General features: G+C 42.7%; 1 protein-coding gene across 1 annotated transcript; it reads right to left on the bottom strand.

Moving 5' to 3' along the window:
• Window positions 1-15207: 15207 nt before the first annotated feature.
• Window positions 15208-53355, bottom strand: sri (sorcin). Its single transcript, XM_033012674.1, has 8 exons — window positions 53232-53355; window positions 32459-32620; window positions 30903-30972; window positions 28007-28050; window positions 25665-25812; window positions 24824-24937; window positions 23379-23437; window positions 15208-15577 (listed from the first exon to the last, which is right to left on the bottom strand). The coding sequence occupies exons 1-8, from the start codon at window positions 53253-53255 to the stop codon at window positions 15551-15553; spliced, it is 648 nt and encodes a 215-aa protein (XP_032868565.1). The 5' UTR covers window positions 53256-53355; the 3' UTR covers window positions 15208-15550.
• Window positions 53356-72089: the final 18734 nt, after the last annotated feature.

A 72089-nucleotide genomic window follows, 5' to 3' on the forward strand; every position in this document is an offset into this window, starting at 1 on the left:
GCTTGCAAAAAGTGTCTCTATTGGTTCTAAAGCTTGCAAAAAAATGTCTATTGGTTCCAAAGCTTGCAAAAAAAATGTCTATTGGTTCTCAAGCTTGCAAAAAAAATGTCTAATGGTTCTCAAGCTTGCAAAAAATGTCTATTGGTTCTAAAGCTTGCAAAAAAATTCTCTATTGGTTCTAAAGCTTGCAAAAAAAATGCCCTCCCCCCCCCCCCTCCCCTGGTTGGCTTGGCTTGGGTGTGTCTTGAAATTAAAAGGCACTAGTTACTGCAAATGGTGGCTTGGGAGCTTTGGCTTGAAGTTGAAAGGCACTATTACTGCAAATGGTGGCTTGGTTGCTTTGGTTTGAAGTTGAAAGGCACTACTTACTGCAAATGGTGGCTTGGGTGTGGCTTGAAGTTGAAAGACACCACTTACTGCAAATGGTGGCGTGAAGTTGAAAGGCACTACTTACTGCAAATGGTGGATTGGTTGCTTTGGCTTGAAGTTGAAAGGCACTACTTACTGCAAATGGTGGCTTGGGAGCTTTGGCTTGAAGTTGAAAGGCACTATTACTGCAAATGGTGGCTTGGGAGCTTTGGCTTGAAGTTGAAAGGCACTATTACTGCAAATTGTGGCTTGGTTGCTTTGGCTTGAAGTTGAAAGGCACTGATTACTGCAAATGGTGGCTTGGTTGCTTTGGCTTGGTTGAAAGGCACTACTTACTGCAAATGGTGGCTTGGGTGTGGCTTAAAGTTGAAAGACACCACTTACTGCAAATGGCTTGGGTGTGGCTTGAAGTTGAAAGACACCACTTACTGCAAATGGTGGCGTGAGGTTGAAAGGCACTACTTACTGCAAATGGTGGCTTGGGAGCTTTGGCTTGAAGTTGAAAGGCACTACTTACTGCAAATGGTGGCTTGGTTGCTTGGGCTTGAAGTTGAAAGGCACTACTTACTGCAAATGATGGCTTGGGTGTGGCTTGAAGTTGAAAGACACCACTTACTGCAAATGGTAGCATGAAGTTGAAAGGCACTACTTACTGCAAATGGTGGATTGGTTGCTTTGGCTTGAAGTTGAAAGGCACTATTACTGCAAATGGTGGCTTGGGAGCTTTGACTTGAAGTTGAAAGGCACTACTTCCTGCAAATGATGGCTTGGGTGTGGCTTGAAGTTGAAAGGCACTACTTACTGCAAATGGTGTCATGAAGTTGAAAGGCACTACTTACTGCAGATGGTGGCTTGGGTGCAATGGCTTGAAGTTAAAATGCATTACTTACTGCAAATTGTGGCTTTAAGTTGAAAGGCACTACTTACTGCAAATTGTAGCTTGGGTGCTTTGGCATTAAGTTGAAAGGCACCACTTACTGCAAGTGGTGGCTTGGGAGCTTTGGTTTGAAGTTGAAAGGCACTACTTACTGCAAATGGTGGCTTGGTTGCTTTGGCTTGAAGTTGAAAGGCACAACTTACTGCAAATGGAGGCTTGGTTGCTTTGGTTTGAAGTTGAAAGGCACTACTTACTGCAAATGGTGGCTTGGGAGCATTGGCTTGAAGTTGAAAGGCACTACTTACTGCAAATGGTGGCTTGGTTGCTTTGGCTTGAAGTTGAAAGGCACTACTTACTGCAAATGGTGGCTTGGGTGCATTGGCTTGAAGTTGAAAGGCACTACATACTGCAAATGGTGGCTTGGGTGCATTGGCTTGAAGTTGAAAGGCACTATTTACTGCTAATGGTAGCATGGTTGAAAGGCACTACTTACTGCAAATGGTGGCTTGGTTGCTTTGACTTGAAGTTGAAAGGCACCTCTTACTGCTAATGGTGGCTTGGGTGTGGTTTGAAGTTGAAAGCCACTACTTACTGCAAATGGTGGCGTGGGTGCATTGGCTTGAAGTTGAAAGGCACCACTTACTGCAAATGGTGGCTTGGGTCCTTTGGCTTGAAGTTAAAAGGCACTACTGTAAATGCACTTACTTCCTGTTTGCACTGTATATTGATTTTAGATAAAACGCTACCACTTACAGCTGTGATTTTTGGCCATCTTACTCAGTCCCCCTCCGCTGAGCAGATGCAGAGAATTCTTCCCATCAATGAAAAATAAAAGTGTTATTAGTTTTTTTTTAAATGTTGAGAATCTCTCTCCTGTCAATCACTCCATGAAAACCACACCTTTTCCGGTGGGGGGGGGGGGGTTATAAAACCGGGAAATGTGGGTGTGGCTCAGTCTCTGCAAGATGGAGGAGGGAGAGGTCACGACTTGCTGTATTTAGTGGCTTTGCACCCTACTTCAAATGGTATGAAACTGCACTTGAATTTGGTGGCCTTGCACCCTGCTAGAAGTGGTAAGAAACTGCACTTGAATTTGGTGGCCTTATACCCTGCTTGAAATAGAATTTCAAGGATTAGCCGTGAGTCAACTACCAGCCCACCAGCCGCGAGTGAGTGAGTTGCCAGCACAACAGGCTTGATTGACTGAGACGCCAGCCCAAGAATCCATTTGGCGCACAATTTGCATACTAGCCCTCTGGAAACCAGTCCCTTCAGCCCACAACCCCCATACTAGCGCTCCAGAAACCCCCCCCCCCCCCCCCCAACTGGCCACCAATATTAGAATTGGTGGAGAGGTGGAATATTGCGTTGGATGACCAGCCCTCCTGTGGGATGTTGGGACCCAACTGGTCCCACTTAGTCTAGTCTTTCCTATAATTTGCCTACCAAAATTATACACCATACTCCACAATTGACCTCACCAATACCTTGTACAATTTTAACATTACAACCCAACTTCTATACACAATGCTCTGATTTATGAAGGCCAACACACCAAAATCTTTCTTTACCACCCTATCTACATGAGATTCCACCTTCAGGGAACTATGCACAGTTATTCCTAGATCCCTCTGTTCAACTTCATTCCTCAATTCACAACCATTTACCATGTACGTCCAATTTTGATTTGTCCTTCCAAGATGTATCACCTCACACTTATCAACATTAAACCCATCTGTCATGTTTCAGCTCACTCTTCCAAATGACCTAAATCTCTCTGTAGTCTTTTAAAATCTACTTCATTATTCACAACACCACCTATCTTAGTATCATCTGCATACTTATTAATCCATTTTACCATACCAACATCCAGATTATTGATTCACATGACAAACAACAATGGACCCAACACACATCCCTGAGGTACCCCTCTAATCACTGACCTCCAACCTGACAAACAGCCATCCACCATTACTCTCTGGCATCTCCCATACAGCCACTTTTTAATCCATCTTGCTACTCCTTACTAAACCTTCTTAACCAACCTTACTTCCTTATTGAACCTTGTCAAAGGCCTTACTGAAGTTCATCTAGACAACATCCACCACTCATCAATTTCCCTAATAACTTCAAAAAATTCAAGATGAGTCAAACATGACCTTCCAGTCACAAATCCATGCTAATTCTTCCTAATCCTACCCTATTTATCCAAATTCTTATATATATTATCTTTAAGTATCCTTTCCATTATTTTGACCACCACTGATGTCAAACAACGTTCTTGTTAAAACTCTACTCTTTTCTCACTTCTTTGTCCTCCTGTTCACTTACCTCAGGGCTATTATCTATTCGTACGTGCGGGACAGCCCTCATGTAATGGTTGAAATGGTACCAGGTATATCAACCTTCTACCTGAACATCGGTCGGTGGTTTGGAAAACTCATACATACACCTTGTCTTCAGGTTTAAAGGGTCCTTCCTCCTGGTCCACCTCCAACAGCTTTTACTTTACCTGTTCATAAATAGACTTGTATATCATAATTAACTGTTGCATATACTTCTTAAATTCTATCTCTAATTGTTCCAAACTCGGTCCCTTGTAAGGACCTCTCCATTGTGCCACCTACATAGGTCGGCCAATAAACATCTCATGTGGTGTTATGTGGGTTATTCGGTTAGTTTGCATGCAACATCTCTTCAGTGCCAATGGCAGGGCATCGATCCAATTCAACTTTGTAATTACACAAATCTTATTTATATTAACCTTCAATATTCCATTTATTCTTTCCACCATGCCTGTGACTGCAGGTGTTACACACCCAAATCTGTGTTTTACTCTAAGGGCCTGTATCACCAACTTGACTACTCCCTAAATGAAAAAAATCCGTTGTCAAAGCTGATTTCTGTAGGTCTACCAAACCTCTTAATTACCTTATTCATCATAAACGACACTACAGTGCTCATACCTAAATCTATTCAAACTTACCCTAGATGTAACAACAGCTTATCATCCTCCAGATGCTGTTCTGGCTGCTTCGTCTACACTTTAATTTACCTTCTTATGTGCTTGACATTTAATGACAGCTAGTACCCCTGACTTCAATATTGCTCTTATCAGGTCTAACTTTACTGCTAACTTTTGGTCTCCGTTGCTTTTCTCAAAGCCTTTCTATTTCCCTACTGCTCTAAACATATGACAAACTCCATAATCATATGGTTAGTCGGTATAAACTTCATCTTTCTCACTTTCCCTCATGTCACATGCTTCTCTTAAAGCCTTAATTTCTGCCAACTGAGCTAAGCAAGGTTACAGGCTTCTAATTTAATTACCTTAAAGTCTAATTCATCCTTATACACCATTTCAAACCCTACATACTTGCTATTATGATCCCTTTTAACAATAAACATTCACAAACAAAACCTTTTTGTCTCCATCATTCAAAGTTCTAACTGTAAAACATTCTTTAGGCTTGTTTGTCCTTCTTCCTTCATTATCTTTTTTAATGACGTCACAATTTCAACATATTTTCCAATCTAGTCTGAACTATATCCTGCCTTTCCCAAGGTCATCATCCTCTGTCCTACATTCTCAAATTTTTTAGACTTAAAATCTCTCTCTCTCTTAAATTGCTTCTCACATGTGGAACAAACCAACAAATCATCCACATCATCAAATACTTTCTAAGGGTACACCTACCAACTTTGCCTTTATCATCTGATTAGAACATGGGGCTAGTATTCAAAACCCTACCTCATCCTAACCTTTCTTGCCATCCTCCTTTAAATCCCTCCCTCCCTTGGGGACCCCAGTCCTGTTAGGGCATATCCAGATTAATTTCACTCCTGATAGGACATTTTGAGGAAAGACATTTATTATTGGCATGTAATTCTCTGGCCCTACTTGGGTTTGTCATAGGACTCACTTGTGTCAGTTCATCACTTATTTCAGTTTTTTCAACCAGGTCCGTTGTTATTGACAACATTGTCTTTCTTTTTTCACGCTCTCTTTTTAAGCTCTTCCTGCTGGTTTGCAAGTCTTTTTCCTATCTTTGCGATATTTCTCGACCGCAGAGACCAACTGATCGCTGAATCGGGGGTGGGAAATAAATGACAATCCCACCACCTCCTCCAATCTACTTGACTTTAAGAGGAATGACAACACCACTGGGACCGTCAAACGGGCCCATCAGCGACTGCACTTCCTGAGGAAACTAAAACAGGCCTCATTCCCCACCAACATCCTCAGGACTTTCTACAGGGGTACGGTGGAGTCTGTACTCACGTACTGCATAAATACGTGGTACTCCACCTGCAACTGCTCGGACAGGAAGGCTCTGCAGAGGGTAGTGAGGGGAGCAGAGAGGATCATTGGCGTCTCCCTACTCTCGGTACAAGAACTGTTCCAGAGCTGCTGTCTGAAAAAAGCTCAGAGAATTGCTAAGGACAAACTGCACCCCCTCCACATACACTTGGATCTCCTGCCATCAGGCAAGAGATATCGAAGCATCAAAGCCCGGACTACAAGACTGCTAAACAGCTTCCTACCACAGGCTGTGAGGCTGCTAAACAGTCACTCTGTACTCAGTCACTTGATTCTGCGGCTGGCACGGACACTTTAATAACTGGCACTGGCCACTCAAATCAGCTGCCCCGGACATTTTATGATTGGTTTATTGTATTTTAACGTTGTGTTTTACCTGCTTTTAACTATTTATACTGTTCCATCAGGGACTGGATTGTTTTTAGTATTATGTGTGAAATGTTTTAAATTTCATGTGCGATGCTCCGCTATTCCCTGGGAAACGTCTTTTCATTTTGCACTGTACAACTGTTGCTTGCAAGATGACAATAAAGGTTGATTGATTGATTGACATCCACCACAGTAGTTCATAATATAATGTTCATTAACTGGTTGCCTTCTATTTCTTGTTCATTTTCAACTCTCCACCTTTTCAGCTGGTTTTCCAGATGGGCTGCAGGATTATTTGCCTCTCCTAGTGTATCTCCCCTTTATTTCTTGGGGTTCACCTTAAGTGGGTAACATTGTCTGAGGGCCTGCCATACCCTCTGCCTGACTGTGTCAAACAGCATGCCATTGCTTATTACATTGTTCGCATAATTTTATACCATCCATCTTCAGTAGTTCTGTCAGTTTAGTGGTTCCTATCACTTTCACCAACAGTGCCTTCAAATCTCCCATAGCCAATAATCGTCCCACGTTCTCCTCCTCCAAAGCCCTAATCCATTTCCTCCATCAGGAATATAGGGTGAGGTATTTTTTAGCCCTCTCAGTTTATGGGTGCCCCAAGGGATAATCTGTGTCTGTCTTCTTTTCTTTTTAAAGCAGTCTCATCAATTTATCCCTATGCTTCCCACTTTAATCCTTTCTGGTATGCCTTCTTTCTTATTCTAAACTAAATTTCTTGCTTCTCAAATATTCTAGCCTCCTTGCAAATTCATTCACCTTTCTTTTTACATCTTCCACTGACTCCTCCTGCTTTATTACTTTCATACCTGTCGTTTCCCACTTCTGTTATCTCCTAACTGCCTCTCCTTTCTTTCTAAACTGTCTAAGTGTATCTAATTCCTTTCCTTTCCGCTTTTCCCACTTATCTGTGGCCATATAATTCATAATTAACACTTTCATCTTGTCACACATTTACCTTAAAAGTTCCTTCCTTACGCCACTTCCTCAAATCTCAGCAAATTCTTAAAATCTCACCAAACAATCATTACCCTTCTCCAACCAGAATGTTTACCATAAAACAACAAACCATAAAAGCTGGTCATGTTTCATCAATTAACTTATTTCCATCCATTCTCACCACTATTTTAAATGTCCAATTCCTAGCACTAGTAACAATTTTCCAAAATAACTTTACTGAAAAGAAATCTAAAAGAAACATCAGAAAAAAACAAACAACCTACATTTTCCAACTTCCCCTTTTAGGTTACGAGGATACAAAGAGTTAATCGTTATCTTACAGCTGTTCGTAACCTTCCCCCATTGCTTCCAATTTATTTAAAGGAACATACACCTACCCACAGTGGAAATTTTTGATTCTGCTGTGGGGGGACGTTTGTGTTCAACTCTATAATTTGTTGTGTTCTATTTTCTTTTATTTATTTATTTATTAACCTTTTTCTCTGGTTGTTATGGAAACTTATCTATTTTATGTAAAACAATTTGGTGTCAATGTGAGTTGACTCAAAACGTGCTATATAAATAAAACTTACTTACAATGTGGTCTACAAATACAATAAACAAAATAATTATCACATATATAAACTTCCTCATTCATTCAAAACTGGTTTTTACACACAAATCACATTCGTTCCATTCTTAATTCAAAGAAATTATTCAATTTTCTACACGTATTAAAATTTCAAAATTAACATTTATATAATTCTTATCTCCCTCCCAAGCCAAAGTAGGATGATCCAATCCTCCATCAGTCAGGTTCCCAAACGCTGTGATTGGACATTGATTCAGATCGTGACTAGTCAGACTCACCGTCACTCAAATTCTAACCACACCCCATTAAATCACAACCAATCAAAATCCTAGTCACTCAACATCTGACCACACACCACTCCCATTAATTTCCAGACAAAGGAAACACATTTATTTTCTGATCTCTCAGCTTAAAGAATGCTGAAAGCTTATCTCCACAAACAGTTAAGACATTCAGTCCTTAAACCATAAACTATTATTATTGCCATTCTACATTATTCTATCACTGTGTACACCTTCTGCCACGCACCTACCCCAAATTCATATTTTGCCCGGGTGACCCCTGGTCACCCAAGGCGTTGTCCACACAATATCTGCCTCGACCGTGCAAACCCCTGATTTCTCAGGGTGGTAACCACGAGGTCTTAATACCTGCCTCGCCCGTACAAACCCCTGATTTCTCAGGGTGGTAACCACGAGGTCTTAGTAAACTCTTAATACTATCACATTACTTTTTTATCACAACTATTATTACTCACCACACACAGCGCGGCCTTCTTGGACAATCCTCCCGGTCCTCCTTTTTAGAACACTTTAGTGCCAGATTCTTGGGTCGGAGAGACCTTCTAACTACCTAGGCACTTCTGTGTCCCCAATGGCTTATCATGAACAACAGGTTATTAGTCCAAATGAAGCGGAAAACCGCATAGTTTTTAGGTGGCTACCTTTGTCCTGTTGTCCTTAAGAGCCACATTAGGGGCTGGGAAGGCCCTGGGCTACTTGTCTTTTAATTAATGGTCTCTTACCGACCCTGCTCGCAGCGCCAATTTGTTGTTGTTTACCAGACTCAAATTAAAGATAAGTTGACACAGACACGGAGAATTCTTCAAGAAGACGAGAAGCCTTTAATTTGCACAAATCTGGGCCTGGAACATTCAGAGATAGTACAGCTCGGCCACTCTCCAAATGTTCTCTGATCCATAATTTCAAGCAGCATTTTATTATAATTTCAGTTCTTATCTTTGGCTGCTTAGCATGCATGTTTTTACTAACTTTAACCTCTCACTGTCCTTGCCCTTTATCTCCAATCTCTGAGTTACCATAATGTTCTAAACTGAAGCAAAAATAAACTAAGCAATAACATGTTTTTGGGCCTTGACTTCTGATCACATAAAAATAGCTGACATCTGCGAGCTTTACTAACATCTGCGAGCTTTACTATGTTTTAAACATATTGGTAAAAATGTTGAAGTAACGTGTTTCTTCTATATACATTCTATATAACTTCTATAGAAGTGAGTGGGTAAGATCATCTCTGACCCCTCTCACCCTGGCCACAAATTCTTTGAATCACTTCCCTTTGGAAGGCGACTCCGGATTGTCAAAGATGCCACAGCCAGACATAAAAACAGCTTTTTTTCCACGAGTGGTAGCTCTACTCAATATCCAAAAAATCTGTAACCTCCTTTTGCTCTGGTATTTTATTTAATTCACATGTTTAATCAATAATGTTTTATTATTAATGTTTAATGTTGCATGGATCATTCTTAACTGTCACTGTGTGTCATGTTGTCACTTGTGGGCGGAGCACCAAGGCAAATTCCTTGTATGTGAATACTTGGCCAATAAACTTATTCATTCATTCATTCATCTCACTGTAACCCTGGTCCCCATGTTTCAGATATTTCCTCTCCCAGGTCTTTTCAACTCAAAATATATTTTCCTCTTTGGTTAGATGATAGATCTTTGACCTGAAATGTTAATTCTGTTTATCCTTCCACAGATGCTGTTGAATGTTTCCAACACTATATTTCTGTTTGTTTTATTAATTAGTGCTCAATGTTCAGGTGGAGGTAGGTTAGACTGGGTATGTGGAGTGGGAAAAAAAATCAAAATGTTCAACAGATACAAAATGTATAATTGGATTTTGGTTCTGATGAAAGGTGGTCGACATCAAATATTAACCCTTTTACTTCTTTCACAAATGCTGCCAAGCTCCTTGGTGCCATCAGAATTTTTATTGTATTGCAGCTTTTATGGTAGTATTACTTTTCAAAGCATTTTGTATTTACCAGCGTTCAATTGTCCAAACAAGTTTAAAAAGCAAAATTATTTAATTTCTGAAGAGCACAAGTTGAAATCGACAGGCTAATTATGAGCCAACTGGGATATAAAGAAGGAAGTCAGGCGGAATGGATGTATCACAAACAGAGACGTTCAGGGAGGACAGCTGAGAGTTGGCTCAGGGCTGTTCAGATGTACACGGGAAAAGTGCAATAATTCCTCCAACTTGCTCCTCATCTAGGTTCACGTTTGCTGAGAAATTGTTGGATGATCTTGGAGTCAATGAAACAAATTGGGATCCTCTTTGGTAGTCAAACTCCCAAAAATGCAGATCACATTTTATTTTAGAATTAGCTCAAACATAATTTACTGAAGTCACAGTAATATGTGGCAACATTACATAGAACGGATTTATCTACACAGGCCAGAGAAATATGCTGATGATTGAGGGAATATATGGAAGTTTGGACAAAGGTCTTGATCTTCAAATATCAGCACATACATTTTTATTTACTTTCAATACTCAAAAATGAATATTACTGCATTCATTTAACAGTATAAAATATACATCTGAAGGTTATATATTATACAATAGTTGAAATGGAACAGGTAGTTAAGTGGAACTGCTAGAGGATGTGATTGAGAAAATAAGTAACAAGAAGCAAGGAAATGGCAATAAATTAAATAGATATTTTGCATCAGTCTTCATAGTAGAGAACCGTATAAATTTCCAAGGGTGTCAGTCAGATGGACTAGTTTGAAATAGCTTAGAAGAATGTATTGCTATTCCCATCATAAGAGCAGGTTAATAAAACTAAGGCCATATAATCTCCAGTACCCCATGGTCAGCTTCCAACCAGTTTAGAGAAAGTGGCTGCAGAGATAATGGAGTTAATGGCACAGATATTGTTAATAAGCAGCTTTCATTGATTCTTGCCATAACATACTGTTAGGGCAACAGCTTTCTCACACCATCCTCAGAAGCTGGTTGAGGAGGACCAGTGTTGACTGTCATTTTGTTTTGTCATGTGGTTAATAGCACAAAAAGAGAGGTGTCATTTGAAACCATATTTAAATGTTTTTATTTACTATTCACATGGCGCCAACAATGGTTGATTCGCCAACAGGCGTCTGTCCCTTCCTTCTTTGTTTGTTTGATTTTTATTAGAAGCAGTGTACAAAAGTATAAACCGCAGCATATGACATAATACATTTATTGTACAGCTTCCATTTTAATTTTAGCAAAGATGAAATAGAAAAAGAGAAAGAGCGAGAAAGAAAGTGAAAGAGAATGTAAGAATAGAACCCCTAAACTACCAAATGAGTGTAGTCAAACAGTAAGTAAAAACTTTAAAAAATAAAAAGACAAAAACAAGAAAAAAACCCAAAAAGTGTTGATATACCTGCTTCATTTCTCACCTCACCCATCACCCAGTCCGTAAATCGGTTTAATTCCGAAGTTGTGTTGCACCATACTATCCTTGTAATGAATCAATGAAAGGATTCCATATCTTTGAAAATTGCTCTGATTTTCCTGCTAAGACAAGTCTCATATCTTCAAGATGTAGCGTCAAGACATGTTTGTAATCCACATTTTAAGAGTTGGGGGGGATGTATTTTTCTAAAATTTAAGTATACGTTTTTTCGCCATTATCAGGCCATAATTAAGGAAACGTCTTTGAAATATTGATATCTCAGCAGGCTTCTGCTGTTCCAGTTCTGTATGGGCGTCCAGTTTTGTTTTTAATGATTTTGAGAATATTTCAAAGATTCCTTTCCAAAAGTTATGTAGTTTTATGCAAGTGGCAAAGGAGTGTGTTATAGTTGCTTCTTGAAGGAGACATTTGTCACAAATAGGAGATACATTTGAAAAATTCTTATTCAGTTTAGTCTTTGAGTAGTAGAGTCTGTGCAGTATTTTGAATTGGATTAAAATCTATCTAACATTAATCGAACAGTTATGTATATACAGTATAAGATATTTTTCCCATCTGTCTTTAGACATTTTTAGGCCTAATTCCTCTTCCCATTCTCTTCTAATTGCATCTGACGATGGAATTTCTATATTTAGAAGAATATTATACAAGTATGATGTTAGATTGTTTGACTTTGAGTTTCTATTCATACCTTCGTCTAATATATCTGGCAGCAGAATTTGATAATCGTGGGTATATGTTTTCAAATAATCTCGAATTTGAAGATATCTAACATATTGATTACCTTTCAGACTGTATTTCGACTGTAATTTCTGAAATGACAGGAGATTTTAATAGATGGCTTAAATGACGGGTTATTAGCTATTGGTGAAAGAAGAGATAAATTTCTTCGTTTAAAAACTGATTTTACTTGTTTCCAGATTCGTAAAGTGCTGTGAATAATCGGATTTTTCTCATATATTGTGTTCTTCAACTTTATTGGGGAGAGAAGAATCGCGCCTATATTAAAAGGCGAGCAATCCTCTCTCTCCATTACTAACCAGTCTACCTGTTGACATGCGTTATCCAGCCAGTAAATTGCATTTTTAATCTTCGTTGCCCAATAGTAGTATAAGAAATTGGGGAGCGCCAATCCCTTTGGGTTTACATAGATGTCGTTTATGAATTCTATGTGATTTGTAATCCCAGATAAAGTTTGTAATCCGGGAATCAAGATTTAAAAAAAAAAAATGTTTAAAAATCATTTTTATGGCATATATTCTGCCTATTAGAGACATCGGAAGTGTTTTACAGAATTGAATAAGAGCGTTTAATTTAGTAACTAAAGGCGGGAAGTTTGCATTGAATAAATAATTATATTTTCTGGTTACTTGGACACCCAGATATTTAAATTTTTCTGTAGCAATTCTGAAAAAGAATTTTAAAAGGTGTGTCGCTCTTAAGGTTTTATTGCCATAATTTCACTTTTGTTCCAGTTTATTCTATATCCTGAGAAGGAAGCAAATTCCTCTATAAGATTTAATATATTTGGAATACTAACTTGAGAATTGATGATATATAATAATACATCATCTGCATACAATGATATTTTGTTATTGGAATGTTTAGTATTATAGCCGTGAATGTTCAGATGCACTCTTATACTTTCCGCTAAGGGTTCAATCGCAAGGGCAAAACAGGGGTGATATTGCACAACCCTGTCTATTGCCCCTGGATAGTTGAAATTTCGGAGAAAGTATGCGGTTAGTCAGTATTCTGGCAATCGACCTATCATATAGTAATATTATCCATGAAATAAAATTCTCTATCATCTGAAATTTTTGCAGTACTGTGAAAAGGTATTTCCATTCTACTTGGTCAAATGCTTTTTCTGCATCCAATGAAATAATTGATGTCTTTAATTCTGTGTGAATACAAAAGGCGTCTAAAATTATTAAATGAATGTCTCTTGGGTATGAACCCCGTTTGATCCGAATGTATTAATTTATTAACGTATTTACTTAATCTTCTTGCCAAAGTTTTCGCTAATATTTTCTGATCTGTATTTAGCAGGGCAATTGCTCTGTATGAACTGGAACTTCTAGATCTTTATCTTTTTTGGGTACAAGTGTGATAGTTGATTCAGCTAGTGTTTGTGGTAATGTCTGTTGTTTAAATCATATGTACAAAGCTTGTGTAAACGTGGTGAAATTACCTCGTGAAATCTTTTATAAAATTCGTTACTGAACCCGTCTGGTCCCGGTGTTTTACCGTTCTTCAGTGAATTTATTGTCTCTTCTATTTCTTTGATTGAAATCTGTGCTCCTAATTCCTCTTGTTCCAGCGCGTTAAGTGTTGGGAGAATACAGTTGTCCAGAAAGTTAGTGATTTTTCTGTGTATAAATTTTGATAAAATTGGGCAAATCTTTCGTTAATGTCTTTGGGAAGCATTAACAATTCACCTTTATCTGATTTGATTTTTGGAATAGTCTGATCCTTTTCAACTTTTTTCAGCTGACGTGCGAAGTTTGTGTGGCTTGTCACCAAATTCGAAATGTTCCTGTTTTGTAATTTGAAATAATTTAATAATTAATAACTAATAGATAGTATGTGGTAAATGTACGTTTTAGTGATCTTTAGCTTGTTTTATGTGGGGGGTAGGAGGAAATTTAAAAACAAATCTTACCTCAACGGAGATGCGATTTATTTCCGTATCGTATCTCCGTCTGCACTGATGCCTAACATTGAGGAGTTGGTGGCCTTTGCTGGAGACTGACTTTGGGTGCTCTAACCGCGGAAGTCTGTGGACTTACCATTGTGGATCTCGCGATCCCTGTCGGGGGTCGACTTGAGCTCCGACCGCGGGAACCTGCGGACTTTAACATCGTGGAGCTCGCGGCCACTGGGACTTCGGTAGCTCTAAGCCGCAGGAGCTTCGACCACCCCGAAGCGGGGGCTTCGATTGCCGGCTGCGGGAGCTTCAATCGCCCCGAGTGCAGATGGTTCGACTGCCCCGACCGCAGAAAAATAAAGAGGAAGATTAGACTTTATTGCCTTCCATCACAGTGAGGAATGTGGGGAATTCAATGTGGTGGATGTTTATGTTAACTTTTATGTAGTTGTGTGCTTTATGGCTTTTTTTTTTTTTAAATATGGCTATATGGTAAATCGAATTTCACTGTACCTTAATTGGTACATGTGACAATAAACTGATTTTGAAGTCTAGATGAAGAAACCTAGAATAGTCCTTTTCTTTCAACACCTACAGTTGACTATTCTGAAACTCGTTGACTGGTGAGCTTGTTTGCTTTGGCAGCATCACTGGCCTTATCTGGTTTGTGCAACATGTGCTGCACCAATATCATCACCAGTTTGGTGATTTCTACCTTAATGCTCAGATATAAATTTCATTGAAAAACAACACCCAAAGATGCACATATTATTAACGTTACACCGTGGTGCAAGTCTCGATTATATACTGTAGGGGTCATATCATAATTTTCTGGCTCGTATCCAAGGTCACAACCACAGAACAAAGTGCACTTCAAAGTATAATATGTGCACAGTAGACTTAAATATACTAACAAGAATATTGACTAAGTGTGTTTTTTATCTCATTAAGCAAAAGAAATTCGGAAAATAGTGTTAAGAAAATGCAACAGAGCCGCTTGATCCTGCCCTGCTAATACAATGTGCCCCCAGCCACAACTCCTGGAACAGTTCCTCATGCCCCTCAATGCCGAGGATCTTTCAAAAGTTATCCACTTCCACTAAACTAGCCTTCACTATCTCGTCTGAGGGAATAGTCAGTTTTAAATGACTATCCAACTTACCTTGCAATTCTGTCCTCTTATTCGAGACTCTTGCACATCTTACCTGTTATGCATCCTCAACCTTTTATTTTAATAGGATCACCCCTCATTCTTTTAAACTCTAAAAGAACATAGTACCAAGTAGGATTTCCTTTGTTGTATTGTTCTAATTAAGCTTCATAATTAAACTAATACAAAACACTTATGACACGAGGGTTTGTGCAACTTAAGTGTTTTAATTTGATTATCATCATTATGGAAATCTACATTTTTTAATAGTTTTATAAGCTTGCAAAATGTTTATCAAATCAAGCATTATTTGGCAGAATTCAGTACAAAAATCAATATCCATAATTAAAATGTTATAACTAATTTCACAGCTGTTACCTGGTGCAGCATTATATAATTAGCCAACACAAACATTCCATCTTCATGCACTTCTCTTTTTATATATTCTGTATGACATTGCATAACATTGTGACTACCTATTAGACTGGGCACTCAAGAAGTGGAGGTCAGGCTCTTGTGAAGTTTAGTTTTCTTTGCAGTCTTGGTTCAGTTAAATACACATGGTGCACAAAATGAACTGGAAAAGAATGAACAAAACTTATCATTCAGCATATTTGCAAAATAAAATATATATATTTATCCCTGTTGACTCCTTTTTCTGCTCACACCAATGAATATTTAAACAGAGGTGTTGGGTACCTATTTTATAATTGGGGAGAAAAAATTCGACTTATGACCCATTGGGTCTGCTCCCCCAACGCAGTCGTCCCCTACCTGTAGCCTCCACAAGAGGTGTGGGGAATGGGAGGGGGGCAGAGAGGGAGAGGGTAGAGTTTGAGGGGTGGGAGCACGTAGTCACAGGGGAGAGCTGGTTCTCGAACGCAATACTCCCTCGCTAGCGGCTCCCGCCGCCTGGCTGCAGGCTCCCCCAACGCACCCGTCCCCTACCCATAACGCCCATGGGAGGCCGGCTCCAGGCAGGGTCGATTACGCGGGGGGGGGGGGGGTAGCGTGGTGTCACTTTCAGCATGAGCAAGAACACAGCGGGTTTTTTGTCAAAGTCTTTTCAGATTCTTGAACATTTTCATTAATAACGAGAAGTAAAGCATGAATTTTTGAGATCAGACGATTTCAGACTACAGGGGGGAAATCTCTAGCGGAATATGTAAAAATGTTATCGTTATCGCGTAGTTTTTTCGAGAAATTATGATATACACACACACACATGCAAGATCGGAGTTATATATATATATACACACACACACACATTGACACAGCGGTAGAGTTGCTGCTTCAGTGCTAGAGACATAGGTTTGATAATGACTACAGGTGCTGTCTGCGGAGGTTGTACATTCTCCCTGTGACCACGTGGGTATCTGAGTGCTCTGGATTCCTCTCACATTCCAAAGGCGAGCAGGTTTGTAGGCTTCTTTATATTATTTTTTTTAATTGTCCCTTTTGTGGAGGATAGAACTAGTGTACAGGGATAAGTGATCAGCACAGACCAAGGGGACTGTTTTCATGCAGTATGTCTAAACTAAAAGTCTAATTTAATATGCAACTTCATCAAGGGTTAATGTTTGGCAAAAGAGCAGAAAAGCAGGTCAATTTCAATAACTACCAATATCCCACTAGAAATCACATAATTCAACGAATGGGGGCTGAAACTTGATCTTGTCTGAAGAATAAACGTATCTTAACAAATTTATTTTATACAAGAGAAGCTTCATCTTGAGTTTTTATTTAAAGGGAAATTTACAATTTAAAGTGTGAAACACTTTAATATGATTCGGGTTCTTTAAGGTAATGAAGATACCAATGAAAAGCAGCCCTGCAGGAAATATGGGCAAGTGCTCCACACACAACAGGGGGGAGGGAGGACCATGTTTAGTAAAGAAAGAGGGCATCTTGGAAGTCCTAGAGTGGAATTCCTCATCTTGGGAGCAATTATGACAGACAGAAAAAAAAATTGGTAGTAAGATGGTGCTCTCTAAAGAGGCAGGGTGGCAGGAGATGTAGTCAAGGCAGCAATGGAAGTCAGTAGATATGTTGTAGACGTCAGTTTAGTGATAGCAACAGAGAAATCGAGAGAGGAGGTGTCACAGATAGTCCAAGTGAATTTGAGGGCGGGTGGACGTTAGTTGTAAAATTGATGAAATCCACGAGTTCTGCATGGGTGCAGGTAGCTGCCCTGATGCAGTCGACGATTTAGCAGATGGAGAATGGTGCCAGGATATGTTGAACGTAACCAACTAAAAGATAGGCCCATGGCTATATGTTTATTGAAGAAAGTGAGGAGTCTAAAGAAGTTGTGAAGGGCGAAGACACATTCCACTGCGTGGAGTAGACTACTTGTTGGCCACTCTCCAATTATTCAGAATCATGACCGAGGCTAGAGAAGATACAGACATGCAGTAATCTTCTCTCTTGGATAGAGCCATCAGGCCCTGGAGACTTTTTTTTTTTTTTTTTTTTCCACTTAAATTTTTATTGATTTTTAAGAGATATTTTCAAAACAGTGCAACACCATCACCATAAATAAAACAAAGTAAGGAAAACAGCAATCAAAATAAAAAAATAAGTAGATGGGGAAAAAAAAAGAGGTAAGACCGTGTGGTTCACTTACCAAATTAAAAAATGAAAAACCTTTACATTGATTCGTTATCTGGAGATAATTCAACATTCATACAAACATACCATCTAGTTCTATATAACGCAATCTTCCCATATCTAGCTCGGCATTTATCTAATTGGTGTCATGGCTCAAATAAACAGTCCATTTTTCCCAGATCTTCTCAAATTAATTCTCCTCGACTCTCAAGGAATATGTCAATTTCTCCATATTAAAGATGTCTCGCACAATTTCTAACCACTGTTCCTGTTTTGGACTTTTTTCATTAAGCCACTGCCTGGTAATGGCCTTCTTACTTGCTGAAAGCAAAACTTTAATCAAATATGTATCTTCTATTTTTACACTATCTTTAATACGCCCCAGATACATCACAGGGCAGGTATTTGGGATTTTATAACCCAAGATATTATTTACAGCTGCATTAACATTTTCCCAGTATGGCCTTATCTTTACACAGTTCCAGAAAATATGCGAGGGGTCTGCCTCCGTACTCCCACACAGCCTCCAACAGTGTTGTTGGACAGCAAGTTGTCTGCTTTTTATTTTGGGTGTTATAAAAAAGCGAGATAGATTCTTCCAGAAAAATTCTCTCCATACTAGTGAGCTTGTGGATGAACATTGTGTTTCACACATTTGATACCATTCTTCTTCTGTTATTTGAATCTTTAATTCTGCTTCCCATTTTGTTTTTATGTAGAGCGTTGATTCTCCCCCGCTTTCCACCAGAGCTTGGTAGAAAGCAGAGATGACCCGAGACCCCTTCTGTTTGTATGCATCCACAATCACCTTGATCACATTATTTGAAGTTTCATCTAGTTCTGGCCTTATCTCTTTTATTAAGTAGTCTCTTAATTGCAAGTATCTAAAAAAATCTTTGTTTTCGAGACCATACTTTGACTTTAAATCTTGGAAGCTCATAAACTCGCCATTTTCTGAAACTGTATACATAGCCGTTATGCCTTTTTGTGCCCATTCTTTGAATTTTGAATCATACACCCCTGGCTTAAACTTTGAGTCATATGCGAACCACTTCAATGCGTGAACCCCTCTTTTTAATTTGTATTTTTCCACTATAACATTCCATATTTCTAACGTAAATGCTACTATTGGATCCATAGCATGTCTCAAAGCCCCTCTCAGATATTTGTCTCCCACCAAAATCTGGGTCTGGTAACCCTGTATCTCCCTTTCCATTTCTTTCCATCGAGATTCATAATCAGGTCTACACCAACAAGCCAGAGGTCTGAGTTGAGCTGCATAAAAGTATTTCTTCAGATTTGGTAAAGCCATTCCACCCTTGCTTTTCGGCAGTTGAAGTGTTGTTAATTTTATTCTTGGTTTTTTGCTATTCCAAATGAATCTAGAGATCATTTTATCCCAGGCTATGAATTTATCTCGGGGAACATTAATTGGAATTGGAATAAATATAGTAGTTTAGGCAGGATATTCATTTTTACCGTTTGTATTCTGGCACTGAAGTCTAGAGGAAGGGTCGACCACCTCTCAACATCCTTTTTGATGTTTTCTTCAATTTTGTTATAATTAGTTTCAAACAAGTTGGAAAGTGTTTTGGTTATAGTTACACCAAGATACTGCATCGTTTTAGAGTTCCATTTCAGATTATATGCATCTCTGATTTGTTGGGATGGAGAATAATTGAATGAAAGAATTTGTGTTTTTGTTATATTCAATTTATACCCTGAGTAGTATCCATATGTTTCAAATAGGTTCATTAGATTTGGGAGACATATATCTGGTCGTTCAAGAAAAATAATGATATCATCAGCGAAAAGACCAATTATATGTTCTTTCCCATCTATTTGGACCCCCTGCAGGTCTTCTCTCTGCCTTATTGCTTGTGCTAAGGGTTCGATATACAAAACGAAGAGAGTAGGAGAAAGACAGCATCCTTGTCTTGTGCCCCTCTCTAACTGGATCCTTTTTGATATGTTTCCATTTACCTTAATCCTAGCTGTAGGCTCCTGATATATTGTTTTAATACACCGAATTGCATCTTCATTGAAACCAAATCTCCTCAGTACTTCATATAAGAATACCCAACTAACACTATCAAAGGCTTTTTCTGCATCTAAACTGACCAGGACCATATTTGTATCCTTTTTTTTAGCATTATCCACAATGTGGAGGGATCTTCTAATATTATCCTGTGTTTGACGCCCCCGAATAAATCCAGTTTGGTCTTCATTAATCAGATCTGGTACAAAAGTCTCGAGTCTTTTGCAAATGATTGAGGTAAATAGTTTGTCGTCTACATTTAAAATTGAGATTGGCCTGAAATTTTTACATTGCTCTTTGTCTTTGCCTTCCTTGGGTAAAACGGTAATAATTGCTTCCTTCCATGATGGGGGAGCCCTGCCCTCTTTAAGGGTCCAGTTAAAGCAAGACAGGAGCAGAGGTGTTAGCTCTTTCTTAAAGGCCTTGTACTATTCTGGTGGAAACCCATCGCTGCCTGGTGATTTACTAGCCTTGAGTCTACTGATTGCAGCTTCCAGCTCCTTAACCGTAAATTGTGATGTAATGGTATTATTTTGTATCTCACCAATGGATGGCAGATCAAGTGAGTTAAGAAAACTTCTCATTGTCCTTTCGTCAACTGATGGTGGTTTAGAATAGTTTCTTATAGTATTCTTCAAATATTTTTTCTATCTCATCTGGCTCATATGATAATTGATTGGTTTTAGGATCTCTTATTTTATGAATTGTATTAGAGGCCTGCTGTTTACGCAGGCGTCTGGCCAGGAGTCTAGTTGCTTTTGGACCTGCTTCATAATAGGTCTGCTTTACGAATCTTGCCCTTTTTTCCATATCTCCCCTGAGGATCTCATCTATCTCCCCCCTTTTTTCCTTAATCTGTTTTAGTACCAACTGATCCTGTATGTTTTTTCTCCAATTCTTTCAGTTTTTCTACTTTATGTTCATACGTAGCTAGCCAGGCCTTTTTTTGTGATGTCAGGGCGATCAGCTTTCCACGTATAACTGCCTTCATAGCATCCCACAGTATTACAGGATCCACATCCCCGTTATCATTCTCTTCTATGTACCTTTTTATCTCTTCCCTTATTTGTTCCACATTTGCCTTATTATTCAAAATACCCACATTGAGCCTCCAAACAGTATTTCTTTTTCTACTATTCAGGTGTACTGTCAAGCTGATCGCACTGTGATCAGATACATCTGCCACCCCGATTTTACACTCTGTGATCCTGTGACTTTCACCCGTATTCATTAAAAAGTAGTCAATCCTGGAGTAGACTGAGTGAGGTACTGAATAGTGTGTGTAGTCCCTTTCTAAAGGGTGAAGTTCTCTCCAAACATCAATTAGGCCCATTTCCTGTACTGATGTGTTAATAAACTTGGTCAGATGCATCTTGGGTTTTTTTAGGCTTGTTGTATCCAAATTATGATTCATGACCACATTGAAGTCCCCTCTACATATCAAAATACCTTCAGTCTCTAAAGCAATAATGTCAAAGAGTTTTGAAAAAACATTTGGTACTCTCTGGGGGGGCATATACATTGATCAGTGTCACAACTTTGTTTTCCAACTTTCCTTTAACTAATACATACCTTCCCTCTTTGTCCCTGACTTCTTTAAAGGCCCTGGAGACTTAGCCACCTTAATGCTCTTCAAAGGTCCCAATACCATGTCCTTGATCTCAAACTGCCCTAACATATTTGTATATCCCACAGTAAACTCACTATCCTCTTGCTCATTTTTACAAATTCACATGTTACAGGAGTAGAATTAGGCCATTCGACCCATCAAGTCTACTCCGCCATTCAATCATGGCTGATCTCTGCCTCCTAATCCCATTTTCCTGCCTTCTCCCCGTAACCCTTGACACCCGTTCTAATCAATAATTTGTCCATCTCTCACGTAACTGACTTAGCAATGAGTTCCACAGATTAACTACTCTCTGACTAAAGCAGTTCCTCCTCACCTCCTTTCTAAAAGAGCACCCTTTAATACCGAGGCTATGACCTCTGGTCCTAGACTCTCCCACCAGAGGAAACATCCTTTCCACATCAACTCTATCTATGCCTTTCATTATTCTGTAAGTTCCAATAAAGTCTCCCCATAACCTTCTAAACTCCAGTGAGTAGAGGCCCAGTGCCATCAAATGCTCATCATATGCTAACCTACTCATTCCTGGAATCATTCTTGTAAACTTTCTCTGGACCCGCACCAGAGCCAGCACATCCATCCTCAGATATGGGATCCAGATTTGCTCACAGTACTCCAAATGCAGCCTGACCAGCATCTTATAGAGCCTCAGCATTACATCTCTGTTTTTGTATTCCAGTCCTCTTCATATAAATGCAAGCATTGAATTTCCTTACTACCGATTCAACTTCCAAATTAACTCTTTGGTGAACAAGCTTAAATTTTTCCTTTATCCTTCAGTAATCCTACCCTCTCTCTAGTTACCCTCTTATTTTTGATCTTTTACTAGGACTTGCCAAAGATATTTCATGACCCCTTCAGACTCTCCCAATTCTCTGTTCGTTCTTTATTGATATTCCTCAAAGGCCCCGTCTGATCTCACCTTAAACATGGTTCCTTTTCAACCAAATGTATAACCTCTCACCATCCAAAGGTCGCTTACTTTGCCATCCTTGTCATCCCCTCTCCACTGGAACATGCCAGTCTAGAACTCTGATCAGCTGGTCTTTAAACGACTCCACATCAGACGTGGACAAGAGAGGAAATTACTGCATGTCTGTATCTTCTCTAGCCTCGGTCATGATTCTGAATAATGATTCCAATAACAGCTCCCAATTTACTCTCCCTAGCTCCTGCCTAATTATGTTGTAATTTGGCCTACTCTACTTTGGTACTTTACCCCAACTTTAGGAAACTGGCAAGTTTATACCAAAAATCAATCACATACCAACACTAAATGCAAAAAGATACTGAGACAAATTTTGCCAACTGATAGCTATTCTAAAGTACATTGTCTACTATCAGCTGTTTATGCCTCACTATATGTGTAGGAAGGAACTGCAGGTACTGGTTTAAACCGAAGATAGATAAAAAGCTGGAGTAACTCAGCGGGTCAGACAGCCTCTCTGGAGAAAAGGAACAGGTGACGTTTCAGGTCAAGACCGTTTTTCAGACTGTAAGCCTCAAGATATCTCTGACGAGCATATGTATGGTCAAAAAGTGGAAATCTGATAAGTGTTGAAGATCAGATGCTGGTACATTTAACTATTAACTTCATTTCTGGATTCGGCAGTGGTGGAGCAACAGTTCGCGAATAAGAAGGTTCTAATATATTTTGTTGTTGGGCTTCAACAGGGAGATCTCGACAGGCCAGACAGTCGAATGAACCTAGTAACCCTCTTGAGGATGAAATGCCTTACTGACAGGTTTAATGTTTTAAATTAACTATGCAAATCATTTTTAGATGTTCCCGGCTGTTAAAATGTTTTTTTTCCCCCTTGGAGCCCGATTCTCCTTACTAGAATTTCACTCGAGGCATCTGGAAAAAGTATGGCTAGGTCAAAACTGGGGGTTTAGGATGATCTGCCCTAAAGATTCAGTTTGTTGTGATTAGTATAAGTATTAGTACTTGAAGTGGGTGTTCCCAAAGCACCCTTGCATCAGGGTACTTGGTTATTTTGCTGAAAATAATACTTGAGGTGGGTTCTGCTTTGTTACTGTTCATGTGTAGATTTAGCAAGTAAATTAATGCAAATGTTTATATAACTCATGTTTACTCACATCATCATAGGCAATATTAGCAACACCTTGCTGAGCAGCATCTCTTCTTCTGAAGGCATCTGACAAAGCAAAATACAAAACAAAGATTAAAACTCCCAATACTAAATAAGAGATTTATAAAATGCACAATGAAGCTGTGTTTATGCAGTTTCTAAGCATACTAAAACTAGAAAATTGGTCCCAGGCATTATTTGTAATAACATTATATAACCACCTTTTAACATGAATCACATTTTTGTGCAAGTCTAGAGGATTTTGTTTTATCAACAATGCATTTATTAAAGCCCAAACTAGAAATTAATATGATAATGAATAGTGCTGGATTAGCATTTTCTCCATCAGATGTTCTTTATGGGGTGCAGGCAATCAATAATGTACATTATAATTTATAAGATAAGATAATAATCAACAAGGGGGCAAATTAATCCTGCAAGTTGATCTCAGTAACTACTGAAAACATTTTAATAAAAAGCATATTTCATAAACTGTTTTCTTTAAACCAAAGAAAAATTATAAAATCTACTAATTTACTTTGCAATTCTGAGTGTTTCCTTTCTGTGGCTAAAAAGGGAAAGGAATAATAAATACTGTGTGCATGGCAGCACAATCTGATCCCCGATTCACCATTTGGCCAGATAAGGCATCATGACACAGGTTCAAATCATGTTTGTTGTAATTATATTTTATTGAAATGAAATTTCAAAAAAATATTGTACATAGTCAGAAGTCACAATATTTTGGACAAACAAATGAACACCATTGTGGATGATATTCAAACATTAACTTGTGGCGCCTTAATGGGTGCGTTGAAGTAAAATCTAATTTTTGGTAACATAAGAACTCACGATCAAAGTGTGAATCAAAACAGAATGAAGTGCCCTAATCTGTCTTAAAATACATTTACTGTACTAATTCAAGACTATAAACAGTCTATCAAATTTCCAAATTAAATTTAATGAAATATAAATCACTATTTACTTCAGTACAAAGCAAATATCACGTGTGCCAAATTTTTTTTTTAAAGCAGACATTGCAAAATGCCATAGTTTGCAATAGAAAGAATTTAAATAATTCCAAAGAAATTCCAAAAGAATTCCACAAAACCTAATTCTGCATCCCAAGGTAAAATTAAATATTCTCAGGACATATGGGGAAGAGCATTACATGTTTATTTTTGTCACTCAAATAAGGTGGGAACACAAACTAAAACTTATGGTAAATACAGGCACTGTTAAACTGTCAGAACATTATTATGGCAATGCAGAAAAAATGGACAAAATGGAAGTCTTCTGGTCCTTTGTATCGAATAAAGTGCAATTCAAAAACACTTGCACAAAACAATTAACCGATTTACAAAGGTTTCTTTATTAAAGAGATTGATATCTCCAAAGTTATTCAGTATGCACTATTAAACAATGACACACACAAAAGGAGAAGATACCTACCAGTCAGAGCCCTGAGTCTCACACAACAGGCCACATAGTCATCAAATGAGATTTTCCCATGGGTGCTATATCTCTTTATAATTCCATTCAAACATTGCGGAGATAATCTGTAGCCTAGTCATTGCAATGAAATAAACAGGTTTAGGTATTATTAATTCTTCACATATCTCTGAAGATAAATATGCATGAGGCAGCATTCTTTGCAATAACAATTTCTTGAGAGGGGTATGTTTAAAGTGAAAGAAAAATAAAAGTATATGGCCTGGCAGTTTTTTTAAAACTTAGTTGTTAGGTAGATCTCACTGTAAACTTTGCTATTTAAAAACCTCGAACTTAGTCAACATTTGCTCAGCCATATCAATTTTACCTTTCCATGAAATGGATGTGTTGCAATCAATAACCCGTGCCTGCCTTCTCCCCATATCCCTTGATTCCACTAGCCCCTGGAGCTCTATCTAACTCCTTTCCATAATAGGGGAAACAAAACTGTAGGCTTGATTAGACTAGGAGAGCCAAGTTCTTTCTCTGAAGCTCATTAGTGAATCTAATGGGTTCATATAATTATTGACCAAAATTGCACATTGTACTGCAAACTCATTGTTAAGTAAAAAAGTCAGTAAAATGCTCTCATCCTTCACTCAACTGCTGCCACACGTGGTAATACTTTACTTAAGGTCACCTGTCACGAGGAGACCTGGTTATATATTAGACAATTATTATAAATTGTGGAGCTGAGAATATTCTAAATGTTTTAGCTTTTGGTACAAAGAAGCAATTGTTGTGGCAGCATGTGGAAATTAACAAATTATTAAAGGAAGGAGTTATCAAATCAATGAATTACCCATGGCAGTAATAGCTTGCTGTAACTCCTGGGGCTCCACTGTTCCACTCCTGTCCCTGTCAAAAGAAGCAAAATTCTGCCGCCAGTTAGTCAGCACTGTCCACAGCTCTTTGAACTCTGCAAACCCCATAGTGCCAGACATGTCTCGCTGGGAATTTAAATTAAGGAACAAAATAATCTGATGTGGTTGATTTTTAACAATATAAATTTTTAAGTAAACATTCTAGTGTGTTTTGGTACAGGGGCATGTCATAGCAGTTGCGATTGTGTATTTTTGGGGCTCAGTCACATCCTAGGTGACACACTGGTCAACGATGGCAACAAGGTGCACACCTCAGGAACTACCTGATCTTTTCAGTTTTAGAGATACAGTGCAGAAACAGGATCTTTGGCCCACAAAAGGCCGCACCGACCAGGAATCCCCGCACATTAACAATATCCTACACACTCTAGGGACAAATAATTTCAAATAGCCCTTGTTTTCCCTCTCTATCCCCTCCCCGTTCCCAGTTCTCCCGCCACTTACTGTCTCCGACAACATTCTATCTTTGTCCCGCCCACTCCCTTGACATCAGTCTGAAGAAGGGTCTCGACCCAAAGCGTCTCCTATTCCCTCTCCAAAGATGCTGCCTGTCCCGCTGAGTTACTCCAGCATTTTGTGTCTACCTACACTAGGGACAATTTACACTTATACCAAACCAATGAACCTACAAACCTACTCTGCTATCCTCATTTTTACTCTGTTTCTCACAGAATCTTCAGTTAAAAACAACAAAATGTACCATATACCCTAATCAGTTATGAATCTAATCCCACATCCCCATACTCAAGCGCGACTTGAGAAAATGATTTTGTCCTGTCGCTTCCTTAGGCACAGCACTGAATTTCAGAGGTACAAGAGGCTCCAAATACTGGAGTCTTCAATAAAAACTGCTGAGGTATGCCATGGGTCAGGTAACATCTGTTAACATAGAAACATAGAAATTAGGTGCAGGAGTAGGCCATTCGGCCCTTCGAGCCTGCACCGCCATTCAATATGATCATGGCTGATCATCCAACTCAGTATCCCGTACCTGCCTTCTCTCCATACCCTCTGATCCCCTTAGCCGCAAGGGCCACATCTAACTCCCTCTTAAATATAGCCAATGAACTGGTCTCAACTACCCTCTGTGGCAGAGAGTTCCAGAGATTCACCACTCTGTGTGAAAAAAGTTTTTCTCATCTCGGTTTTAAAGGATTTCCCCCTTATCCTTAAGCTGTGACCCCTTGTCCTGGACTTCCCCAACATCAGGAACAATCTTCCTGCATCTAGCCTGTCCAACCCCTTAAGAATTTTGTAAGTTTCTATAAGATCCCCTCTCAATCTCCTAAATTCTAGAGAGTATAAACCAAGTCTATCCAGTCTTTCTTCATAAGACAGTCCTGACATCCCAGGAATCAGTTTGGTGAACCTTCTCTGCACTCCCTCTATGGCAATAATGTCCTTCCTCAGATTTGGAGACCAAAACTGTACGCAATATTCCAGGTGTGGTCTCACCAAGACCCTGTACAACTGCAGTAGAACCTCCCTGCTCCTATACTCAAATCCTTTTGCTATGAAAGCTAACATACCATTCGCTTTCTTCGCTGCCTGCTGCACCTGCATGCCTACTTTCAATGACTGGTGTACCATGACACCCAGGTCTCGCTGCATCTCCCCTTTTCCTAATCGGCCACCATTTAGATAATAGTCTGCTTTCCTGTTTTTGCCACCAAAATGGATTTATTTTAATGATGTTTCAGTTGAGATCCTTCTTCAACTGGACAAGGGTTCTGACCAAAAACATGGTCTGTCCATTTCCCTCCATAGATGCTGCATGACCCATGGAGTTCCTCAGCAGTTTGTTTTCCACACCATAAACGCTGTTACAATTTAGACGTTCAAATAAGTTCATTAAAATAATTGTGTACAAAATTTCTCAACTACACTTACTTATTTTCCCTTAAATTTTAGTTTTGTCAGTTTAAAAAAAAATTGCTGTCCACAGTCACCTATGCAAACTAAGTTTAGCGATATACTGAATTTTCAGAGATCATTCAGCCAATTAGACAGCACATTGTGATTTCACCATTGCATTTCCCCTTCTTTCGTTCCATATTTGAACCATTATTTAAGGCTTCCTGGTGTGAAAGTACCACAACAAAGTTACCAGTCAATATCTTGAGAGAATTACACAAAATGTGGAACATGTTGCATCAGTAATCAATTATTTTCAGGTACATCAAGCCAATGTTATAATCACATTTATATTTAAGTGCAGCAACATTCTGACATTCATAACATTATTGCAATGAAAGGATACATCTAACATGGAAAGCATTAGCCTGCAGGTCTCCATGCTGAATGCTGCAAAACAAAAAAATATATAGGTTACACCAGCACATATAATTCACACGTATTGAAACGCGTCTTCTATGATAAATTTTATTTAACTTACTGAAGCAGAATTATTAAACACAATAACAAATATCTGGCGAGGGCTGAAGAACAAGAGGCACCATGGGCTATCAGTTGATAGATCCCTAAAGGTGACAGAGGTAGGTAGGAAGGTGAAGAAGGTAAATGGGAGGCTTGTCTTCATCAAGAAGAACCTCGCACGCTGACTTTATAAAACTATGTTCTCCAGAGCCATTGAGTTACTCATTGAGTTACCCATTGAGTTACCCAGCCTGACCCATTGAGTTACTGCAGCATTTTGCATCTATTTTTTTTGAAAAATCACAATAGAAATAATATGATTGCACTGGACAGGATGCAGACGTGAATCACCAGGATTTGAGTATTTCATTTGTATGGGTTTATTTTCCCTAGTATGCAAGTGGCTGTGGGGCGATCTGTTGAAGGTGTACAAAAGTATAATGGCAACAGAAGGGGTAGATGGCAAGAAACTCGCAACATGGTCGACACGTGGTCCTAGGAGGTCACTGGAACTCTTAAATGCTCGAGAGAAGTTCCCGCATGCGGCCTCAGTTTGGTCGAGGAAACATTTTCCGCCTAAAAACTGGTCGGCATGGTTCTTTTGAACTAGTAGTGCAGTGGTAGTGTGGTCGCCGTGTAGTTATAGGCAGTCGAGGTAGCCGTAGGCAATCTCCTTTGCTGACCAGGTATTTTAATTGGCTCAATGGAGTTTTCAGAACCAAGGAAAACCGACCGGTAATGTTAAATGCCCGTTAAACTTTATTAAAAGTTGTCTGGCTTCTTAAAAGTGTCTCCACTCCTTCTCCTCCCCCCCTTCTATTTCCCCTCCCCACTCTCTAAAGGACTTACCGCACACTGTACCAGCCGTCTTTACCTTCCTGTTCATCGCGGAATTTCAGACAGCGCTCCCCCGCTTTTCCTGGCCCCCGCCTTTGCTGTGTCTGTCTGTGTCTGCCCGTCTCTGTCTCTGCCCGTCTCTGTCTCTGCCCGTCTGTCTCCGTGTCCGTCTGTCTCCGTGTCCGTCTGTCTCCGTGTCCGTCTGTCTCCGTGTCCTTCTGTCTCCGTGTCTGTCTGTCTCCGTGTCTGTCCGTCTCTCTGTCCGTCTCTCTCTGTCCGTCTGTCTCTCTGTCCGTCCGTGTCCGTCCGTTCGTCTCTCTCTGTCTCTGTCCGTCTGTCTCTGTGTCCGTCTGTCTGTCTCTGTGTCCACCTATCTCTGTCTGTCTCTCTCTGTCCGTCTCTGTCTGGTTTTTCCAGGCGTGTGCTCTCAAGCTGGAAGGTCGAAGACAGTTGCTGAAAAGTCACATTAGTGGGACAGGCCCATCACCTTGTTTTATGTGGGGGTTGTGGGAAACTTTTTCTGACGAAGATACGATTTTTTCCCCGCATCCTATCTACGTCCTCACTGCGGCTTAACATCGAGGAGTTGGTAGCCTTTGCTGAAAACCGACTTTTGAAAGCTTCACCGCGGGGTGCCTATGGGACTTTAACATCGCAGCCCGCGATCCCTTTGCCAGGGATCAACCTTTGAGCTCCAACCGTGGGTGCTTGCGGACAGCATCACGGAGCTCGCGGTCTCTGGTCATAGACCGACTTCGGGAACTCCAAGCTGCAGGAGTTTCGACCGGCCCGACACGGGAGCTTTGACCGCCCCGAAGCTGGAGCTTCAACTGCCGGCTGCAGGATCTCCGATCACCCCGACGGATGGTTCGACTGCCCCGACTACGGTAGAATAAAGAGGAAAAAGATTGGACTTTGAGAGAATATATATATGTATTATATTAGTGAGAATAGGTTGCAGGGTGTTGGCTTCAAGGGCTAAATGGTCGCCTCCTACACTGGGCTCCTCCCATGTCTGATAAATGAATAGAAAAAATAAATGGAAGCAACTGCATGAAGGCATCGCCACCTGTGGGATTCCTCCTCACATGGAATCCAGGGTGGAAATGGGTGCCTTTCAAGGGGACATTAAGGATGATCAGTACTTCTCAATTATACAAAAGGTATAACCACTGCTGAATGATCTCACCATGTATTGAACTAATACATTTTGAAAATTTAACCCAAGGATGCTGAACTCAAAAGTACTCCTGTGCATATGATGATGTGGTTACAGAAGATATTTTGCTTTCAGCAACATTCTATGAATAACATTGAAAATAATGGACACAATCTATTCTTGGAGTTGCAGTGGATTAGGGTGAATATTACTCTCAAGATAAGATATCCATCCAGCTCTGAAATTTAACTTTACTGCTGAATAGGAGCAAAAAGCTTACTCTTCCGATCTCATGTGAGCAACTTGTCACCAAGTATGATGTCAAATTAGACTTGGGTTCCATGGCAGTTGGCCTTCCAAAGGTGAAAAACCATATATAAAAACTTAACCTGTTGCAAAAAGAGATTGTGACGATCATGCTTGAACGATTTTAATTTTATAGTGTTAGATTTTCCATTGAAAGGAGAATGCATTACAATTCTACGAAAGCACACAAGGCTTTGTTTAATGCCTCATAAAGACAGCACATATCGTCCTCAGTGATGCACTGGTGTGTTCACGTGTGATTTGAAACCACAACTATCTGACCAGACAAATGATCTACAGCTAACAAAGAACAGGCCTAAATACAACAAAGCTCCTGACCACTTCTACAGATAAAACGATACCAACAATGCAGCCAATTTATTTTTTCCCCCAGCTTTATAACTATATGCTCATAACATAGCATATAGATTTTAGCTACCAATCTTATCAGTGTATTTCATAGACATTTATAACTCACGTTTGTAGTTGCCACTGATGCCAGATTGAGAAAGACATCTCTGAAGTTCTTCAGCATCTATGTGACCATCCTGAAAATAAAAAAAAATAAAAATGAGATTCAAATACCACCTATTCGTACCCCTATAACGTTGGCCATCTCCACCCTTATCTACTGCTGTCATATTTCCATTCTACCTGCCTCAACTATTTTAAAGCCTGCTTGATTATTTGCATCCTTCTTAAAATTCTCATCCAGAAGTCATCCATTTCACCATGTCATGTTTAACATCACTGTTTGCTCATAAGTTCTAGGAGCAGAATCAGGCCATGTGGCGCATCAAGTCTACTGTGCCATTCATCTTTCCCTCTCAACCCCATTCTCCAGCCTTCTCCCCACAACCCGACACCCTTACTAATCAAGAATCTGTCAATCTCCGCCTTAAAAATATGCTGAATATACAAATGCTGACCACAACGGATCCCACTGGGAGCGCACTCAGTTTTAAAATTCCCATTTTCGTTTTCATGCCCTCCCGCTTCCTACCTTCATGATGTCTTTCAGCCTACATCTCCGCAAGAATTCTCCATTCCCCCGAATCAAAACTTCCATACATCACCAATTTTTAACATTTCTTCTGCGAGATGCAACTTCCTGCACCACACAAATATACCATCTGATTTAGCATTGCCTATTTGGTTATATCTATCCTATTTACACCGCTCATCATTTTATATACCGCTATCAGGTCACCTTCCAGCCTCCGGCATTCCAGAGAAAACAACCCAACAACCCAGGAACTGGAGATGCTGGAAAATCGAAGGTACACAAAAATGCTGGAGAAACTCAGCAGGTGCAGCATCATCTATGGAGCGAAGGAAATATTCCCTTTGCTCCATAGATGCTGCTGCACCCGCTGAGTTTCTCCAGCATTTTTGCGTACCTTCTGTCCGACCTCTTCTTGTAGCTAATACCCCCAAATCCAGGCATCAACCTGGTAAACCTCCTCTGCACTTTTCCAAAGTCTCCACATCCTTATTGTAATGGGTCAACCAGAACTCCAAATAAATAATGACAATAATGCTTGTTGGAGGAAGAAATCTCATCAAATTCAAAACTCTTGAATGCTGTATTCTGTGGGTTACAACAGATGCTGTATTCTGTGGGTTACAAACAGAAAATTAGATTTTCCTAAATAGCTTTTATTTAGACCAGCACTACAGCAATGGATCAAACACCCTCCCTCCATGCTCTAAATTTCTAATGATTCTAATTTAATTCATGTAGGGCACAGGGATCATACTGCCCCATTTAAAACATGCATCTAAAACTGCTCCCTGCATCTAAAAAGAGCACAAATCACTGACTTCATTGACTTGGAGCGTACAAATAAGTCTGAAGAAGAGACCCAATCCAAAATGTTACCCACCCATGTTCACCAGAGATGCTGCCTGACCTGCTGAGTTACTCCAGCACTTTGCCTATTATAACATGGGTGAATGCACAATTTCCACTTTTGCGATCTCCTTCACTGAGCAATGCACTTCATATGTGTCAACTGACAAAATGTAACCTACCTGACCAGCCACTGCGGCAAAGTATCCATAGAGTGGATCCTGCTGTTGGCTTGCAAATGCTGCGTAACCTCCACCTCCAGCTCCGGGATATCCCTGACCGCCAGCTCCAGGAAAACCTGCACCACCGGGACCTCCTGGTGCACCTCCGTACTGAGAAAATTGCTAAAGAGTGAAGCAAGAACAAGGTCACAACAGATTACTCAACACGAAATCAGATCCATTCACTGTCAAACACGAGTAGTGGTGTAAAACATTATTGTGAGAGCTTAGTGTGGGAATTACTGAGCGTTTCCAGGTTCATTGGAATATACAGATCCATCCCTCTGCCCTCACCCGCTTGATGCCTTCACACTTTGTCAGTCTCTAGGAACGTCGGACTGTTCCCTAAACTCGGCCCATGCAAAGGAGAACCCCTATCAATTGTGAAAAATGATTAATTAAATGAGAAAACAAATGAACGCAGTTTAAAGATCTAATTATTTTTGATCAAGAGATTATTAACCAATAAAGATAGTAAATCATTACAAAATTTTTTGCTGATTGGGCTTACACCAATCTTACAATTTAACCTTGTTTGTATTTTTTTTTAATGTACCTCAACTGATCTAAAATATTCATTTCTGAAGCAAAGGGCTTCTGATCATTGATCATCCCCTCAGTCGCCAACTGTTACTATTTTTAGTTTAGAGATGCAGCACAGAAACAGGCCCTTCGGGCCATCGTGTCCACTCCAACCTGTGATCCCCGCACACTAACACTATCCTACACGCACTAGGAATAATTTACACATACACCAAGCCAATTAACCTGCATACCTGTATGTCTTTGGAGTGTGTGAGGAAACAGAAGATCTCGGAGAAAACCCACGCGTCTCGGGGAGAATGTACAAACTCTGTACAGACAGCACCTGTAGTCAAGATCAAACCCGGGTCTCTGGCGTTGCAAGGCAGCAACTCTACCGCTGGGCCACTGTGCTGCCCGTTATCGACCCCCAAATCGATAAAACTAACATTACACCAAACCATTAGTCACGAAAAGTTCCCCATCGTACAGTAGCAAGTAGGAAATAAGAGATTACGAATACCTGGAGTCTATAAGTCAAGTCAAGTCACATTTATTTATATAGCACATTTAAAAAAACAACTCTCGTTGGCCAAAGTGCTTTACATTTGTTATAAGAATAGTATAAACAAACAAACTACATACATATAGCCCTCGCTCAGTGGACGTCAGGAAAGGCTTGGGAGTATAGATAAGATTTTAGTCTTGACTTAAAGGAGTCGATGTAGGGGGCAGTTCTGATGGGAAGGGGGATGCTGTTCCACAGTCTAGGAGCTGCAACCGCAAAGGCGCGGTCGCCCCAAAGCTTATGCCTAGACCGCGGGATATTCAGCAGCCCCAAGTCGGCCGATCTGAGGGACCTGGAGGTGGAGTGGTGGGTGAGAAGACTTTTAATGTAGGAGGGGGCAAGCCAGTCTTCTTCCCTATTACTAACCACCTCACACGACTAGGTCACTAACAGGAAACACCACACCCAACGGGCCCAACCTTTTTATTTAATATAAAGATCAATAGAAAACCCACGACCTAAAAAGTAAATGGAAAGAGCACAGAAGGTCCAGTAACTTGCTGACACTCTTAATGTACATGATTTTTTTAGTATTGTCAAGACAAGCTAAATTCCTAGCACTCTGGACCCCACCTCATTGAGAGAATTAAGGCAAACTTATCAAGGATTGAGACACACCCAATGCATGCTGGAAGGAGCACAGCGTCATCACCAACTCCTGGAATCCATGGCCACTCAAATGGAGTGTTCATAATCACACTAGGAATCTTAACTACAAGCCCAGTTGACACACAGCTTTGTGTAAATGGCAATAGGAGTACGCCACCTCTCAAACAACCCTCCCACCAGACACACCAATCAACTTTCACACCAACTACAGCAAAGTCTGGGTACCCACTTCAGCTTCATCAGTTGCTCCAGAACAGACCTGGAAAAATTGTCTTGAGAGGAAGGTGCAAGGTGTGTGTGTATATAGTTTTGCCAATCTTCCCTACCACCTAGTAGTAATTCTGCTTACTGACTCTTCATGTTTGCAGCTAGATTTGTGCCTGACCTTAACTGGTTCCTTTCCCCAAGCAGCAGAGTTGTTTTAATAAATTCTCAATTCTCAATCATTCTCAAATAATTCCAGCACGATTGGGCCATAAATTGATTTATATATTCATGGCTCCCCTATGAGGAAACACACTTGCAAGAATTAGTTTGAAAGGTCTCTCTCAATCCATGCTTGCCTGCAGGATTTCCCAAGTAACTAATGTACTACCGACATTGTTAAATTATGCATTCAGAGGAATTCTATTCAACATGCTGACACATCATCAACAATGGGCTTGGATTTCTCAGTCTTCTCATGCCATGCACTTTCGAACATATTGTACAGATTCCCACCGAAGCTATGACCATCGATGTTTACCTTCCTCTTAATTCACTATATGCAGCTGTTGGCTTCACTTCATTCTTTTCACCGTTCAATGATCCACATTAAAACACAGCAGAATCTACACCGTAAATAGTAGGGCCCCGGAAAACATTGTAGAACTGAGACTGGGGGTACAGGTACATAGATCTCGGAAAGTGGTAACACAGATAGGGTGAAGACCTTTGCACGTTTTGTATCTACTCTCTTTGTAGCTGTAACATATTCTGCACTCTTTCTCTGTTTTGCTACCTGTATGGCAAGATTTACCTTAATAGCGCACAATATCTCAGGACACATGACAAAAATAAATGAACATCCAAGTCATGTTACAACTATACAAGTCATTCGTGAGACGACACTTGGGAGAATTGCATGCAGTTCACATTGCCCAGCTACAAGGATGATGAACTGGACAATATTCAAATACTACCTTTGACATTTGCACCAACCATGATGCCAATCTAATAATCCCAATTGCCTGCACATGGTCAGAATCTCTCTATTTCCTGTCCATATGTAGATCTAAATGCCTCTTAAACATTGCCATTGTATCTGCTTCTACCACCTCTCCTGGCAGCACATTCCAGGCACCCACTACTCTGTAAAATAAATTTGCCTCAGATTTTTCCTAATCTTTCTCCATTTCACCTTAAATCTATGTCTTCTTGTGTTGGATATATCCATCCTAGAGTTTGCTTTCATAGAGATAATCGGGATTCATTGAACCAAAGGGCCTCTTTCCATGTTTACAACCATTCATTGATTCTACTACCTTACTGAATGTGACGCGAGAGGGAGAATATTGAGTAATGTCTCCTCTCATCCAGGATGTTTAGAACAGAGAACATTTTCAGAATAAGGAGTTGCCTATTTACAGCAGGCACAAAGAATTTCTCAGTCATGAACATTTGGAAATGACACCCCAGAGGTTTGAGGGATTAAATCATGAAAAGTATTCAAAGCCAAAACAGCTAGATATTTGAAATAAAGGATCGTTGAAGGTTCCAGAGCAGGAGTTGAGGCCAAGATCAAGACCAGCCACAATCTTATTGCACAGGCAGAGCTCTCTCAAGGGGGACATCTAACCCTCCCCCTTTCTCACTTTCTCATATCCATTGAAAACTTGCTTAAGTACAAAGCAAGTTTCTTTACAATATCTAACAAAAAAAAAGTAGACCACCATTTTACCAACCTGCATGCTTTTACATGGCACATATGATTGACTTTACCCTGTATCCTGTGGGATTGAGGAACTGACTGTGGACTTTGGAAGGGGTAGGATGGGAACCCACAGTCCCGTTTATATTATATACTAGACTAAATGGGACCCGTTGGGTCCCAGCATCACACAGGAGGGCTGGTCATCCAACGCAATATTCCACCTCTCCACCAATTCTAATATTGGTGGCCAGTTGGGGGGGAGGGGGGGCTTTCTGGAGCGCTAGTATGAGTGTTGTGGGCTGAAGGGACTGGTTTCCAGAGGGCTAGTATGCAAATTGTGCGCCAAATGGATTCTTGGGCTGGCGTCTCAGTCAATCAAGCCTGTTGTGCTGGCAACTCACTCACTCATGGCTGGTGGGCTGGTAGTTGACTCACGGCTAATCCTTGAAATTCTATTTCAAGCAGGGTATAAGGCCACCAAATTCAAGTGCAGTTTCTTACCACTTCTAGCAGGGTGCAAGGCCACCAAATTCAAGTGCAGTTTCATACCATTTGAAGTAGGGTGCAAAGCCACTAAAGACAGCGAGTCGTGACCTCTCCCTCCTCCATCTTGCAGAGACTGAGCCACACCCACATTTCCGGGTTTTATAACCCCCCCCCCCCCCCCCCCCCCACCGGAAAAGGTGTGGCTTTCATGGAGTGATTGACAGGAGAGAGATTCTCAACATTAAAAAAAAACTAATAACACTTTTATTTTTCATTGATGGGAAGAATTCTCTGCACCTGCTCAGCGGAGGGGGACTGAGTTAGATGGCCAAAAATCACAGCCGTAAGTGGTAGCGTTTTATCTAAAATCAATATACAGTGTAAACAGGAAGTAAGTGCATTTACAGTAGTGCCTTTTAACTTCAAGCCAAAGCACTCAAGCCACCATTTGCAGTAAGTAGTGCATTTCAACTTCATGCCACCATTTGCAGTAAGTGGTGCCTTTCAACTTCAAGCCAATGCACCCAAGCCACCATTTGCAGTAAGTAGTGGCTTTCAACTTCAAACCACACCCAAGCCACACCCACGCCCCCATTAGCAGTAAGTAATGCATTTTAACTTCAAGCCATTGCACCCAAACTACCATCTGCAGTAAGTAGTGCCTTTCAACTTAAAGCCACACCCAAGCCACCATTTGCAGTAAGTAGTGCCTTTCAACTTCAAGCCACACCCAAGCCATCATTTGCAGGAAGTAGTGCCTTTCAACTTCAAGTCAAAGCTCCCAAGCCACCATTTGCAGTAATAGTGCCTTTCAACTTCAAGTCAAAGCTCCCAAGCCACCATTTGCAGTAAGTAGTGCCTTTCAACTTCAAGCCAAAGCAACCAATCCACCATTTGCAGTAAGTAGTGCCTATCAACTTCATGCCACCATTTGCAGTAAGTGGTGTCTTTCAACTTCAAGCCTGGACTCGAACCCGATCGAACATCTCTGGAGGGACCTGAAAATAGCTGTGCATCAACGCTCCCCATCCAACCTGACAGAGCTTGAGAGGTTTTGCAGAGAAGAATGGGTGAAATTACCCAAATACAGGTGTGTCAAGCTTGTAGCATCATACCCAAGAAGACTTGAGGCTGTAATCGCTGCCAAAGGTGCCTCAAGAAAGTACTGAGTAAAGGGTCTGAATACTTATGTAAATATGATATTTGGTTTCTTTTTAATTACTTCGCAAACATTTCTAAACACCTGTTTTGCTTTTTTATTATGGGGTATTGTGTGTAGATTGATGATAAACAAATTAATTTAATCCATTTTAGAAAAAGGCTGTAACGTAACAAAATGTGGAAAAAGTGAGGGGGTCTGAATACTTTCTGAATGCACTGTATAAAAATAGACCTGCTTAAAGAAGCATGACTTCATTGAACATGTTAGGGAAATGTTATAGTAATCCACCAACTGGCAAACTAACAAGATCAGGCACAATGTTGGCTTTACACATTTCCTGAATTTGCTGTGCACTGAAATCAAGGGAGTGCAAAATAAGGCAGGACCTAAAAATGAACAATCTACCCAGTTTAGTATTTTCTTCCCTTCCTGCTTCCTGTAAAGACTCTATCCCAATTCCTCCGTCTACGCCGCATCTGTGCCCAGGATGAGGTGTTCCATACCAGGGCATCGGAGATGTCCTCATTCTTTGCGAAACGGGGGTTCCCTTCTTCCATTATAGATGAGGCTCTCACCAGGGTCTCCTCGATGTCCCGCAGCTCCGCTCTTGCTCCCCCTCCCCCCCATACGTTACAAAGACGAGGCTCTCATTAGGGTCTCCCTCTCTATCCCCTCCCCCTTCCCAGTTCTCCCACTAGTCTTACTGTCTCCGACTACATTATATATTCGTCTCGCCCCCTCCCCCGACATCAGTCTGAAGAAGGGTCTCGACCTGAAACGTCAACCATTCCTTCGCTCCAGAGGTGCTGCCTGACCCGCTGAGTTACTCCAGCATTGTGTGTCTACCTAGTATTTTCAGCACCTGCCAACTCAAGTAAATTGTCTTTCTCTCCAGAGATGTTGCTTGGCCCACTGAGTTACTCCAGCATTTTGTGTTTCAGCATCTGCAGTAACTTGCTACACAAGCACATTTTATTTAAAAAAATTTAAAACGGCATTTATTTGGGGACAGATCAAGGAGTCAGATTTGGCACTATAGAAAAGGAAATATTGGAAATAAGGGAAAACACTGACTAAGTGGTAAATATCTAAAACTTAATCTAATCTACATATTTCAGGTTATTTTTTTATCCTTTTGCAAAAGATTTCTTCCATTATTTTAAATCTTTAAAGAAATATACTTTGAAAACCATTTTGTTGTAGACAGTAAAAGTTAAATGATTGGGCGCACAAGGGTGTAACTTCACTGATGTAACTAATTATTCCCTTCTCTTCAAGGGTCATAATTTTAGCATTTTTGTGATTATTTTCAAACAGGCTTTCATTATTGCAAACTAAACCATCTGAAAACAGTCTGGAACTTCTTCAAAGTGCTAAACATAGAGGGTTCAAGATATTTAAAAAAAGTAACGATAAACAATTTGAGGCCCAAAACAGATGAGAACTCTCCTAAACTCAGATTATACAAGGGTTCAGCCTCAAGGAACAACCAAAAATACATCAGTCTTGCAAAACGTTAACTATGTTTTTAAAAAGTTTGATTCTCATGGTGATAATCAAATACTGGAAAAGACTATCTATGCTCGTGTGCAAAGTTACCAACTCCTCAGCAATGGCACACCAAATCCCAGGATACCGATGCAGATATCCTGGGAGTAAGGTAATTAAAATGGTAAAAATCTCTTCCTTTCTCCCTCCTCCATCCCTATCAAAGCGTGCATAGAACGCATTGAGCTCGTCAGGGAGTGATGCTCGCTGACATTTGAACTGCCTCCTGATTTCGCCTTGTAAGAAGTGATAGCATACAAGCCCTGCCACAGCTGCCGAACATCCATCTCATCCCTTTTGGCCTTTTTCATGGTCTTACCAAGGTCGTATCTGGACTTCTTGTAGACCTCTGTATCTTCGGAAATGAATGCCCGGTGTCCGGTCTTCAGAAGAGTGCGGATCTCATAGTTTATCCAAGGCTTCCGATTGGGAAACACTCGTAAGGTTTTTGTAGGGATGCAGTCCTCCACACATTTCTTTATGAAGTCTGTAACGACTGTGGCTTATTCGTTCAGGTCCGTTGCCGAGTCCCTGAACATTGCCCAGTCTACAGACTCCAAACAGTCCTGGAGTTGTTCCTCAGCCCCCCCCCCCCCCCCCTCCCCCGACCAGCTCTGAAAAGTCCTCACCTCTGGGGGTGCGCTCTTCAATTTACCAAAGTGAGGGCGAGGAATAGAACGATAGGCATCCTTAATGGTGGAGTAGCAGTGGTCGAGGGTGTTTGGTCCTCTGGTGCTGCAGGAGACATGTTGGTGGAAGTTAGGGAGCGATTTCTTAAGGTTGGCTTTGTTGAAATCCCCAGCTATGGTGGTAAATGCCTCGGGGTAAGCCATCTGGTGCTTATTGACCATGGCGTGCAGCTCCCCCAGCGCCAGATGGACGTCAGCCTGGGGAGATGTAGACCGCGGTCAGGATGATGGAGGTGAATTCCCTTGGTAGGTAGAAGGGACTTCACCGGCAGGTGTTCGAGGTGTGGAGAGCAGGAGTTGGACAGGACTGCCACGTCTGAGCACCTCGCAGAGTTGACCACGAGGCAGACGCCCCCTCCTCTCCCTTTCCCAGATGCCAGTGTACGGTCCATGCGATGGATGGAGAAACCACCAGGCTGGACTGCTGAGTCTGGGGAGCTGGGGGTGAGCCATGTCTCTGTGAAACAGAACACGGAGCATTCCCTCAGCTCCCTTTGGTAAAGCAGCATTGTTCTTAAGTCCTCCACTTTATTTTCAAGGGAATGTACATTGGCCAGAAGAATGGTAGGGAGAGGGGCCCGAAGTCCCCTGCGCATCAGTCTGACCTGAAGTCCTGCCCGTCGGCCACGTTTCCGGACACAATGGAGGCCTCCCTGTTGTTTCCAGGTACTGGTCTTACTGAACCTGCTATTTTTGCGAGCCTGCGCTGGAACGGGGATTCCCTTACAGTCGGCAGCTCCAGCTCCGTTAAGATTGGGGATTCCCTCACAGTCGGCAGCTCCAGCTCCGTTAAGATTAGGGATTCCCTCAGACGGCATCTCCAGCTCCGTTGCTCCTGGGAAATCCTGCTCGTCAGCTCCGGAGGGCTTCCCGGTGTTTCCAGGTACAGTACCTGTGATTCCCGGTCGGGTCGGGTTCTCTCCAACGATCCAGGGAACGCTTGCAGTCGAAGGCTCCCGCAGCTGCGAGAGATCGCAAAATCGCTGGTGCCTTCATATGCACTAACAGCTTGTCTGTTACGGTGCCGATTTCTGCCGTTTTTCTGAACCAGGTAAGTTGAATCTAGCTGTAAATTATCCTCTTCTGTTGGGCTGCTGGCAAAATGTCGCCGCAGGTAGGCGCCATCTTTAATTGCAAAAAAAATAAAAATAAAATAAATTGACAGTGTTGTTGAGGAAGGGCTGTGATTAGTGTTGTGCAATGCTCAAAAACGCTTTTTGGGAAGAAGCTGTTCTTTAACCTGGTGGTACTCGGGCTCCTGTACATCCTTCCCGATGACAGCAGTGAGATGAGAGCGCCTCCTAAAGGTTCCCCACGACAGTTGGGAAGTCAACACCAATGATGCACCAGGCAATGTCTTCCACTTTTAGTAATCTCTTCTGTTTCCAGGCGTTCAAATTGTAGAACCAGGTCGTGATACAACTAGTCAGTAGGCTCTCTACCGTCTACCTGTAAAGGTCCAATACAGTATTTGGCAACATACCGAATCTCCTCAATCTTCTCAGCAGTGGCATTAAGCTTTCTTTGTGATTGCATCAATCAGCTAGGCCCAGGACAGATCTTCAGAGATGTGTTTGCCCAAGAACTTGATGCTGTTGACTCACTCCATAGCCATCCTATTAATGAAGACAGATTACTGGATCCTTGACTTTTCCTTCCTGAAGTCAGCTGATCAACAATCATCTCTTTGGTCTTGCTAACATTGAGAGTAAAGAATGCTTTTCAGCCTCCATTCAATCAGACTATTAATCTCTCTGCTGACTCACTCTGCTGACTAACTGTTACCCATTATTCATTCAACAATGGTGGTAAGGCAGAATTGGGGTTGTATCGGACTACGCAGTCATGGGAATATAGATTGAACACACAGCTTATGGTGCTTTTGTGTTTATGGTCACTGAGGAGAAAGTTTATTGGCAATATGTACTGATTGTGGTCTGCCAATGAGGAAGTCGAGGAACTTAAGAATGAGCAAATTCCCAGTTCAGAGTTCGATGATAAGTGCAGAGGGGGATGATGGTCTTAAGCGCAACAGATACAAGTTCCAATTTGCCCTCCAATCATGCCCATGTGGTTTAATAACCAGTTTTGTACAATTTTGTGCTGATAGCTTCTGCCCAACAATAGATGGGATAAAGATTTTCTCCTTACAGACCCCTTGAACGTCAAAAAAGGTTTTGATTAGGTCAATCACAACTTCATTAAAATCTAAGTTCAGGAAATGAGAGAGATGTTCCCAACACATACTATCACAAGAGTTTACCTGACTGATTAATCATGTTGTTCCCTGAATGTATCCTGAAAAGACATATACTTGCTCTCATCTAGCAAGGCATTTTTAAAAATTATATAAAAACGTCACTATACTATTTTGTGTGCAAAATACTATGAGTGAACGTGACCTTTGACATGATATTCTTGTACAATTAAAAAAATTATAATCAACATGAAAAATGTTTCTAGATGGTCTAAAAATAAAGCCATTTTAATTTGCATATCCTCAGGCAGCTGTCAAGCACACGCCTGGACAGTACAATTGTTACGCTGTTAACTCCAATTAATCTAGTTTTGACTTGCTCCAAAGGCAGAAATTCAAACAATTGTATGATAGATAGAAATCATGACACAGCAGATCTGGTAAGCAATGCAGACCTGCGAGTTCACACATTTAATCTCTATCAGTGCTATTTCAGCAGAAATTAAGTTTAAAATACTGCTGAACTAAATTAAAATGAAGAATTTGTTCGCAAATGAAGAGTTACTAAAATATCTCTCACACTCCCCTTCTCCTCCCCCTCCCCCCCTCTCTCTCTCTCTCTCTTACAGAAACAATGCTTTCAGAAGAATACAAGAACAAGTAGCAAGGTCAATAAAGATCAGCTGACAAACAAAAAAGCTTTGAGGCTATAGATAAACTAATATATAAAATGTTAAAAGGAACAGATTCAAGCATCACCAAACTAAGTTAATAATTTTTACATTCTTCCATCTGCCTAATTACAGTCAAGGGGCAATTTACATTCAATCATGCTGAGGGAAACTGAAATTTCCTGCCCTCCATACAACTGAAAACTAATTTGAAAGTGCCCAGCAGATAAAATAAACTATCCACTTTATCAGAGCCATTTTGTCTGGTAAAGGAGACTAATTGTGTGTCGCCTGCCATTGGCATGTTGTACAACAGCATCAGCCAGGCACCAAAAGTCAGTTAACACTGAATTACAATTGCATGCTGAGCAAGAGGTTCAACATTTCTGATTGAGTTGGGACTATAAATTCATTTGTAGATTTATCTGGCTGCAGTATAAATAAAGTAACCTACTCAAGAATGCAATCAGATACAAAGGAATTTACCACACACAAGGGTCCACCAGGCTGAGAAAGCTTAAGGCCCTGTCCCACTTGCGTGTCCTTGGCGTCTCGTCATCGCGTTGAGGCGCATGGGCATCGTGTGGCCGCACAGGGCCAGTCCCAATGAGAAGCACGGAGGGGTATGGAGTTGTGCGCGGTATCACGCGGCGCTCCGGGATTTTGTACCGAACTAAATCTTCGCGCGCCACCGGCCTGTCATGTAACTGATGGCCAAAGTGGGACAGGCCCAAGATCCTGGCGCGACGCAACGTCTCACCCCCAACAGCAGCAGAAGTAGGCAAACGATCGTCGAATTCAGCCCGGGGCTCATGGCCGTTGCGGATCCGGATCCGCCCCACTTCTACTCCCAGAGCGGGGCCAAGACCGGCAGCATCTCTGGAGAGAAGCAATGGGTGACGTTTCGGGTCAAGACCCTTCTTTCAGACTGAAGAAGAGTCTCGACCCGAAACGTCACCCATTCCTTCTCTCCAGAGATGTTGCCGGTCCCGCTGTGTTACTCCTGCATTTTGTGTCCATCTTCAAATGACTTCACGCGCTCCAGACGGCTGTGCGGGCGCATGAAGACGCGCGCGACCTTCGCGGGGCCATCGCGCAACGCGACGATGAGGTCGCGTAATTTGCGTGCCAAGGACACGTAAGTGGGACAGGGCCTTTAATCCCAGCTCTCAATCTGCATCAAGTGTCAATTCAAATGCTTTAATTAGCAACAGTGTTTTCTGCCTTCACCTCCTTTTACGGCATTCCGCCCGTCTTAAAACTATGCCCCAAACTACAGAACTGAGGGAAAGAGGGAAAATAAAAGACTACGAATATGAAAATGATGACACACAACTGCAGATGCCATCATGTGAAGCAACTAACTGCTGTAAGAACTCAGCGGGTCTGTCGGCTTCTATGGAGGGATGCTCATCATTTCACGTCGAGACACTGCATTGGGACCAATGCATGGTCTCGACCTGAAACGTTGATCGCCCCTTGGCCCACACAGGCAGCCACCCCTCAGCCCCCACAGACGCTGCCCGACACGCTGAGTTCCTCCAGCAGTCTTTGCGTTAATAAAAAAAGGCCTTTCTAAGCCTCAAGTTTATTACACCTGGATTCAACTTCAACCCCAAAGAAAATAACCTCTGTCCAGCCAAAACTGCCTAAAACCTTGCAGCATTAACACATTCCTTTGAATCTTCTCTGAACCGTCTGCAGTCATAACTTCCTCAATGACATTACAATTGCCCTTGGCACAGCTGTAGAACTACTACCTTACAAAGCTAGAGATCTGGGTTCAATCCTAACTCCGAGTGCTATTTGTAAAGTTCATACAATCTCTCTGTGACCAGTAGGTTTTTGCGGGTTTCCTCTCACATTCCAAACAAGTGCAATTTGTAGGTTAATTGGCTTCTGTAAATTGTCCCTAGTGTGTAGGATAGAACTAGTGTACGGGTGATCATGGTGGGCACAGACATAATGGGCCGATGTTTCCATGCTGTATTTCTAAACTAAATTACTCAGAAATTGCAATCTGGCCAACATTTACAAGCAAAAAAAACCGTCAATCTTTGTGGACTTTATGATTTTATTTTAAAGACTTTCCTTTTGAGAATCTAACTTACAACCCTGAGCAGCAATCAACAAGGTAGCACAAACCAAAATAGGGAAAGCAAATATACATTATACAGTACAATAACATCTGAGAGACATAAAAACCATACAGATCAAAAGAAACTAAAAAATAAAAGTTGGAGACATTTAATGCAACTACAAGAGTTTCCTTTTACCAGACCAGTAGGAAATCACTCAAAGTATCCTAAGGATGCAAATTTCTTGAAGCCAAGAATAAACATTATTTTAACTATGCACTGGAAGAAAACAAAAATTAAGTCCACTGCATTCAAAGGATTGGCAATTTTGACTTAAATGAGATGGAAATACCCTGGAAATTACTGCATTAGTTAATTATAGAGAAATCAGGACTAGTATTTGTAAGGTTTTGTTGTTCATGAACACTTGCAATGGCAATAGTTTAGTTTAGAAATACAGCACTGAAACAGGCCCTTCAGCCCACCGTGTCCACGCCAACCAGCTATCCCTGTACACTAACACTACCCTACACTCGTTAGGGACATATTACAATTTTTCCAAGCCAATTAGCCTACAAACCTGTACGTCTTCAGAGCATGGAGCTCCGCGAGGAAACCCACGCGGGTCACGCGGAGAACATACAAACTCGGTACAGACAGCACCCGTAGTCAGGATCAAACCCGGGTCTGGTGCTGAATGGCACAACCGTGCCGCCTCAAATACTAAATTAACAGGCTGTAGTATCTATTTCTACAAAAGTGACCTACACCTGCCACTTCCTAAGTTTTGCATGACCACATTTACATTTTAGTGATAAACATCAGTATTTTTTGTCAAAGCTTCAAGGGAAATTCGAGGTTTTTTTAAGACACACAAGGGCAACAAGTTGAGAAAATGATATTGGGCATACAGGTGGAAGGGTAAAAGTAAAAAGACTGGGTAAGTAGTCAGCAAGCAGTTTGTTTTCTTCACATTGTTGGACAAATAACGTGACAATGTGCCATAGTTCAGGAAGGAGATTGACAATCTAATTGACTGGTGCCAGAACAACAATCTGAAGGGTTCCACAATAAGGTAGGGTACTGTGCAATCCAATTCTACCTCATTGCAGACATTGGACTTTGTCTATGAAACTGCTGAACTACAATGTTGAGAAGTATATACTGCATTCTGTATTTTCCATTTTGCTCTACCTATTGTAATTGAGTTTGGCTTGATTGCATATTATTATCTGATTTGATCAGATGGCATGCAATACAAAGCGTTTCACTATACCTTGGTACACGTGACAATAATAAACAGAAAACTAAACCAATCTTGTTCTCAAGATCAAGGAGCTGGTTATTGACTAGAAGAAGGAAACGCTGAGGATTCATGAACTCATCTTCATCGATGGAATGGTCTTGGTGAGTCAACCCCTTCATGTTGCTGGATGCACATATCTCCGAGGATCTGCCCTGGACCATTCATGCAATCACTTAGAAAGCTCATCTAGGCCTCCACTTCCTTGGAAGATTGGGGGGGGGGGGGATTTAGAAAGCTCATCTAGGCCTCCACTTCCTTGGAAGATGGGGGGGGGGGGGGAGATTTGGTACAAATCTCTAGTGGTCTCGCACCACCCTCTCATCTTGCTACCACTACTGGGAAAAAGATACAGGAGCCTGAGAAACATGATCTCCAGGTTCAGGAACAACTTCTGCCCAGCATTATTCAGGCTATTGAACACTTCACAACACTAACTGCAACCCTAACTCTGCAACTATTATCTATAGGAAATAACTGCAGATACTGGTTTAAATCGAATGTAGACACAAAATGCTGGAGTAAGTCAGCGAGACAGGCAGCAGCTCTGAAGAGAAGGAATGAGTGACGTTTCTGGTCGAGACCCTTCTACCAACAAATATATATCTATGCATCTACCAACTATATAATACTTTGCTTAAATTACACTACGTACTAGTTTTGTAATGTTATGGTCTAGTTACCTTGTATTACTGATTAATGTGCTATATTTGATTGATTACTTTTTATTGAGTTAATAGGCCTGTATTAAGAGGGAGTATGATCAGCCATGATCATATTGAATGGCGGTGCAGGCTCGAAGGGCCGAATGGCCTACTCCTGCACCTATTTTCTATGTTTCTATGTAAGAACTATTTCTTCCTCCATCTTCTTGTATTCCATGATCCCTTCAGCATTAAGACATTTCCCTCCTGAATTTACGTAATTTGGTTTGTACTTCCTTCTGCAGAGGAAACATAGAAAATAGGTGCAGGAGGAGGCCCTACGGCCCTTCGAGCCAGCACCGCCATTCATTGTGATCATGGCTGATCGTTCCCTATCAATAACCCGTGCCTGCCTTCTCCCCATATCCTTTGATTCCACTATTTAACTCCCTCTTAAATCCATCCAGTGACTTGGCCTTCACTGCCCTCTGTGGCAGGGAATTCTATAAATCCACAACTCTCTGGATGAAAAAGTTTTTTCACACCTGAGTCTTAAATGACCTCCCCTTTATTCTAAGACTGTGGCCCCTGGTTCTGGACTCACCCAACATTGGGAACACTTTTCCTGCATCGAGCTTGTCCAGTCTTTTTATAATTTTATATGTTTCTATAAGATACCCCCTCATCCTTGTAAACTCCAGTGAATACAAGCCTAGTCTTTTCAATCTTTCCTCATATGACAGTCCCGCCATCCCAGGGATCAATCTCGTGAACCTACGCTGCACTACCTCAATCACAAGGATGTCCTTCCTCAAATTAGGAGACCAAAACTGTACACAATACTCCAGATGTGGTCTCACCAGAGCCCTATACAACTGCAGAAGAACCTCTTTACTCCTATACTGAAATCCTCTTGTTATGAAGGCCAACATTCCAATAGCTTTCTTCACTGCCTGCTGTACCTGTAAGCCAACTTTCAGTGACCGGTATACAAGGACGCCCTGGTCTCGCTGCACCTCCCCCTTTACCTAATCTAACCTCATTGAGATAATAATCTGCCCCCTTGTTTTTGACGCCAAAGTGGATAACCTCACATTTATCTATATTATACTGCATCTGTCGCGCATCTGCCCACTCACTCAACCTGTCCAGGTCACCCTGCAACCTCTTAACATCCTCTTCACAATTCACACTGCCACCCAGCGTGTCATCCGCAAACTTGCTAGTGTTTCTCCTAATTCCCTTTTCCAAATCATTAATATATATGGTAAACAGTTGCGGCCCCAACACCGAGCCTTGCGGCACTGCACTCGTCACTGCCTGCCATTCTGAAAAGGACCCATTCACTCCTACTCTTTGCTGTCTGCTAACCAATTTTCTATCCATGTCAACACCCTACCCCCAATACCATGTGCTCTAATTTTAATCACCAGTCTCCCGTGCGGGACCTTATCAAAGACTTTCTGAATGTCTAGATACACTACATCCACTGGCACCCCTTCATCCATTTTACTTGTCACATCCTCAAAAAATTCCAGATTAGTCAAGCATGATTTTCCTTTCATAAATCCATGTTGACTTGGACTAATCCTTTTACTGCTATCCAAATGTCCCATTATTACCTCTTTAATAACTGATTCCAGCATCTTTCCCACCACCAAAGTCAGGCTAACGGGTCTGTAATTCCCCGTTTTCTCTCTCTCGCTCCTTTCTTGAAAAGTGGGATAACATTAGCTATCCTCCAATCCACAGGAACTGATCCTGAATCTATTGAACATTGGAAAATGATCACCAGTGCGTCCACTATTTCTAGAGCCACCTCCCTGAGGACCCTGGGATGCAGACCACCAGGTCCAGAGGATTTATCATCCTTCAGTCCCATTAGCCTACCCAATACTATTTCTCACCTAATGAAAATTTATTTCAGTTCCTCTACCCCCTTAGATCCTCTGTCCTCCAGTACATCTGGGAGATTGTTTGTCTTCCTTAGTGAAGACAGATCCGAAGTACCTATTCAACTCTTCTGCCATTTCCTTGTTGCCCATAATAATTTCACCCGTGTCTGCCTTCAAGGGACCCACATTTGACTTTGCTACTCTTTCCCTTAACATATCTAAAGAAGCTTTTACTGTCCTTCTTTACATTCCTGGCCAGCTTCCCTTCGTACTTCATCTTTTCAGCCCGTATTGCCCGTTTTATTTCCTTCTGTTGTCCTATGAATGTTTCCCAATCCTCTGGCTTCCGGCTACTCTTTGCTGTGTTATACATCTTTTCTTTTAGTTTTATTCTATCCCTAACTTCTCTTGTCAGCCACGGTTGCCTCCTACTCCCCTTAGAATCTTTCTTCCTTTTGAAAATGAAATGATCCTGCGTCTTCCGGATTATGCCTAGAAATTCCTGCCATTGCTGTTCCACCATCATTCCTGCTAGGATCCCTTTGCAGTCTACCTTGGCCAGCTCCCCTCTCATGCCTTCATAGTCCCCTTTGTTCAACTGCATCACTGACACTTCCAATTTAACGTTCTCCTTCTCAAATTGCAGGAATATTCCACAGGATCACCACCATCTGAATGAAGAAATTTCTCCTAAATATGGCTCCAAATTAGATTTCTGTATCTTGAGCCCGTGTTCCTGGTTCTGGACTCTCAAGCCATCGAGCTTGTCATTTCTGTTAGAATTAGACAGGTTCGACTGAGATCCCTCTCATTCTTCATAGTCCAGTAAATATTGGGCATAATTGACGCAATCTTGCCTCATGCATCAGTCCTGCAATCCCAGGAATCAATCTTGTAAATCTATAATTGCTCAAATAAAATCAAAAATGCATATACAACTCCAGCTAGGATTTCAGCAAGACATCCTTGCACATGTACTCAAATCCTCTTGCAATCAAAATAGAATTTGCCTTACCAAGAAGTTGCTGCTCCAGAACAATTGCTTTCAGTGACTGATTTACAGGGACATATCTCAACTCAACTCCGCCTTTCCCAATCCATCATCATTCACAAAGAATCTGTCCTCCTTTTTTAGGAACAAAATAGAAAACCTCATTCTCCTCCAACCTCATCTATTGCATCCGCTGCTCTAGATGTCAGCTGCTCTACATCGGCGGGACCAAGCATAGGCTTGGTGATCGCTTCGCCGAACATCTCCGCTCAGTTCACAATAACCAACCTGATTTCCCGGTGGCTCAGTACTTCAACTCCCCCTCCCATTCCGAATCCGACCTTTACGTCCTGGGTCTCCTCCATGGCCAGAGTGAGGACCACCGTAAATTGGAGCAGCACCTCATATTTTGCTTGGGCAGTTTGCATTCCAGCAGTACGAACATTGACTTCTCGAATTTCAGGTAGTCCTTACTTTCTCCTCCCCTTCTCAGCTCTCCCTCAGCCCACTGTCTCCACCTCTTCCTTTCTTCCTCCCTCCCCCCCACCCTCACATCAGTCTGAAGAAGGGTTTTGACCCGAAACGTTGCCCATTTCCTTCGCTCTATAGATGCTGCCTCACCCACTGAGTTTCTCCAGCATTTTTGTCTAACCTCATTCTTACCAATGTTAAACTATATTTGCCATGCATTTTCCCATTCATCCTATTCTGACAAAAAACTGCATCCCAAAAGGTTGATTGTTTCTCTTTCCATATATGCTGCCCTATCTGTATTTTATATTTAGTTTCATCATCCAAATCGGTTGATTTTACTGGTATCCAATAATTATTCCTGTAGCAACCTACTAGTTGCAGCCTGTCACTGGGAAAAAGACTGCTTCATGTCCATCAACCAATTTTTGATCAATTCCAGCATATTACTGCTTATCCTGCACTTTATTTCAGCACAATAACCTTTGTGGGACCTTATCAAAAGCTTTTTAAAAAGTCAAAAACACATCTTCAGGTTCTCCCTTATCCATTCCACTAGTTATATACTGAAGAAACTCTGGTGAATTTGTTAAGTATATAAGTTTTCCCTTTCACAAACACATGCTGACTTGTCCAATCTTGTTAATATTTTCAACGTGTTGTGATTAGATCTTATGAGAGACTTTGGCAGCGTCTCCTTTATAAACATTAAGCTAACTAATTTGTAAACCTCATTTTTTCACTCCCACCTTTTTCTTTAAAATAGCAGGATTACATTTGACAATCTCCTTTACTGTAGGAAATACTTCAGAATATTAAAGAAATAACCATAAAAGATAAGCTAAACATCAAGCTATACAACGGTGCTTCAGGTGACTCATCAACTTACAGGTTACTAAGTACTTAGTGTATGGTTCAACATTTGCCTTTAAAATTCCATGATGACAATTAGTCAAAACAAAAAAACTCACAGACGCAAACCACAAGTTGGAAAAAAAACGGTCCCTCCAGTTTTGATTATGAAAGTAAAGTTCCTCAAACCATTTTCCAGTTGGATTACACAAGGGGGAATTGCGACAACATCAAAACTTGAGGGAGGTGCGAAGGTTCTTTTCTCCATTTGGTTAAGGAATTGAAAGAGCTCCCATCAACACAAATTTCAGGTTGGGCAGGACAAGCAGTTCAGACATGAATCCCACAAATGAAACCAAGAGAGGTACCACGGAAGCCAAATGTAAACAGAAAGTGTACAGTTAAACGCAAAACCTTTAACAGCATTGATGTACAGAGGAATCATGGGGTCCAAGTCCATAGTCCCTCAAAGTGGCAACACAGGTAGATAGTCATAAAGAAGGCATATGGGATGCTTGCCTTCATAGGTTGGGGCATTGAGTACAAGAGTCACAAAGTCATGTTGTAGCTTTATCAGACTTTGGTTATGTTGCATTTGAACCTTCTAGTTGTCCTTTTACCGGAAGTATGTGGAGGCTTTGGAGAGGTGCGGTAGAGGTTTACCAGAATGCTGCCTGGCTTAGAGGGTATTACCTATAAGCAAAGGTTGGACAAATTTGAATGATTTTGTCAGGAACATTGGAAGTTGAGGGGAGATCTGATGGAAGTATGTAACATTATGTGAAGCATAGATAGGCTAGACCTTTTTTTATTTTACAGAGTGGTGGGTGCCTGGAACATGCTGCCAGGGGTGGTGGAGGAAGCATATAAATAGTGGCATTTAACTTTTGGATAGGTACATGGATATGCAGAAATGGTGAGACGTGTATCACGTAAAGGCAAAGATTAGTTTAACAGCATCAAGTTCAACACAGTCAATGTGGTCTGAAGGGCCTGTTCTTTGCTCTATGCTGCAGTTAACACAACATTAAAGGGGGGTGAGGGGAGAGAGATAAGAGCAATTCTTCATGTGGTCATGTGAAATGAAGCCCACTCACAGCTCCACTATTTAAACATCAGGCACTCAAACCAAATACCCTGCTCCAAACTGTAACAGCAAAAGATTATCAGGCAGATAAAGGAAACAATTCAAGGATGCTTTGAAGGCCTACTTAAAAAAGTGTAATATTCCCACTGATTTGGGTGAAAGCCTGGCCCATTTCTGCTCAAAGTGGCGCAGCATTTAAGATGGCACCATGAGCCTCAAGGACATACATCAAGAGTAATAAAAAGCCCAGTATAAACCATGGAAGAATTAATTGCAGCACCTCCCAAACCATCCACCTACACCACCAAACACTTCATGTGGCAGAGCCTACAGGTTTTGCAAGGCCTAATCAGCCAGCTCAGAATTGGAGCAGAAGCAGGTCGGCGCGGACTCAGAAGGTTCATAAATGTTCTTTGCCCAACAGCACGGGGACAGTGGTACTGTAACGGTTAGGATTTTGGACCAACAGTCCACATATGCATTCTCAAATCTCACCCCAAGCAGCTGTGGATTTTAAATTTAGTTAATGGGCTGCAGAGGAAGAAATCTGCAATACTTGCCTATGCTGGCTCAGATAGGGCTACCGATGGCTCCCGAGATGAACATGCAGAAACTATGTATCATAAGTAAAGGTGGCAAATCCCAATCCTATCAAGAGCAATTAGAGATGAACAACAAATGTTGGCCTTGTCTCGGGCGCTCCCACCACGAAAAAATGAAAACATTTACATCATCAAATCCAATGCAGTAACTCTTGGACTTTCAAGCGTTTAAACATTTAAACGAACATAGAACTCCAACAAATCAGCACCAGATGCGCGAGTTATAACGAAAACTGTTTCTTCCTTCCTCCTCCCCGCCCCCTCCAACTCTTTGCTCAAATTTTTAAAAAAAGCCTTTGTGAAAGTCAGAGAATCGTTCGGCAGGGAAACCGGTGCTCCTGCAAAAGCTCGGTGCTTCGCAGAGAGTGCACGATGTCGAGGAGCCCCGGGGTGCGTTAGTCAGTCGGTCGGTTGCTCTGTGTCGGGCGAGTGAGCGCCGTTACCTACCGCCCCGTATCCAGGATAAGCCATTGCTGCCGCTGTCCCGCTCGCTAAGCTGAGCCCGGGGATCCCCACGCGGAAGCTGCGCCGCTACCATCGCGACACCGCCGGGGGACGCCGGCTGCCCACTGCCACCTCACTGACCACAACACGAGCACCCCCAACGCACAATTCATTCGCAATGTTTATACAGTCTAGCAACACTAAAACACGTCGTGCGACTGTAGATCTTGGTGTCTATTTGCTTTATTTCCCTGCCTCTATTCTTCCTCCCCTCCCTCCCGGCGGCTGGTGGACGAGTCCCAGCAAGTCTCCACGTTCTGCGTGCAGCCGACGGGCGTGGTCGCTCCGCAGTTGTTCCTGGTTAAAAAAAAAACTGCCCTATAATCACAGGCAGCGATTTTGTGTTTTAAAAAAAAATATGTGCATTGGCTTGTTACACGATCGCTTCTTTCCGTCAGGCAGCCGGCGAGCGTAGGAACAAGTGAGTTTTAATTAAACGAGTCTGTGTAGGAAGGAACTGCAGATGCTGGTTCAAACCGAAGAGAGACACAAAAAGCTTGAGTAACTCAGCATCTCAGGAGAGAAGGAATAAGTGAGTTCGGTATTCCGACTGGTATGCCCAGGTCATAGGTCACTCGCGATAAACATTCTCGGCAGCTTTGCTGCTGCATGGATACAGACCTGCGTTTTATCCGTAGTCAGGATCCAACGCGGGTCTCTGGCTCTGCAAACGCTGTTGAATTGCTACTGGACTGTCTCCTCTCGAGTGTCCCGCCGGGTTAACCAACAGCCCTGGACTGACGGGACACCGGCCCAATGCAGTGGAATTAGCGCTTCTCTGCGCTGGCTGTAAGCCTGGGCCATCACTGTACCCGGCCAGTGTCCAGTCAGTCCAGGGTCACTCCGGATATCTCTGGCTGCCACCGGACGGATGGGACACACGGGAGGGGATGGGGACGGTCCAGTAGCAATTCAACAGCGCTTGCAGCGCCGGAGACCCGTGTTTGATCCTGACTATGTATCCATGCAGCAGGACAGCTGCCAAGAATGTTTATTGCGAGTGACCTTTGACACATCCCTTGATTCCTTGAGTTTTTCGGAATATTGAACTCGCTTACAGGTGACGTTTTCGGGCCGAGACCCTTCTTCAGACGCATTGTCCTTTAATTTAATTAAAGGAGAATGGGTTGATAACAACGACAAGCCAGCCAGCATTTTGTGGGGAGAACAGATGCATTTGCGTTTCATCAGTTATTTCATCAAGAATACAATTTGCATCTGTTCTGATGTGAGCTGAAAGCCCAAAGGGTTGGCTGTTCTGTTGACCGATCCACCGAGTATTTCCATATGTTTCACTTTCTGTTTTGAAGCATTGGTCTTTGAGTTTTAATTACACTGAGTTTCCTCCAGAGACATGCTTAGGTTCCTGTTTATCAAGCCAGTAGTTTAATTGTCCAGTTTTGAGAATAGATGCAGGCCATTCTGTCCCATTCTAACAATCTAACCATTCAGTTAGATTGTGCCTGATCAGCGTGTAAACCCTGTTTAATATTGTTATTCCCTTTCTCCTAGTACCTTTATATAACTGGGAAAACTCTTTGTCGAGCACCTACGCTTTGTCCACTTTGACCATTTGGATCTACTGGTTGCCAGCCATTTTAGTTCCTCTACCCAATCTCAAAGGTCTATCTTCAACTGCCAGAGTGAGGCCAAACACAGAGCCTCACTATGGTGTGGAATACCACAGAAGAACAACATGTGCAGGGCCGGATGTACGTATAAGCTTGACAAGCTTAAGCTTAGGGCCTCGAGATCTAGGGGGGCCTCGCAGAGCCGGATTTACCACAAGGCTTCATAGGCTGAAGCCTAGGGCCTCGAAATCTAGGGGGCCTCCGGCCAAGGCAGGACACCTGCTGTTCAACTCTGGGCGGGCCCCCCTCTCTATCTCTCTCTCTCTCTCTCTCTCTCTCTGTCACTCTCCGTCTCCGCCTGCAATCCGAATCTGTGTCCGGACCTCCGCTCTCTGCTCGCTCCTCATCCGCCGGCACGGCAGGCTTGCACATCCGCACTGCTACGGCCAGCACATCCTCCCCCTGCACATATGCACAACCACGGCCAGCACATCACCGGCCGCCCTGCGCATGCGCACTGCCACGGCAACTGGTCGGCGCTGGACACCTTCTCCCTCACTTTGAATTGTGGGAGATCTGGCCGCCATTGCTGTCCAGTCGCCGCCTTGCCGCGACCGCTGAAAACCAACGCAGAATCACTCCCTGACCCTGGATCTGGAGTAACTCCCTGGCGTGACTTGCTTCTGGTTTCCTGGTCCTCCATAAATATTCTAAATGGAATTTAAACTGGAGGGCTGAACAATAACAACCTGTGCATTTTATCTGTTTATTGTGTATGTATATGGTCTATGGTATATAAACACACTTAACATTTTTCTCCTGTTCTGTATGATGTTTACATATTCTGTTGTGGTGCAGCAAGCAAGAATATCATTGTCCTATCTGGGACACGTGACAATAAAACTTTCTTGACTCTTGACTTGGACTTAAGCAAAAAAAGGGTTCTTGGGGAAAAAAATAGGCACCTTAAATTTAGTTGCATCTGGTTGGGTAACTATGGTGAAGACTATTCCATGCATTAATTGTGCGGGGGAACTCCATGGAGCAGCGAGCAACTCTGGATAGAAGAAATTGGGTGACATTTTGGGTAGAGACCCTTCTTTAGACTCCCTTTGGTTTTAGTATTTTTAGTTTAATTTAAAGATACAGCGTGGAAACAGGCCCTTCGGCCCACCGAGTTCACGCCGACCACCGATCACCCATACACTAGTTCTATCCCACACATTAGCGGAGTAAGTCAAGAGAAGAGTGTTTTAGTCTCTCACGTCCCAGTTAGAACAATGAAATCCTTACTTGCAGCAGCACAACAGAATATATAAACATAGTACTCTGTAAACAATGTATAAACGAGAAAACAAAACGGTGTATATTTATATATGAATATATAACTATATAAATATATATATGTGTATATACACCCACACAATTTCCCTCATGGGATTAATAACGTTCTATCGTATGGCATTGTGTGTGTAGGAAGGAACTGCATATGCTGGTTTAAACTGAAGATAGACACAAAAAGCTGGAGTAACTCAACAGGTCAGACAGAATCTCTGGACAAAAGGAAACTATTACGTTTTGGGTTGGGTCTGAAATAGGTTCCAGCATACCTTTGGAATGTGGAAGGAAACAAGGAGCACCTGGAGAAAACCCATGCGATCAAAGGGAAAAGGAGCAAACTGTACATTCGGCACCCATATTCAGGATCAATTCCGGGTCTCTGGCACTTTTAGGCAGCAACTTTATGGCCAATGTACTGCCCCATAGTCTTGAACTTAATTAAAACATACAGTAGCTATAAAGGGGAACATAGCGTCACTTGGAGATTTAAAACTGAAAATGGATATTTTCATTTTTTTAGTAACCAAAGTGGTCAACGTATAATTTATTGTGTGTTGGAAAACAAAATATAGTGGTACAGCTGGTAGACCTGCTGCCTCACACGCCAGAGATCTGTGTTTGCTCCTGTCCTCGGGCACTGTCTGTGTTGAATTTGCACATTCTCCCTGCAAACGTGTGGGTTTCCTCCAACATCCTAAAGACACATTGGCTTTGTAGGTTAACTTGTCTGTAAAATTGCCCCTAATGTGTAGTGAGTGGGTGAGGAAAGTGGGATAACTGAACTTGTGTGAATGGGTAGACAAAAATGCTGATGAAACTCAGCAGGTGAGGCAGCATCTATGGAGCGAAGGAAATAGGCGATGTTTCGGGTCGAGACCCTTCTTCAGACTGATGTGAGGGTGGGGGGGACGGGAAGAAGAAAGGAAGAGGCGGAGACAGTGGGCTGAGGGAGAGCTGGGAAGGGGAGGAGAAAGCAGGAATTACCTGAAATTGAAGAAGTCAATGTTCATACCGCTGGGGTGTAAACTGCCCAAGCGAAATATGAGGTGCTGCTCCTCCAATTTACGGTGGGCCTCACTCTGGCCATGGAAGAGGCCCAGGACAGAAAGGTCGGATTCGGAATGGGAGGGGGAGTTGAAGTACTGAGCCAACGGAAGATCAGGTTGGTTTTTGCGGACGGAGCGGAGGTGTTGGGCGAAGCGATCGCCAAGCCTACGCTTGGTCTCACTGACGTAGAGCAGCTGACACCTAGAGCAGTGGATGCAATAGATGAGGTTGCAGGAGGTGCAGGTGAACCTCTGCTGCACCTCGAAAGACAGCTTGGGTCCTTGAATGGATTCAAGGGGGGAGGTAAAGTGACAAATGTAGCATTTCCTGCAGTTCCAAGAGAAAGTGCCAGGAGAGGGTAGATAAAAGTGCTGGAGAATCTCAGCGGGTGCAGCAGCATCTATGGAGCGAAGGAAATAAGCAACGTTTCGGGCTATGAGAGAGGATGGTTTGGGTGAGAAGGGACGAATTAACCAGGGTGTTGCGGAGGGAGCGGTCTCTGCGAAAAGCCAACAGAAGAGGAGATGGGAAGATGTGGCCAGTGGTGGGATCCCATTGGTAGACAAAAAAGCTGGAGAAAATCAGCGGGTAAGGAGATTAACGCAATGGAAAGGAAGGACATTAGTTTGGAGGATGTGGAATCGGTATGGGTAGAGCTGCGAAACACTAAGGGGCAGAAAACGCTGGTGGGTGTTGTGTACAGGCCACCTAACAGTAGTAGTGAAGTTGGAGATGGTATCAAACAGGAAATTAGAAATGCGTGCGACAAAGGCAAAACAGTTATAATGGGTGACTTCAATCTACATATAGATTGGGTGAATCAAATTGGCAGGGGTGCTGAGGAAGAGGATTTCTTGGAATGTATGCGGGATAGTTATGTAAATCAACATGTAGAGGAACCAACGAGAGAGCAGGCTATTTTAGACTGGGTATTGAGTAATGAGGAAGGGTTCGTTAGCAGTCTTGTTGTACGTGCCCCCTTGGGCAAGAGTGACCATAATATGGTTGAGTTCTTCATTAGGATGGAGAGTGACATTGTTAATTCAGAAACAATGGTTCTGAACTTAAAGAAAGGTAACTTTGAGGGTATGAGACGTGAATTGGCCAAGATTGACTGGCAATTAATTCTAAAAAGGTTGACGGTGGATATGCAATGGAAGACATTTAAAGACTGCATGGATGAACTACAAAAATTGTTCATCCCAGTTTGGCAAAAGAATAAATCAGGGAAGGTAGTACATCCGTGGATAACAAAGGAAATCAGGGATAGTATCAAAGCGAAGGATGATGCGTACAAATTAGCCAGAAAAAGCAGCATACCGGAGGACTGGGAGAAATTCAGAGACCAGCAGAGGAGGACAAAGGGCTTAATTAGGAAAGGAAAAATAGATTATGAAAGAAAACTGGCAGGGAACATAAAAACTGACTGCAAAAGTTTTTATAGATATGTGAAAAGAAAGAGATTAGTTAAAACAAATGTAGGTCCCTTGCAGTCAGAAACAGGTGAGTTGATCATGGGGAACAAGGATATGGCGGACCAATTGAATAACTACTTTGGTTCCGTCTTCACTAAGGAAGACATAAATAATCTGCCGGAAATAGCAGGGGACCGCGGGTCAAAGGATTTGGAGGAATTGAGTGAAATCCAGGTTAGCTGGGAAGTGGTGTTGGGTAAATTGAATGGATTAAAGGCCGATAAATCCCCAGGGCCAGATAGGCTGCATCCCAGAGTACTTAAGGAAGTAGCTCCAGAAATAGTGGATGCATTAGTAATAATCTTTCAAAACTCTTTAGATTCTGGAGTAGTTCCTGAGGATTGGCGGGTAGCAAACGTAACCCCACTTTTTAAGAAGGGAGGAAGAGAGAAAATGGGGAATTACAGACCAGTTAGTCTAACATCGGTAGTGGGGAAACTGCTAGAGTCAGTTATTAAAGATGGGATAGCAGCACATTTGGAAAGTGGTGAAATCATTGGACAAAGTCAGCATGGATTTACAAAAGGTAAATCATGTCTGACGAACCTTATAGAATTTTTCGAGGATGTAACTAGTAGCGTGAATGGGGGAGAACCAGTGGATGTGGTGTATCTGGACTTCCAGAAGGCTTTCGACAAGGTCCCACATAAGAGATTAGTATACAAACTTAAAGCACACGGCATTGGGGGTTCAGTATTGATGTGGATAGAGAACTGGCTGGCAAACAGGAAGCAAGAGTAGGAGTAAACGGGTCCTTTTCACAATGGCAGGCAGTGACTAGTGGGGTACCGCAAGGCTCAGTGCTGGGACCCCAGCTATTTACAATATATATTAATGATCTGGATGAGGGAATTGAAGGCAATATCTCCAAGTTTGCGGATGACACTAAGCTGGGGGGCAGTGTTAGCTGTGAGGAGGATGCTAGGAGACTGCAAGGTGACTTGGATAGGCTGGGTGAGTGGGCAAATGTTTGGCAGATGCAGTATAATGTGGATAAATGTGAGGTTATCCATTTTGGTTGCAAAAACAGGAAAGCAGACTATTATCTAAATGGTGGCCGACTAGGAAAAGGGGAGATGCAGCGAGACCTAGGTGTCATGGTACACCAGTCATTGAAAGTAGGCATGCAGGTGCAGCAGGCAGTGAAGAAAGCGAATGGTATGTTAGCTTTCATAGCAAAAGGATTTGAGTATAGGAGCAGGGAGGTTCTACTGCAGTTGTACAGGGCCTTGGTGAGACCACACCTGGAGTATTGCGTACAGTTTTGGTCTCCAAATCTGAGGAAGGACATTATTGCCATAGAGGGAGTGCAGAGAAGGTTCACCAGACTGATTCCTGGGATGTCAGGGCTGTCTTATGAAGAAAGACTGGATAGACTTGGTTTATACTCTCTAGAATTTAGGAGATTGAGAGGGGATCTTATAGAAACTTATAAAATTCTTAAGGGGTTGGACAGGCTAGATGCAGGAAGATTGCTTCCGATGTTGGGGAAGTCCAGGACAAGGGGTCACAGCTTTTTAAGGATAAGGGGGAAATCCTTTAAAACCGAGATGAGAAGAACTTTTTTCACACAGAGAGTGGTGAATCTCTGGAACTCTCTGCCACAGAGGGTAGTCGAGGCCAGTTCATTGGCTATATTTAAGAGGGAGTTAGATGTGGCCCTTGTGGCTAAGGGGATCAGAGGGTATGGAGAGAAGGCAGGTACGGGATACTGAGTTGGATGATCAGCCATGATCATATTGAATGGCGGTGCAGGCTCGAAGGGCCGAATGGCCTACTCCTGCACCTAATTTCTATGTTCTATGTTTCTATATACCATGTCTTGATTGGTGAATATGTTTAGTTAGTTCGAGCTGTATTATTTAAAAAAATCGCTGGACAATTGAATATTTGAATTAAAATAAAAAGCAACTTCGAACGCCCTAAACGCCTACAATGTGACGGATCGCAAGAACGGGACGAAACAAAGTGTGAGTACTCTATTTTACATATAATCCTGCTTCTTGGGATGGCTTTAATCTAATTTTACGTTGCGAAAATGTGATTTGGGCACCATACGAACCGGCAATGCTTTTCCTGCCGATATGGGGGTCAAATTCACCGCAAATGCAACATTCCAATCGATCAAGTTCCAGAAGCAAGATGATTAAAATGCACATTTTTTCCAGAGATATGTCTACATTGTCTATATTTTGTGTTATTCTCTCTCTCCATGATCATTATTATTAAACTAAATAAACAGTTTGAGTCACATGCATTGTGCGAAAAACAATAATTTGATTATATTTTGGGTGAATGTTTCTAGATTAATTTATGGGAATTAAACATTAAATTCCTTCCATCTGGGATATAAATTCATGACAGTGAGATTTAAAAATTATGTTATATTTTGAATTCTTGTGTGAATGGGATTAGTTTGTTATTTGGATACTTATTATCCTTTTCTTAAGAAATGGGATCTACAGGACATTCTTAATGGGAAAGTAGTGGACAGAAAGGTATGTCATGTGTGGTTTGAAGAGCAAAAGCTTGTAGTTTACAATGCCAAAATTGAAAAGTTGAGGAAAAACAAGGTGTACAGAGTTGCTTATTGGCTACAATCTGAGGAGTATGATGATGCTACTGATTATGATATGCCAATGTACCAGCTAGCAACTGATCTTCTCCATAAAGACTTGGTCTACTGCTAGAAATTGTAATTTATTTACCTATCTGTTACAGACTTACAGCATATTATACAATAATATTAAAGTTCTGATCTTGAGAATATCACATATTTGAATTTTCTAGGAAGTCTGGGTGTTTATTACAACAGTCAATTTAGTAATTAGCTACAATTAGGTAATTAACTAATTATATGCTTTAATTTGAGATCATCCAAGTAAGATGGTTTATATTTGTTTCAGAATCTATAATAGATTCACTCTATAATAACTGAAAATTTCATTCAGTTCTCTTAATGTTTAAAAACGTAATGGGCTTTTGACTGTCTTCGATCACAGCTTTTGTGTTAAGTCAATGGAAAAGCAATAGGGAACAAGATGCTAATTTCCGAGTATGAAAATGACCATAACTTTTTTTATACTGAAGATATGAAAGTTAATTAGGTGTCAAATTAAACTTATTTTTATGCTTTATCTGATGAGATAAATTGCAGACTTGATTTTTTAAATCTCAAAATTTTGTAACATTGCTAGTAGAGGGAGAGAGATGCTGCCTGGTGAGAGAGTGGGGGGTGAGAGAGGGGGGGGAGGGAGAGGGGGGGGGAGGGAGAGGGGGGGAGGGAGAGGGGGGGGGAGGGAGAGGGGGGGGAGGGAGAGGGGGGAGGGAGAGGGGGAGGGAGAGAGAGAGAGAGAGAGAGAGAGAGAGAGACGGTGCGGCAGCTCGCGGGAGCCCGATCTGCGGACGGTGAAAAGCAGCGGAGAGGAGGTCGTCCCCTGTGACGGGTAGAGAGGAGATGGGAGAGAGGGAGGGAGGAGAGGGGAGGAGGTGAGAGGAGGGTGGGGGTGGAGAGGAGCCGGCGAGTGAGTGGGCTGTAAAACGCGGAGACAGAAGCGGCCGCTGACTCTGGAAACCCACAGCTGGAATGAGCGCGCAGGCGGGCGGGGGATGGGAGGAGATGTGCCGACAGTGAGGACAAGGTTCAGCGAGTGAGGCGCCGCTGACCCCGAGATCTGCAGAACAAAGATCCTATAGCTGAGCTGTAGAATCTTTGCTGCAGAACTTTCTCGATCTTTCTGCGCCTTTTGAAGAACGGATGGGTGGGTGGGCGAATGTACCTCGTGGAAAACTGCGCATGCATGTTGACAGCAGCTGCACTAATCCACAGTGGCGGGGGGGGGGGGGGGGCAGATGGGCCTCGATTGGTGGGCATGTGGGCATTGTGACGTCAGCAGCTGGCAAGTGGCGATTATTTTTTTTAAAGTTAGTTTTGTGATCATTCAAAATGTGGGGAAATAATTGACCGAATTTAGAGAGGAGTTGATTTCTGAAATCATAAGTTAAATCCCAACCGAAATATGTTAAAATGCCTGCGTTTTTTGCATCTGGTTTTCAAAGAGATACGTTTCAAAGGCAAAATGACATACACCCACACACACATTTCCCCTCATCTCCTAGCACTCCCTCCCCCTCTTCACTCTCCCTTTTCTTTCCCCTCTCCTCCTCACCTCTCCCTCCCTCTCCTTTCCCATACCCTCAGTCACTCCCTTTCTCCCTCCATAACTCCTCTCCCCTCCCCACCCTCATCGCTCCTCACCTCCTTCTATCTCCCCACTATTCTTCCTCACCCCCACTGCCCTCCCCACTCCCTACCTCCCACACTCCACTCCTCCTCTCCCTCTATTCCCCCTCCTCCCCACTCTCCCTCCTCACCTCTTCACCTACCCACTTTCCCCTCTCTCTCTCCCTATCCCCTCTTCTCCCTCCACCCTCCGCCCCCCCCTCTCCTTCCTCACCTCCCCAGGATCTTTCCCCTATCCTCTTGCCATCCCCATCCCTCCTTCACCTCTCTCTCCCTCTTCTTTCTCCTACCCTCAGTCACTTCCTCCATAACTCCTCTCCACTCCATACCGGCCTCCTATCCCTCACCTCCCACTTCCCCTGCACTATCCCTCCTCACCTACCCCACTGCCCTCCTCTCTCAATTTTCCCCACTCCCTACCTCCCCCACTCCTCTCCCTCTATCCCCCTTTCTCCCCCACCAGACATGAGACAGGAAAAAACTGAAAAAACAGGAAGATAGATTTATCCATGGATTTTGAAATTCGGCAAAGCCCCACCGCCACCGCGGCCCCATCATCGCAAGGCCTCACCGCCTCTCTCTCGATGCCTCCTGGATCGCCGCATAGAACCCCGACTGGTAGAAGCCCGGGTCGGACTCCAGCCAGCGGAGCATTAGTGATGCTCACTCCGCTCCTTCAGCTATATATTCTCCTCGCCAGGCGAGGCGGGTGTGGCCTGTGACTGACAGCGGACCCGGCCAATCAATGCAGCGATGGTGCAGGAAGGGGTGTCAGAGGCAGAGAGAGAGGCAGAGAGAGAGAGAGAGGCAGAGAGAGAGAGACAGACAGAGAGAGACAGACAGACAGAGAGAGAGACAGACAGACAGACAGAGAGAGAGGCAGAGAGGGCAGCGCCAGGGCCTGGAACTCGGCCTGGTTCTCGTACTCAGCCCGGTCCTGGCTGTAGACTGCAGCCATCAGCTCAGCCGCTGCATGATCTCCAGTCCAGGCCCCGACTTCATCTCCGGGCTCGTCCCTGAGTTAGATAGAGCTCTAGGGGCTAGTGGAGTCAATGGATATGGGGAGAAGGCAGGCAGGGGTTATTGATAGAGGATGATCAGCCATGATCACAATGAATGGCGGTGCTGGCTCAAAGGGCCGAATGGCCTCCTCCTGCACCTATTTTCTATGTTTCTATGACCCCGGCTTGTCCTTGGATCCACTGGCAGCTTCTTTATCGGCGCCAGGCACGGCCCCAACCCAAGCCCTGGGCTCGGCCCTCACTCCAGCTCCAGGCTCTGCTCCAGCCCAGGCTCAGTCACCTGGCTTGGCCCGCGGTCGGGCCTCGACGACCCTGACCCCGGCTCGTCCTTGGTTCCATCTGAGCCTTTTTTTTCTGTGCCAGTCATGGCCTCATCCGAAGCCTCGAGCTTGAAAATGTCGTTGGAGAGCATGACTGCCATTTTTTCCTTCAAAATTAGAACTTTGAAATGTTAATATTTTGAGGCTGTTTTTAAAAGGTTAGTAACTTTAAATATAGGTTGAAATGCGACGGAAAGATATGCACCCAGTTGGCGGAGAAAATGTGAGTCGTATGTGTGAAAATAGGAAGGCTGTAGCCAAGCGTTTGGAAGAAGATACAAATTAAGGAGATTAAAAGAAACCCAACACAACCCTGGCTCACACAGACATTTAGAATGTTAAGAACAAAGGGAAGAGTTTTAGTATAATAGAGATAGATAGGTTATAAAGTATGAGATTATGGAGTACTTAGAGGTTCACGATAAAATAGGCCGAAGTCAGCATGGCTTTGTGAAGGGGGTCTTGCTTGACAAATTTGCTGGGTTTCTTTGAAGAAGTAAATAGCAGGAAAAAGGAGTTAGAAGATGTTGTTTACTTAGATTTTCAAAAAGTCTTTGATAAGGTGCCACACGTTAGGCTGCTGAGGAAAATGAGCCCATGGTATCAAAGGGCAGATACTAGCATGGATTGCAGGTTGGCTGGATGATAGAAGACAAAGAGTGGCACTAATTGGAGCTTTTTCTGATTGGCTGTCAGTGACGAGTAGAGTTCCGCAACGGTCGGTGCGAGGCCCCTACTCTTCACGTGGTATATTAATGATTTAGACGAGGGGATTGAAGGTTTTGTGCCAAAGTTTGCAGATGACACGAAAATATGTGGAGGGGCAGGAAGTATAGAGAAAGCAGGGACTCTGCAGAAGGACTTGAACAGGTTTGGAGAGTGGGCAGAGAAGTGGCAGATGGAATATAGTGCAGCAAAGTGTGGAGTCATGCATCTTGGTAGTCGGAATAAAGGCATAGACTATATTCTAAATGGGTGAGAATCCAGAAATCGAAGGTGCAAAGGGACTTGGGAGTGCTGGTGCAAGGTTCCCAAAAAGTTAATCTGCAAGTCGAATCAGTAGTAAAGATAGCAAACTCAATGGTAACATTTATTTCAAGAGGGCGTGTGTACAAAAACAGGGATGTAATGTTGAGGCTTTACAAGGCGGTGGTAAGGCCACACTTGGAATATTGTAAGCAATTTTGGGCACCATATGTGAGGAAGGATGTTCTGGCTCTGGAGAGGGTCTAAGGGAGGTTTACAAGAATGATCCCAGGAATAAGTAGGTTAACCTATGATGAGCATTTGTCTGCACTGGGCCTGTATTCGCTGGAGTTTAGAAGAATGAGGGGGGACCTCACTGAAACATATTGAATTATTTACCACAGAAGGCTGTGGAGGCCAAGTCTGTGGATATTTGTAAGGCAGAGATAGATAGATTCTTGATTAGTACATATATCAGAGGTTCCGGGGAAAAGGGGGTTAAGAGAGAAAGATAGATCAGCCATGATTGAATGGCAGAGTAGACTAATTGGGTGGAACGGCATAATTCTACTCCTGTCACAGGACCCAAATGTTGTTCTCGTAACACATGTTCAGGGCCGGATTTAGAAGAAGAGAGGCCCTAAGCTGTCCCACTTGTGAGGCCCTTCTCAATCCCCCACCCCCACCCCCACGACTAGAGGAAGATGGTCCACCAGATTGACACCAATTTGCAGCCGAGCATGGCCAATGAGATAAGGGTCTGGAAAGCTGCACTTGTTTATTTATTGCCAGTTGTAAGTGTCGGGTTATCGGCTTAAAACATTATTATTCTGAAATGGAGGGCAAGGAAAATTACTGAAGGGTTGTTTAGAGACTAGAGTGCATTGTGACAGCATATGTAAGAAAGGCATATGACAGTCAAAAATATTATACACCTTGCAGGGCTTTCATATTTTTTTTAAGCACCGTCCCACAAGATATTGGTGCAGCCACATTCTGTTTTGATTAGACACAAAAAGCTGAAGGAACTCAGTAGGACAGGAAGCATCTCTGGAGAGAAGGAATGGGTGACGTTTCAGGTTGAGACCCTTCATAGTTTTGGTTAAGCTGGAAAGGGTTCAGGGAGCATTTACAAGAATGTTGCCAGGATTCAACGACCTGAGCTATAGGGAGGGGTTGAGCAGGCTCGGACAGTGCAGGAGGATGAGGAGTGATCTTATAGAGGTGTATAAGATCATGAGGAGTAGATAGAATAAATGCACATATAGGTTTAAGGTGATGGGGGAAAATTTGATAGGAACCTGAGAGACAGCTTCTTTACACAAATGTTGGTAAGTATATGGAACGAGCTGCCAGAGGAGGTAGTTGAGGCAGATACTAGTTGGGCAAGTTGGTCCCAAGGGCCTGTTTCGATGCTGTGTGACTATGCCCGTAGTCTTCAGTCTAATGGCATAAATATTGAACTCTCCATTTCAGATAACCCACACCCCCTCTGCCCCTTTCTGTCTCCTGCAATCATGTGCCTCTCACACATAGTCTTGTCACCTGACCTGCCCAGCTCCCTATCACCCTGTACCTTCTCCTCCCTCCCTCCTTCACATTTCTCCTAGGGGGATGTCTGTATTTGGAATGAGCTTCCCAAGGATGCTATCGAAGTGGGCACAATTACAACTTTTAAAAGACATTTGGACAGATATATGGATTGGTAGGGTCTGGAGGGATATGGGCAAATGCAAACAAATGGGAATATCCCAATATTCCAGCTTGGCCTTCATGGATAAGGTGGGCCAAAGGTAGACACAGAATGCTGGAGTAACTCAGTGGATCAGACAGCATCTCTGGACAAAATATAAAGGTAATGTTTCTGGTTGGAACCCTTCTTCAGACTGGGCCAAAGGGCGTGCTTCTGTGCTATTCAGCTGAATGACTTCTCCCACCCGATCTCCCCTTACCTGCACTACTCACCCCTGTTGTGCCCATCTGCCAATACCTCTTGTTTAGCTCTTTATAGGCCCCATAGTAGGCGTCCACGTCACGGGGCTGAAAACTGGAAGTATCCTGAGCTAATTCTGCTACCACCATCATCTATTGCAACGTGATGCCTCCCACTGATTGTCGCCGGAAGTTTGCGTCCTTTTCAGGACGGACGATGACAGCGATGTCAACATTTGAAACATGGAAGATGGACACGAAATAAGAAGAAGCTCTTTATAACGAGTTTCAGTTATAGCGGACAGACCTACTGACCTTCACCACCATGCTGGACTGGCGATGCCTCTCCTGGCCCGCACCGCCACCCCGGACCCTTCCGGGCTGGACCTACTGCCTATACCGCTGGTTCACACAGCTTCCTTGCCCTTTTACAGGCCGTGCCTAGCACCGCCACCACCAACACTTACCTGCACTCCAGCCCCCCCCCCCGCGGGCTTCGACCAATGTCTCCGCCAATCCTCGCCTCTCCCGGCCGCCAGCAGGCCGGGGCTGTCAACTCTCCTGGATTCCATGCCCAGTTCCAAACCGAGAGTCTGAAGAATGGTGTAGACCAGAAACGTCACCTGTTCATATTCCCCAGAGATTTTCACTGATCTGCTGAATTGCTACAGCACTTTGTGTCTTTTTGTGTATTAACCAGCATCTGCAGCTGTTCGTTTCCACTACTTAGACAATGATTATTCCTTATTCGGTTATAGCATACAATCGGTTATAATGTACAATCGGCAATAACGGAGACCTTTACTCCCCCATTTTGCATTTTTGTATTTATATGACTGTTGGCAGATTTATTTCCCTTCTGGGATAAATAAAGTTGTATTGCATCGTATAATCAACCCCTCTGCACTAATGTAGGAAGGAACTGCAAATGCTGGTTTACTCCAAAGATAGACTCAAAATGCTGGAGTAACTCAGCGGGCCAGGCAGCATCTCTGGAGAGAAGGAATGGATGACATTTCGAGTCGAGATCCTTCTTCAGAGGCTTGCCGACCCTCTGCATGTATCCACCTGCTGCTTGCGCCATTTGACCCACCACTTTATACTGGCTACTTTCCCTCTACTCTTTCAGTTTAGGTGAAGGGTTTTGACCTAAAAGGTTGACTGTCCATTTCCTCCCACTGATGCTGTCTGACCCACTGAGTTCCTCAAGATATCTACATTTTTTTAACCTTTATATAGCACATGCCTGGATTTCTCCAACCTGAAAATCCACTGTTTAGAAATTGTGGTGATAAGTGAACCATGAATGCAGTCCCTCTTGACCCCTCCTCCCTTAAGTTTCAATGATATTCTCCTTCATTCTTTTAAATTCTTTGTTCTTCCACAACCATAGATACTATTCCTACACTGATCCCATTTTATTAATTCAAGTTCAAGTTTAAGTTTATTGGTCACATACTCAATTATACAGGTATAACCAGTAGTGAAATGCTTAAGTGCCTGTCCAGTTGTGCGTGGTTCCCCACTTACACATAACCCACATAAAACAATACCCACATATAACACATAATAAATATGTACCCCATAGATACCACATAACCCACATAAAACAATACCCACTACCCACATATAACACATACCCCATAAATATACCACATAACAAGTAGTGCTGTTACACGCAAAGTGACAAGTGCCGTGGAACACCTGTGATGACAGCATGTTCCATCCAGTTCAGTCCCATGTGTGTGTTTGATGGTGGCGGGGCGGGGGGTTTGGGCGGGGGTGCAGGTGCTGGTGAGGAGGGTGGGGAGGGTTTGGGCATTGGGGGGCTGGGGGGGGGGGTGGCGACACTCAGTCCTCGTTCAGCAGTCTCATGGCCTGGGGAAAGAAACTCCTCATTCTCTCCGTGTTGGCCCTGATCAGCCGGTACCGTTTCCCTGAGGGCAGCAGGGAAAACAGTCTGTTGTTGGGGTGAGTGTGGTCCTGGATAATCCTCCTGGCTCTTGACCTGCAGCGCTTGGTGTAGATGTCCTGCAGGTTGGGAAGGATGGTTTTGATGGTCCGCTCAGCTGAGCGAACCACCCTCCTCAGAGCCAGTTGGTCCCTCTTGGTGGTGTTCCCCCTCCAGGTGATGATGCTCCCACTCAGGATGCTCTCCACCGTATGGGTGTAGAAGTTCTCGAGCATCCTGAGGGGGAGCTTGAAGTCCCTCAGCCGTCTGAGATGGTAAAGACGCTGGTTGGCCTTCTTTACCAGGCTGCTGAGGTGGTGTGACCATGTCAGGTCCTGGGAGATGTGGATGCCGAGGTACCTGAAGCTCTCCACCCTCTCCACCTGGGCCCCGTTTATGCTGAGGGGGAGGAAGCTCCTCTGCTGCTTCCTGGAGAAGCTAACATAGAACATAAGCAGTGCAGCACAGGAACAGGACCTTCGGCCCACAATGTCTTTACTGAACTAGATGCCAAGTTAAACTAATCTCATCTGCCTAATCAATGGATATGATGATCCATATCCCTCTATTCTCTGTGTACCCGTGCCTTTCTAAAAGCCTCTTAAACGTCACTATTGTATCAACTTCCACCACCACACCTATATTCTATTAACTTCCACCACCACACCACACATTTATATTCCCATAACTCTACCAATTCCTCCTTTTGCCTGTGCACTATAGACAATTTATAGTGGGTAATTAACTTATCAAGCTGCACATCATTGATGCCTAGAGGAAATCCACATGATCATAGGGACAAATTCCTCACAGTCAGCACCAGAGGGCAGGATTGAACATGGCATTTTGGAACTGTGAGGCAGCAGCTTTCCACACTGCACCAATGTGCCACCCCCAGAGTAGTTTGCCTTATAAAGAGAGGTCAACATTCTATTTTACTTCAGAGTCACGTGAGTGACTACGTGAAGACCCCGTCCAGTACGCATGCGTGTCATATCGTCTATCGCATTGCGTGACGACTGGCAGGGTGGACGTGTTTCTCCTGCCAGCAACAAGACCTGAGGTAAGTTTTAAAAAAAACTTTCAGGTTAAATCTTCTTGCAGGAACCTCTACTTAGAGGTCCTGCTAAAAGTCCAGGGCAAAGTCGAGACGGAGGGGAAACCCCAGTTTCGAACTTCAGGGAACCCCGGTCACGGGGAATCCCGCCCACGGACCTAGGCGCTCGGAACCGCGGAATGCGGGTAGCGAGCGACGGTGGATTCACCTTTGAGCCGCTGGCAGTAGAACTCAATTGGTGGAGAACCCGGTCGGGAGACCGCGGGAAGCGGGGAGCAGACGGCGGTGGATTCGCCTTCGAGTCGCTGACGGTGGTGCCAGCGGCTTCATATTGGTGCCGGGGGCACCTGGACAGCCGCTCCGGAGACCTTGGAATACGGGGAGCGACCTGAGAACCCGCTCCGTAGACTGCAGGATGCGAGGAGCGGACGGCAGTAATGGCCAGTTCTCACAGTGCGACCAGAAGCAAGATGTCACCCGAGTGAAGGTACACAAAATTGCTGGGGAAACTCAGCGGGTGCAGCAGCATCTATGGAGCGAAGGAAATAGGCGACGTTTCGGGCCGAAACCCTTCTTCAGTGAAAACCCGAGTGAAGTGGTCGTGGTCCAGCACGAGTTCCGCACGATATAAAGGGGGGTAGATAAAGAGTTCCCACGGTACTCGGCAATTCTGTCATTTGTGCGAGTGACTTGTCCGTCTCCCGATCTTTCCAGTTAATCGTGAATGAACATCGTGGACTGTGGTGTAGTTAATCACGTGGCACAAATGATGTCACTTTTTTTCACACACTATATAAATATCCTCCGTTCGTAGAATTGGCTCATTTGCAGACATGCCTATACAAAGTTGGTTCGAGTACAGGCTGGTTGTTATTTTCATTGACGCGCTGTATGCATTAGCGTAACATGTGCATCGAAAACGCTTGCGTGAAGGCAGAAGGGGTAGATTAATTAAGAAGATAATTAAGAGGAAGTCTCACTGGGTTAAGCCCATGTTTCAACGGAGACCTCAATTAGGACAATATGAGCAACTGCTTAGTGTGCTGTGCGAAGAGGATAAAAGTGCATTCAAAAACTTTGTCAGAATTTCACCCGAGCTCTTTAATGAGTTAAAGAATAATTTGGGGCCTCTGCTGAAGAAGACTGACATTGTAATGAGAAAAGCACTGGAACCAGGGTTGCGCATAGCAATCACCCTCCGCTACTTGGCCTCAGGCGATTCTTATAAAAGTCTGTCTTACAACTTTCTTGTCGCCACCAACAGCATCTGTGGTATTGTCAGAGAAACCTGTGAGGCGATCATCCAATTTTATTCAGCTGAAGTGATGGAATGCCCCAGTACACCAGATGCGTGGAAGAGAGTTGCACTGGGGTTTGAAAACAGGTGGAACTTTGCTCACACATGTGGGGCTTTGGATGGCAAGCATGTGGCAATTCGTAAACCACCCGGAGGCTCAAATTATTTCAATTACAAGAAATTCCACTCAATTGTACTCATGGCGGTGGTTGATTATAACTACAACTTCCTGTATGTGGATGTGGGCACACCTGGAAGTGTTGGTGATGGCCGTATTTGGAAAGAAACCATGGCTTGGAAATAAAATGGAAGGTGGAACAGCAGGCATGCCTGATCCAGAACCTCTGTCAGGAGAAGACAGCCCGGACATCCCATATGCGATGGTTGCTGATGAAGCCTTTGCACTACGGCCCTGGATTATGAAGCCATATCCACAGAGGAATCTAACTAGGGAACAGAGGATCTTCAATTACAGGCTGTCAAGGGCCAGGAGGGTAGTAGAAAATTATTTTGGCATCTTGGCAAACAGATTTAGATGCTTGCTCAAGACAATGGAGCAGAGGCCCAAGAATGTGGAGA

The sequence above is a fragment of the Amblyraja radiata genome, chromosome 2, assembly GCF_010909765.2.
Source record: "Amblyraja radiata isolate CabotCenter1 chromosome 2, sAmbRad1.1.pri, whole genome shotgun sequence".
Taxonomy (NCBI): domain Eukaryota; kingdom Metazoa; phylum Chordata; class Chondrichthyes; order Rajiformes; family Rajidae; genus Amblyraja; species Amblyraja radiata.

Coding starts and splice junctions, on each gene's coding strand:
- sri (XM_033012674.1), bottom strand. CDS start 53,255: ATGGCTTATCCTGGATACGGGGCG. Junction 30,973..32,458: donor TTGCCGCAGTGGCTGGTCAG/GTAGGTTACATT, acceptor TTTTATTTTCAG/GATGGTCACATAGATGCTGA. Junction 28,051..30,902: donor CATCAGTGGCAACTACAAAC/GTGAGTTATAAA, acceptor TTTGTTTTGCAG/CATTCAGCATGGAGACCTGC.